Genomic DNA, 72,089 nt, shown 5'->3' with positions numbered 1-72,089 from the left:
GTATATGGATTTGAGCGTAGCATCCACCTTGCGATCTGCCGGGTCCTTCAACGCGGTAGATCCCGGGACTGGTAAGACCACCTGTTTTGACAGCCTGGAGACAGAGGCGCCAACTATAGGTGGAGACTCCCATTTTTTTCTATCGTCTTCCGGGAAAGGAAAAGCAACCAGGACCCTTTTAGGGATCTAGAATTTTTTCTCTGGGTTTTCCCAGGCTTTTTCAAATATAGCATTTAATTCCTTAGATGCCGGGAAGGTCAGAGGGGCTTTCTTACTATCCGTGAAAAAGGCCTCCTCAACCTGCTCAGGAGGTGTGTCAGAAATATGTAACACATCCGCATGGCCTCAATCATCAACTGCACCCCCTTAGCAAGTGATGACGTCCCCCTCGACACATCCCCATCACCGTCTGCTGTGTCAAAATTGGTATCCGTGTCATCCTGCATAATTTGGGCAAAAGCACGTTTGTGAGAATGTACCGCAGGGGCCCCCATAGAGCATACTTACCGACATTCTGGCTGCTCTCTGTGGGAGAGAGCAGCCAGGTCGGCTCAACAGGCGGGCCTGGGAGCGCTGTGACGTAAGGAGGGGATGGGACGGAGGCGGGCCGGGGGTGGAGCAAGGGCGGGACGGGGGCAGGGTTACGGTGACGCCTCCTGGCCATTCCGGGAGAGTAGGCAAGTCTGCGTAGGAGCAGTATCAGACCATACTGCCATAGAGGATTGCAATACCTGAGTTGCATGCTCAGTCCTTGTAACCTTTTCAGAAATCTGAGAAATAGCACCCCTAAGAGAGGCTAACCACTCCGGTTCTCTAGCTGGGATCTGCGCTACAACAGTGCAATCCTGATTACATGGGATGGGATCTTCCTGAGAAGATAAATCCTCTGCAGCATATGAGACAGAGTCCCTAGACATGTTTGCTTGTACACCCCACATATACACAGGGTACAAGGCAGACAGAGTTTCCCCCCCCCCCAAGAATGGCAGAGAGAAACAGAGATTGGAGCCAACCCACACACAGCGCTATATAGGTATAGGGAGACCCTAAACCAGCGCTAACTGTGTCCCTTAATAGGTGACACAGTCTTACACAGCCTCCCCTCCCTTCTACAACCCCCTGGTACCGTACAGATAGCTGGAGGTGCTCTGGAGGGACTGCTCTTAGCAGGCAGCGTGTCTGCAGGAAAATGGCGCTGAATGCTGCTGGGTCCGGTCTGAGAAGCTCCGCCCCTGTAATGGCGCTGTCTTTCCGCTCTGAAGATTATACTGGCCTGAGATATTTTGGTGCTGGCTGAGATCCAGGGACCCCGACAGGCTGTGTGGTCAGTATAGGGTGTAGGCGCTGGCTCAGGGCGCCCCTCACAGTGCCGCACTATGTACCGCTGAGCCCCGGAGCGCAGTTAGTACTGCGCTCCTACCCTGTAGCCGCCATCTTCACACCGGCCCCCCGCTTGCTAGGAGGGTCGGTGACTCACTCGCCACAACTTCAGCTCTGCAAGGGGGTGGCGGCATGCTGCTGGGGTGAGCGTTCCCCTGTGGCGGGGAGCGATCTGTCCCCTCTGGAGCTCAGTGTCCAGTCAGCGGAGACAGTGGCTCAGACCCCGCAGGGCGGACACTGCTCCCCCCCTCAGTCCCTCCCTGCAGGGAGGCTCTTGCCAGCAGCCTCCCTGTAAAATAAAAAGCTCTAAAATAAACTTTTACTAAGAAAGCTCTGTAGAGCTCCCCTAGCTGTGACCGTCTCCTCCGGGCACATTTTCTAAACTGAGTCTGGTAGGAGGGGCATAGAGGGAGGAGCCAGCCCACACTGTTAAACTCTTAAAGTGCCAATGGCTCCTGGTGGACCCGTCTGTACCCCATGGTACTAATATGGACCCTAGCATCCTCTAGGACGTAAGAGAAATACAAGTTGAGTATCCGATATCTAAAATGCTTGGGACCATTTTGAATTTATTTTGCATTTTGGAATACATACTCACTAATCCGGACGGGCAGGCTGGTGCAGGGCCAAGGCACTTCCAGGGAGTGTGGAAAAGGGGCACTTCAGGATGCTGCGTGTTCATCACTGTAGTGGGAATGCTGGGCTGCCCCCTATCTCTCCCAACATTGGTAATAGATCAATGCGCATCTCCCCACTGCCCATAGTGGACAATGTTAAAGATGCATGTGCACAAGGCATGCCCGACACGTGCACTTAAGTTCATTGGGTTATAAAGCAAAGAGCGGAACGGGTGTGGTATGTGTGACTCCTGGCGGGGAGCGAGTGCGCTCGCCATGCTGCGGGCTCGGTGGCAACCTATTCCAACTCTATGGGTATCCTGGACACCCACAAGTGGGAAAAGTACCCGTTGGTCGGCATGCCGACCGTCGAGATTGTGAGGGGGCGGGAGTAGGGGGAGATTATGTGACCATCGGTCTCCTGACCGCCGGTCACATGACTACATCCCGAGCGGAACTATACCATTTGGTATTGTGTGTTGGATTGAGATGAAAAGGAGGCCAGCATGCCTCAGAGGGGACCTCTTCTGTGATATCTTGAAGTGTGGAACTGCTGATAACATCTGTATGCTGTATCCCCTTGAAAAAGGGACAAGTCTTTTTTTGTCTTTTTTTGAGCAATCAATATTGTGCCTTTGCAAGGAGTGCGTCCACATTATGCGACCACAGAATTGCGCAAAACACTATTCCATTTTCCCGCTGCCTGGAGCAAACCCCAGCGTCTCCAAGCTCCGCCCTCTGCCAGCTACCGATGCAGGGCCTAGTCATAGTCAGTGACCAGTGGGGAATCAGCGACACCAGGCCGGAGGTGTGTCAGCAGCGTGATATGCATACACAGCAGTAAACAGTATTCAGGTGCCGGGTGCAGGTGGTAGGAACCCCTGAGTAGAAACGTGGCTCCAGGTGCCCTGTGGTGGGAGCCTGGTGGGGGCAGCAAATACCTGCCCATTACGCAGTGGGTGGAGTCAGTAACAATCTGTGTTAGATGGCGCGGGCAGTGAGGGTGCATCCAGTCACAATTCAGGTGGTATAATCGCACACTGAAATGCAATTTTAGGCACCAAAATCGCACCCAGAGCGTAATGGAAATGCGATTATTGATAAATGGGCCCCTTAATGCAACTTGTGTCAGGTGCTCACGAATGACGGCATTCCCCTGCATGTGACACTGAGGTGTCCCTACCTTCTGTTGTTGAGTGTCGGCCTACTTCCATGTCGATATAAAGAGGGACAATCTGTCTACCTAGATATACTGTGATTTATACATTATCTCTGAGTTTATGTGAACCGGCTCCAATCAAACAAGGTTCCCTTTATCACCAGAGCATTCAGTCACCAAACTGTTCTCTGGCTGAGGTAGAACTAAAAGTCCCAGCATGCAGCCCTGGACGTGAGAGCTGGAGGGCTACACCAACCTCTGATGTACAGGTTTTCTCTAAACTGCTGCAGGCAAACTTTGATTTGACTTTTAAGAAGGAACTGTAGCAAAATAATTAATGCAAATAGGTTGTTTCACTGCTGTTGAAAATACAGAAACACAGAATAAGATTCAAAGAAAAACAATTTCAACACAAAAATGTCATTTTCAATTGGACCAGAGAACACGAGAAATGCACCGCGTTTCCCATTGGGAATGCTGGATGCAGGAATGCTGGGAAATTGCAGCTGCATGGTCCGGTGCACATGATTTTCCTCTGGCCCATGTGACCAAGGTCCTTATAGAGCACTAATAAAAAAAGAAAAAAAGAAAATATACCTGGTTTTATTATTATGCTGTATGACAAACCCTCAAGGGAATTTATAAACCAAAAACAGTATGTGATTGTGTCATAGCTCTGAGGACAAATGAAAAAATGTACCTTCCTGACAGTATATAGAAATATCTTACTTTGGACCTAATGCACAGATGAACGCTAATGTATTTGCAGCTACGACCCCGTACGCAGCGAAAATATGCTGCCAGTGACGTCACTTACAGTGGTGACACCTGGTTCGGTGTACTTAATGCCCGCAGGTAAAAACAGGCGTGGCTTCACTGGTAAGGGGTGTGACTTTGCATGTAGGGGTGTGGCCTGAAGGCCCAAACCCCCATCTCGTCACTCCGGGGGTCCTGGAGATGCGAGCTACTCCCAAAGACCAGTGTGAGTGCACTGCCGGCTCCTACATAGTGACAGGAACCGGGTGCCGCTTGTAATGTCCCAGTGCAGCTCCCCCAGCGGTTGACATCCAGGAGTGGCCCGAACCCCCCTGTTATGATGCTGTCGCCGCCTGGAAATGGATTGAGAACATAAGTGACCCTATGGTCTTTCAGAATGGCTGCGGAAACTGACAGGCAGGCGCCATGTTTTCTACATACAAAATCGCAGATGGCGGCTGAAACGCGGCCCAAAAACAGTCACGACACGCATGCATTTTAGCCTCTACTTCCCGTTGATAATGTCAATTATTATCTTCAAACATAAAGCTATACACTATTTCCGTGGAGCCGCTATAGCCGCTAGACCACGTGCACGTGCTACGCACTTTGTACGCTATTTGCGTACAGAGTCCCGCACGTGGTACGCACTTGGCGTACACACGCTGCGCTGAGTGTACGGAATACACACAGCGGGCGCACACACAGTTGATAACCTTTAAACCTTGTTAATAAAACACAGTAAGAATATGCTTATACTCTAAACCTTAGTAGTCAAATACTGTAATGATGTAACGCTTAAAGACCTTAACAATGTGTATGCTGTTTGAGCAATTGAGACGCTAAGAGAGCCCTTTGCAGGAAAGTGAAAACACAACACCGGGTTTGGTTAAAACCACAGCAGCTCTAACACTGCCGTGGATTATTCAGAGAAAAAGGGGAAAACAGTACAAGTTATACACTACAAGCTAACACAGAAATCTAACAGAATAACAGAGAATAAGACGAACAATGGCTACAGAGAATATACATACGTGGGGAATCTTTCGCAAGCGCGACCTGGAATCCAGTCCTCAGCTATTCAGGTAGAAAGCCTTCAGAGTCTTGAGGCTGGCCAGGCAACAGTGGTCTTTATATACACAACATACATTCACAATACAATGGTACCTGTAATCTCATTGTTCATTGGACACAGGGATGTGTCTCTACATTACAGTAAAGGTCATAGGTGGATTTGAACAGGTGGGCTGTGTCTTTCCCCAACTGCTCTGGTGGGAGGTATCCTCAGGATTCCCGCTGCATGTGTAATTTACAGCAAATACAGTTAATGTTCATAATCTACTTCTGTACATAACTATACGCAGGAGCGAGCGATCCTTTCCTAACTAACACCGGAATGTTACCCTTAAAATACCCTACAGCTGGATACTAGACACCACCTTTCAACCTTTATCTGACCTTCCTATCATGCAAAGGGGGTGGCGGCATGCTGCTGGGGTGAACGTTCCCCTGTGGCGGGGAGCGATCTGTCCCCTCTGGAGCTCAGTGTCCAGTCAGCGGAGACAGTGACTCAGACCCCGCAGGGCGGACACTGCTCCCCCCCTCAGTCCCTCGCTGCAGGGAGGCTGTTGCCAGCAGCCTCCCTGTAAAATAAAAAAACTCTCAAATAAACTTTTACTAAGAAAGCTCTGTAGAGCTCCCCTAGCTGTGACAGTCTCCTCCGGGCACATTTTCTAAACTGAGTCTGGTAGGAGGGGCATAGAGGGAGGAGCCAGCCCACACTGTTAAACTCTTAAAGTGCCAATGGCTCCTGGTGGACCCGTCTATACCCCATGGTACTAATATGGACCCAAGCATCCTCTAGGACGTAAGAGAAATACAAGTTGAGTATCCGATATCTAAAATGCTTGGGACCATTTTGAATTTATTTTGCATTTTGGAATACATACTCACTAATCCGGACGGGCAGGCTGGTGCAGGGCCAAGGCACTTCCAGGGAGTGTGGAAAACGGGCACTTCAGGATGCTGCGTGTTCATCACTGTAGTGGGAATGCTGGGCTGCCCCCTATCTCTCCCCACATTGGTAATAGATCCATGCGCATCTCCCCACTGCCCATAGTGGACAATGTTAAAGGTGCATGTGCACAAGGCATGCCCGACACATGCACTTAAGTTCATTGGGTTAAAAAGCAAAGAGTGGAACGGGTGTGGTATGTGTGACTCCCGGCGCGGGCTCGGTGGCAACCTATTCCAACTCTATGGGTGTCGTGGACACCCACAAGTGGGAAAAGTCCCCGTTGGTCGGCATGCCGACCGTCGAGATTGTGAGGGGGCGGGAGTAGGGGGAGATTATGTGACCGTCGGTCTCCTGACCGCTGGTCACATGACAACATCTCGAGCGGAACTAAACCATTTGGTATTGTGTGTTGGATTGAGATGAAAAGGAGGCCAGCATGCCTCAGAGGGGACCTCTTCTGTGACATCTTGAAGTGTGGAACTGCTGATAACATCTGTATGCTGTATCCCCTTGAAAAAGGGACAAGTCTTTTTTAAGTCTTTTTTTTTGACCAATCAATATTGTGCCTTTGCAAGGAGTGCGTCCACATCCTGCGACCACAGAATTATGCAAACCCCAGCGTCTCCAAGCTCCGCCCTCTGCCAGCTACCAATGCAGGGCCTAGTCATGGTCAGTGACCAGTGGGGAATCAGCGACACCAGGCCGGAGGTGTGTCAGCAGCGTGACTATGCATACACAGCAGTAAACAGTATTCAGGTGCCGGGTGCTGGTGGTAGGAACCCCTGAGCGGAAACGTGGCTCCAGGTGCCTCGTGGTAGGAGCCTGGTGGGGGCAGCAAATACCTGCCCATTACGCAGTGGGTGGAGTCAGTAACAATCTGTGTTAGATGGCGCGGGCAGTGAGGGTGCATCCAGTCACAATTCAGGTGGTATAATCGCACACTGAAATGCGATTTTAGGCACCAATATCGCACCCAGAGCGTAATGCAAATGCGATTATTGATAAATGGGCCCCTTAATGCAATTTGTGTCAGGTGCTCACGAATGACGGCATTCCCCTGCATGTGACACTGAGGTGTCCCTACCTTCTGTTCTTGAGTGTCGGCCTACTTCCATGTCGATATAAAGAGGGACACTCTGTCTACCTAGATATACTGTGATTTATAAATTATCTCTGAGTTTATGTGAACCGGCTCCAATCAAACAAGGTTCCCTTTATCACCAGAGCATTCAGTCACCAAACTGTTCTCTGGCTGAGGTAGAACTAAAAGTCCCAGCATGCAGCCCTGGACGTGAGAGCTGAAGAGCTACACCAACCTCTGATGTACAGGTTTTCTCTAAACTGCTGCAGGCAAACTTTGATTTGACTTTTAAGAAGGAACTGTAGCAAAATAATTAATGCAAATAGGTTGTTTCACTGCTGTTGAAAATACAGAAACACAGAATAGGATTCAAAGAAAAACTATTTCAACACAAAAATGTCATTTTCAATTGGACCAGAGAACACGAGAAATGCACCGCGTTTCCCATTGGGAATGCAGGAATGCTGGGAAATTGCCGCTGCATGGTCCGGTGCACATGATTTTCCTCTGGCCCATGTGACCAAGGTCCTTATAGAACACTAATAAAAAAAATAAAAAAATAAAAATATACCTGGTTTTATTATTATGCTGTATGACAAACCCTCAAGGGAATTTATAAACCAAAAACATTATGTGATTGTGTCATAGCTCTGAGGACAAATGAAAAAATGTGCCTTCCTGACAGTATATAGAAATATCTTACTTTGGACCTGATGCACAGATGAACGCTAATGTATTTGCAGCTACGACCCCGTACGCAGCGAAAATATGCTGCCAGTGACGTCACTCACAGTGGTGACACCTGGTTCGGTGTACTTAATGCCCGCAGGTAAAAATGGGCGTGGCTTCACTGGTAAGGGGTGTGACTTTGCATGTAGGGGTGTGGCCTGAAGGCCCAAACCCCCATCTCGTCACTCCGGGGGTCCTGGAGATGCGAGCTACTCCCAAAGACCAGTGTGAGTGCACTGCCGGCTCCTACATAGTGACAGGAACCGGGTGCCGCTTGTAATGTCCCAGTGCAGCTCCCCCAGCGGTTGACATCCAGGAGTGGCCCGAACCCCCCTGTTATGATGCTGTCGCCGACTCGCCGCCTGGAAATGGATTGAGAACATAAGTGACCCTATGGTCTTTCAGAATGGCTGTGGAAACTGACAGGCAGGCGCCATGTTTTCTACATACAAGATCGCAGATGGCGGCTGAAACGCGTCCCGAAAACAGTCACGACACGCATGCATTTTAGCCTCTACTTCCCGTAACCACTCCCAAATGGTCCCTGACTGTCAATCACTTTGAAGATTAATTCCTCACTGCTAGAGACTTTGCTAAGGTACCTATGAGCATGCGTAGGGCGATTGCGATGCATGCGCAGTCGGCCGATAACACTAACACATTTTTAAAAACTCTCCGCATCTGGCGTGAATATGAACTTTCGCCTAATGTAGGGATGCTGAATTCAGTGGGAAAGATCAGAATTTTTCTATCACGTTACATTAGATACACACAAATTACATAAGCGGTAATGGCTATATGTGAAAAAAGTAAGATAAGTGAAAATTCCAATTAATGTCCATAGAATTAAAATATTGTCATCTAATTCATTAATAAAATATTAATAAAACGACATCAACGCTTAAAAACTGCATAAACTTCAGAAACTCTTCACAATCCAAATTAGCCGTAATGTCATTGTTACTAACGGATAAAGGGGGTCATTCCGAGTTGTTCGCTCGTTGCCGATTTTCGCTATGCTGCGATTTACCGCTAACTGCGCATGGTACGCTGGGCGCATGCGCTTAGTTATTTTACTAAAAACTTAGATTTACACAAGTTTGAGCGAAGTTTTTTCAACGCTCGAGTGATCGTAGTGTGATTGACAGGAAGTGGGTGTTTCTGGGCGGCAACTCAGCGTTTTCACAGCGTTTGCTAAAAAACGCAGGCGTGCCAGGGAAAAACGCGGGAGTGGCTGGAGAAACGGGGGAGTGGCTGGCCGAACGCAGGGCGTGTTTGTGACGTCAAACCAGGAACTAAACGGACTGAGGTGATCGCAATCTAGGAGTAGGTCTGGAGCTACTCAGAAACTGCTAAGAATTATTCAGTAGCAGTTCTGCTAATTTTTCGTTCGCTATTCTGCTAAGCTAAGATACACTCCCAGAGGGCGGCGGCCTAGCGTGTGCAATGCTGCTAAAAGCAGCTAGCGAGCGTTCAACTCGGAATGAGGGCCAAAATGTAAAGTCACTTTGCCTTAGGGAAATAGGATGATGGCGCTTTCCGTTTGTACAATATCTGCACCTTCAGGTACCATCTAGTGGCTGCTGGCGTACAAAACAATTAAATTTCCCCCATGAGGGGAGGAGCAGTGTTAGCTTTTTATTGTATAGGATTTTAAAATAATTTGTGGAACTTTCCATTCTGTGCTCTGCCGCAGAAGGGGACATGGTCACGGCCTCTTGGGGGCATTGCTATGGCACCGTGGCAGTCCCCGGCACCCAAAAACATTTCAATACTAATCATGTCATCAACAGTCTCCCATACATTCCAGGACAGCAGGAAAGTAGTTATTAAAGCAGTTATTAACAATACATCAAAAAATACTTTAATAATAATAAGTAGTTGTGGACGGAGCCACCGACCCACATGGAGAAGATGGCCGACCACGGCACGGAAACGGTTAACTCCCATGCTGTGGCACCATCTTTAAAGGGACAATTGGAGTGCTAGGCGCCAATTATGAATGTATTACCCACGCTGGGCGCCGTGTGTGTAAAATAATGTGTTTTAACATGTTATATTCAGTGTATTGTTGTTGTTTTTTTACGTAAACTGTTTTATTGCGACAATGGATATACAAGTTGTACAACAAATTTCTGACAATGGAAGACAAAATCCTTGTAAATAAAACATAGCAATAAATCACAATGTAGTCTCCGAACATGTGAGAAAACATCGTCCATTTTCAGTTTCAAACATATAGAAATAGCCATATGAGAAAACAGTGTAAAAAGAGGAGTTAAGAAAAAAGAAAAGAAAGAAAAAGGCACAGATAGAAGAGAGGGGGGAGAGAGTGTAGGGATGTAAGGATTGAAAATATGGTAAATTGTCTAAATGTTTAGATGGGTCTCACAATAGGTTAGGAGAAGGGTACAACTGTCAGGTGGTCTGAAATATGCTGAAAAGCCATCAGGATTAGTAGTAGGACAGAGTCTAAATAGCCATATAAGTCTTATATACAGATGATTCTTTAAAATCATACCAGGGAAACCAAATGGCTGTAAAGTCAACGGATCTTCCTGAGGAGAAGGAAATAAGATCCTCCATATCTAGAAAGTAATCGATCTTATTAAACCATTGTTTAATCGAAGGGGGTGAGGGTGATCTCCATAAAGTCGGTATAACGGCCTTGGCTGCATTATTAAGATGTCTTAGTAGCGAGCCCTTATAGGTGTGTGAACCTACAGGAGTGAGGTTGAGGAGCCAGAACTCCGGGTCTTTAGGGACTATATCTCCCAATATCAATTCTGAGCATTTAAAAACTTCCCTCCAAAAGGAAACTATAAGAGGGCAATCCCACCATATATGCAGAAAACTTCCTGGGGCTCCCTTACATCGCCAACAAAGGTTCGAAATAGTAGGAAACATCTTATTAAGCACCAAAGGAGTCCTGTACCATCTATATATGAGTTTATAAAGAGTTTCCATTGTCGACAAACATAAAGAGCTAGCCTGAGTATTGCGAAATACAGATTCCCAATTAGATTGTAATGCTAACTTCGGCATAACCTTCTCCCAGGTAATCATAAAAGTAGGGGGCTGTGGGAAGAGGTCCTCCATGATAATCACATAGATCTGGGATATGGTGCGTGTTGGAGTTTGAGAAGAAACACACATTTTTTAAAAAGTGGTAAGGTCTCTAGTTATATCAGAGAGATTTTTGGAGGATGTTAAAAAGTGATGAACCTGGAGAAATTTCCAAAAATCGGGATTCGGTATAGGCCAAAGAGATTAAATATCTGAAAATGAACGCACCCCGCCTGAACTCACCAGCTGGCCGACTCTGTAAAGCCCCGCCCCCGCCCATGAGGTGTAGGCCCTTCCATGGAGACCTGGAGTAAACTCAGGGATAGAGAGAAAAGAAGTTAAAGGTGACCATTTAGAGGATATTTGACCTCTCATCCTAAGTGTGTTCCACAATTTAAGCGTGGGGGAGACTGTGGGGTGGGAAACCTTCGGGAGGTTGGGAAGCCACGGTGTGATTTCAATATAGTGTGGCAGGCAACTCTCCTCCAGAAGCACCCACTGCTTACAGTCCTTTGCCCTTGTCCATTCCAGGAGTCTATTCAATTGTACGGCATGGTAATAGCTGGGAATGTGTGGAAGTTGTTCTCCCCCCTGATGTTTTCTCCTAAATAATATGTCGTGTTTGAATCTAGGTGTGTTGCTGCCCCAAACAAAAGCTCGTATGAGATTCTGGATGTCCCGAAACCATTGGGGAGGAATGTGTATGGGGAGGGTTTGGAGAAAAAACAATGGCCCTCATTCCGAGTTGTTCACTCGCTAGCTGCTTTTAGCAGCATTGCACATGCAATGCTTAGCTTAGCAGAATTGCGAACGAAAGATTAGCACAATTGCGAATAGAACTTTCTTAGCAATTTCTGAGTAGCTCGAGACTTACTCCTACACTGCGATCAGTTCAGTCAGTTTCGTTCCTGGTTTGACGTCACAAACACACCCAGCGTTTGCCCAGACACTCCCCCGTTTCTCCAGCCACTCCCGCGTTTTTCCCTGAAACGCCTGCGTTTTTCCGCACACTCCCATAAAACGGCCAGTTTCCGCCCAGAAGCACCCACTTCCTGTCAATCACACTACGATCACCAGAACGATGAAAAATCTTTGTTAGGCCGTGAGTAAAATACCAAACTTATGTGCTAATTTACTTGGCGCAGTGCGAACATTGCGCATGCGCAGTTTGCGACAAATCGCTCCGATGCGAAAAAAACTAACGAGCGAACAACTCGGAATGACCCCCTATATCCTAGGCAGGGCATTCATTTTGACTACGTTAATTCTACCAAACCAAGCTAGTCGTAGTTTCCTCCATTTTTGGAGATCTATACGGAGCATTTTCAACAAGGAGCCAAAGTTTAGGGAGAATAATTTCGACAGGTCGTTAGAAAGGAAAACCCCTAGGTACTTCAACTTATGGTCATGCCAGGTGAAGGGGAAAGAGCACTTCAAGCCCGCAACCACAGTAGGAGAGGTAGTCAAGTTCAGTGCAATAGATTTGGAGTAATTAATCTTGAAATTAGAAAGGGCTCCGAACTTGTCAAATTCCGACATCAAGTTAGGTAGTGAAGTGACCGGGTTCGAAATTAGAGCCAGTAAATCATCCGCATATAGGGCCAATTTGTATTCATTCCCTCTCACCAGCAGACCAGAAATATTTTGGTTGGCCCTTATACTTCTAGCTAAAGCTTCCATGCACAGAACAAAAAGTAATGGGGATAGTGGACATCCCTGTCTTGTGCCATTTGAAATAGTGAAAGGGTCTGATAAGGAGCCATTAATTTTAATTCTGGCGTAAGGGGTAGCGTAGAGAGACAAGATTCTATGGAGACATGCATTGCCCAGCCCCAGATGCTTCAAAATACCAAACAAGAAATCCCAGTCCACCCTATCGAATGCCTTTTCAGCATCAGTTGATAATAGGATCGAGGGGGACGTGGATTGGTTGGCATAGTGGATCATACTAAGTACCTTGGATGTGTTATCTCTGGCCTCGCGACCCAAGACAAAGCCTGCCTGGTCTCCATGAATCAAGTCCGGCAACAAAAGTTTAAGACGGTTTGCAATCAATTTAGCAAAAAGTTTTATATCTATATTCAGCAGCGAAATCGGTCGGTAACTAGAACAGAGACTGGGATCTTTACCTTCTTTAGGTAAAACTGTGACATGTGCTTCGAGGGATTGAGAGGAGAAATGCGACGTGTCAGAGATGGTGTTGAAAGCTCTCGTAAGGAGAGGTGTTAGCTTCTCTTTGAAAGCCTTGTAGTAAGCATTAGTAAACCCATCGGGGCCCGGGCTTTTACCATTGGGCGAGGAATCGATGGCTTTCGTGAGCTCCTCGTCAGAGAAGGGTGCATCTAAATCGTCTGCATCTTCTTTGGACAATGTTGGGAAATTTAGAGATCTCAAATAGGAAGATATATCTGCTTGATGGGATGACTTATCCGCCCGCCCAGTCGGCCCTGAAAGATTATATAAGGTGGAATAATAAACCTGAAAGGTTTTAGCAATTCTAGCAGTCTCGTGTTGGGGTCGGCCCATGTCGTCCTTAATCAAGTGAATAAAGGTAAGTGCACGTTGCTCACGAAGAGCTTTAGCTAGCAATTTCCCTGGCTTGTTGCCCCATTGGTAGTATCTGCTTCGGCACTTCCTGTAAGAAAATTTAACCCTGTCAGAGAGTAATTTATTCAAGTCGGCCCGAGCGATCTCAAGATCAGAATAATGTTGAGGGGTTTGGGAATTCTTATGGAGGAGTTCTAGAGATTCAATCCTAGTTAGTAAATCATCCCCAAGTTTTCCCTCTGTTTTTTACGAACTGAGCCTAATTGGATACATACCCCCCTCAGGACGCATTTATGTGCCTCCTGATAATGTCGATTTATATACAGGAATGAAAAGCTATACCTTCTATACACTCTAAATACACTTTAAACCTTTAGCCGCTGCGGCCGCTATACTTGGTACACACGCTACGTACTTTTTACGCTATTAGCGTACAGAGTCCCGTACGATGTACGGACTCTGTGTACAAACGCCACGCTGACGGTACAATGCACCCACAATACAGACTAACACATATTTTAAATTCCTACAGGGTGGTAACTGTATGAAATCAATTTGTATTACCTGAAAAGGTCCGTCTGTCGGAGGGATATGGGATGGCTGTGTTGGTATTGACTTTCCAATATTCTTCCTCAAGCAAGTAAGGCATGTCATTGCTCTCTTACCTGCATGAGAAGAGAATCCTGGCGCACACCAGTAGGCTCTCACTAGCTTGCACATACCCTCTTTGCCTAGGTGAGTCAGACCGTGTGCCGCCACAGCTAGACCTGGAAGATATGCTCTGGGGGCCACTGGCTTACCGTGTCCACCTGTCCAGAGTCCTGAGGACTCCTGGCCATACCCCTTTGACATCCAGACTGCCTTTTCCTGTGAAGAACACAAATTTTGCATTTCAATTATTTTTTGTGTTGATTGTGTTGAATGTCATCAGTGATGTGATGTTCGTTTGTATGGGGGTGCTAGCTGCTGATTTAGCAGCTTCGTCTGCCCGGCTGTTACCAAGTGAAATTGGGTCTTGGTTGTAAGTGTGTGCTTTGCACTTGATAACAGCCACTCTGTCTGGTTCTTGTATCGCTGTGAGAAGCCTTTTTATGTGGGACGCATGCGCTACAGGTGTGCCAGCTGACGTCATGAAATTTCTGAGGCGCCATAGGGCCCCGAAATCATGCACCACTCCAAAGGCATACCTAGAATCTGTGTATATATTAGCTGACTTACCCTTGGCCAATTCACACGCTCTGGTTAGGGCGACCAGCTCAGCAACTTGTGCTGAGTGCGGTGGGCCCAGGGGTTCAGCTTCTATGATACCTCTGTCGTCTACAACTGCATATCCAGTACACAAGTCTCCCGATTCTGTCTGTCTGTGGCAACTACCGTCAGTGTAAAAGGTAAAATCTACGCCTTCCAGTGGGTTGTCACTGATGTCAGGTCTCGCAGTGAAAGTCTGATTCAGGTATTCCATACAATCATGCGTATCAGTGTCTGCACTAAATCCTCCTTCACCATCATTCTCATCCTCCACCCTTTGTGCCTGTCCAGGCACACTTGGCAAGTAAGTTGCAGGATAAGGTGCGCTGCATCTCTTAATGGTGATGTTTACAGGGGCCATCAGTGATAATTCCCATTTTGTAAACCGAGCAGATGAGACATGTCTGGTTTGGGCGGAGTTTAGTAAGGCTGATACTGCATGAGGGGTATGGATGGTCAGGTTGTGTCCTAACACTACGTCTTCGCTTTTACTTACTAGCAAAGCTATCGCTGTAACACTTCGCAAGCATGTGGGGAGAGACCGCGCTACAGTGTCCAACTGTGCACTGTAGTAAGCTACCGGCATGCTGGCATCACCATGTCTCTGGGTTAAGACACCTGCCGCGCACCCTGCACTTTCTGTATCGTATAATTCAAAGGGCTTACCATAATCTGGCATACTTAATGCAGGTGCCTGTGATAGGCACTGTTTGAGTCTCTCAAATGCCAGTTCGGACTCATCTGTGTGCGAGATCCGATCAGGTTTGTTCGAAGAGACCATTTCTTGCAAAGGTAAAGCCAGTATGGAGAACCCTGGGATCCAGTTTCGGCAGTACCTACACATTCCAAGGAAAGTGCAGGACTGTTGCTGGGTTTGTGAGTCATGTCGCGAATCGCCTGTATTCTATCAGCGGTGAGATGTCTAAGTCCTTGAGTCAAGCAATGTCCCAAATATTTTACCCTGGTCTGGCACAACTGCAACTTATCTTTTGAAACCTTGTGTCCTGTATGGGAAAGATGAAACAGAAGCTGTTTCGTGTCTTTCAAGGACGATTCGAGTGAATCAGAACACAACAATAAGTCATCGACATACTGTATTAGCACTGATCTACTCACAGGTTGAAAGGATTGTAAACAGTCATGCAAAGCCTGGGAGAAAATACTTGGGCTGTTAATGAAACCTTGGGGGAGACGAGTCCAGGTGTACTGTACTTCCCTGTATGTAAATGCAAAGAGGTATTGGCTGTCAGGGTGCAGAGGGACAGAAAAGAAGGCAGAACAGAGGTCAATGACAGTGAAAAATTTTGCAGTAGGGGGAATTTGCATGAGGATGACAGCTGGATTGGGCACTACGGGGAATTGGCTCTCAACTATCTTGTTTATCCCCCTTAGATCCTGCACTAGCCTTAACCCCTCTCCCCACTCTTTTTCACAGGGAAGATGGGACTATTGGCAGTGCTGGACGTCCTGACTAGGATGCCCTGTTGTAGCAACCGCTCTATGACGGGGTACACTCCTAATTCCACCTCTGGCTTCAGAGGATACTGAGGGATTTTTGGAGCTATCCTACCGTCTTTTACTTGCACTACTACCAGAGCTACATTCGCCATCAATCCAGTGTCTTGTCCATCTTTGGTCCAAAGGGAACCCGGTATTTGTGAGATCATTTCCTCTACCTTTGCTGGACACTTGTCTATAACAGCAGAATGTGACATTAGCCTTTGAGGGGTGTCTAATATATCTTGTACTTCCTGAACGTGATTCTCAGGTATATCCAAGAAGACACCCTCAGGAGTACAGTATATGACACACCGCATTTTACACAATAAATCTATTCCAAGCAGGTTAGTCGGAGCCGCTGCAGCCAGCAAAAAAGAATGCTTGGTTTGCAAGGGCCCTATCGTAATCTCTGTAGGTCTACTCAAAGGGTAGTGTTGCACTGTTCCTGTTACTCCCATTGCCGCAATTGTTTTACCCGTGGTTTTTATACCTACAGTTGAATTTAACACTGACCTGGCCGCCCCTGTGTCTACAAGAAAAGGTAATGGTATACCAGCTACATCAACCGTGACCTCAGGTTCACTACCAAGGCTAGCAATCAACTTCACTGGCTGCAGACTACAGGTGTGGCCCAACCCCTATTGTGTGGTGTGACCCTCCCGCAGCGCACTGGCAGCTACAATATGTGAGGGGGGTAGCTGAGAATTTTCAGAGGTCTGCCAGTCCCTCCTAGGTGGGTACCTCCTTGTTTCCCCTGCGTGTGGCTCGTAACTTCTCCTATGCGGTCCCTGATCCCAATTATGTGTATTGTAGTGTGGTTCATATCCTGGTCTAGGGGGTCGGTATACATTATGTGAACCTTTATTCCTACATTCCCTCGAGTAATGTCCTACCTTGTGACAATTATAGCATGTTGCTTCACGTGACTTACCATCAGGGGTCTGGGGTTTCGGCTGATGTCGCTTTGTGGTAAGTGCACCTATACTTACAGTCATCAGTTTTTCCCCCTGTGACTCCCTGTGTTTAACGATGTTCCTATCATGCTCGACAGCGGACTCTCTCAATGCAGCCACTGAGATACCTCTCCAGTTTGGTAGAGAGGTCTGTACCCTTGTCCTCAGTGTGTCCTTCAACCCGTCCATTAATACAGAAACGGCTACCTGCCTGTGATGTGCATTGTCCTTAATATCCTCGACCCCAGTGTATCTAGCCATTTCCTGCAGTGCTCGATGGAAATATTTAGATGCCATTTCACCTTCCTTTTGTCTTATGGAAAAGATTTTATTCCATTTGATAACAGTAGGGAAATATACTCCTAATTGCAGATTGATTTGCCGCACATTCTCCTGAGTGTACTCATCAGTGAGAGGTACCTCTGCGTCTAAGTTACAATCAGTTATGAACTTCGCGGGGTCAATATTGGAGGGTAAACATACCCGTAGCACTGTTCGCCAATCTTTGTTTGTGGGTTCGGTGGCGTTACCTAACTCTTTAATGAACCTCTGGCATGCGACTAGATCTTTTCTGGGATCAGGAAATTCTGCCATAATTGACCTTAACTCTGTCCGGGACCAAGGACAATGCATGGCAATGTTCCTGACGGGAGTTACTCCCTGAGCGTCAGTCTTCCCATTGGGGACTGCAATCACCCTGACAGGATTTAATTCAATTACATCATTCTGGTTTGATTCTACAATGTGGGGTGCTATTGTCTCTACATAATGTACGGTACCGTACTTACCTGTGGACACGACCTCACTTATCCCTCCGCTAGGGGGCCTGACTACTTCTCTTGTTTGTTGGGCCGTGCCCACCTGAGTGTCTTGTATGGTGGCTGCTAGAGAGAGTGCCGATATCGTACTGGGCTCATCTTCCTGCTCGCAGGATATATAGTATAGCAAGCATCAATACTTATTAGTAGCAGCAAATGATGGACATATTAACAAAATCCCCTAAAACGATATAACCACCTGTGCTTCAGATGGTAATATAGCACTTGTAATTTAAAAAAGGGCTCCTTGCTGGGAGCTCCACATGTGGGTTAATTAGACGTATAGGCTCATAAGATGATTTTATGGATTTAAAAGTCCATCCGTGGTGTAAATATAAACAGTTCACCTTTGTTTTGTCCACTTTATAATATCTGCTCCCAATACTTATTCCGTATTTTAGAAAAGGCTTTTTACGGGTGATTTTAATTAGCACAATTCCGTGCACAGCACAATGACATTTAAGCATGGAACGCTATTTTGACAGTCTCGTATTGTGCTTACCCCAGCCTCTGCTGATTGCAATTATTCGGTATTTCCTTTGAAAATGTTGGGCGCCGGCTGCCCACGCCGCTTGACTGCGGCACCGAAGGGATGAAATAAAGCAGAATGTATTGGTGAACTGAACGCTCGGAACCGCTCACTTGCAGTGATATAGCGGGAGCCGTCAGAGACGTGCCTGTAGCTGGAGCCGTTCGAAGACGTGCTTGTAGTCTCTGGTGGTGGAGAGAAGCAGGATACCAGACAGGATACTGGGAGGAATGCTTGACGCGTTTCTCAGCCTCAATCCTGGGGCTGTTTCATCAGAAGTACCGCCTCCAGATCCTTGGGCATTTTTATACTCCTAGCCTCACTAATCATTGATACAGCTGTCTATAAACAATTAAGCAATTAAAAACTGATATAATGAGTGTTTGCAAGCTTCTATTCATATAGCAAGACAATCTAGGGAAATATAAATAATAAAAGGTTTTTATACCTCGCCATTTAAATCATTATACAATATTTAGAATAAATAAAACCAAACAGTGAGGCAGGAGAATTATAACAAAACAATTATTAAAATTTAAATACATAAATATACCTGTGGATGTCTCATAGCCAAATAATTACCATATATTTGTTCTATTAGAATGGTAGTGTCAATAGTCATTATAATAATAAAATAAAAAAATATATATATATATATATGTATATTCCTGATAATATAATTTCTAAAACTTAGATACGCTCTCAAGGGCCAATGGGCTCCTCTAACGATTCTTTAAGGATTTTTTATAACTTCAGGAAAAACAGCAAAGTGGAAAAACATTATTGCATTGATTTTTCAAGAACCCTTAGATATAAATATCCAATTAGATCATATCACGCCTATATGTAAACATATGTGTATAGTATCAAAAAATTTTTTTTTTTTTTTTTTATATATTTTTATTTTATTTTTTTGAAAAAACATAAAAACTACACCCAATTAGAACTACTGATTAAATTAATGCGGAGCTACCTAACCCAGTATAATATTGGGGGGTCTAGATGATCATTGGGGCTTCGCCAGTCCTTTTCAGAACTTCCTCAATGTTCTAAACTTACTAAACATTATAACCTGAAAATAAAGGGAGAGATAGAACCGAAACTGTGTTTGGAAGTCTGCTAAGGGGGAGAAATAAGGAATTTTTTCTGGAAATGATGGAAAAGGGTAGTGCACCTGGGATGCCTATCTATAGCCTCTATTCACACAATTAAATATTGTTGAGCTCGATAGTATCATTCAGGCCCGCAGGAACCATAGTTCCAAGTTTGTAGATCCAAAAGGCCTCCTTGCGGCACAACTTCTTATATCTATCTCCCCCTCTGGTCGATGGGGGGATCTGTTCAATAGCTTGTACTTTAATGTCCTTGAGAATCCCCTTAGGACACAATCCAAAATGACAAGGTAAACTATGTGTTCTATTATCTTTAATAAGAAGCCTCCTATGTTCCAGAAACCGAACATTAAGTGTTCTCGTGGTACGGCCCACATATTGAACCCCACACCCACATGAGATGACATAAATAACATAACATGATTGACAGTTGAGAAAAGATTCTAACTTATATGATTCATTATTGCTAAATGATGTGACGGTATTACATCGATGTGCTGCATGATCACATGTATGGCACCTTGACTTGCCACATCTGAAAAACCCTTTTGGTTTCGGGTTTGACCCCAACCAATTCCCCGTAATCGCCTCTTTAGTGGAATCTGGTCTCAGCATACTTGGTGCTAATTTAAGTTTTAGGCTATCTGCTTTCCTAAAAACAATTTTCCGAGATTCTTGTATATCATTCTTCAAATATTTATCAAGCTTCAAAAGACTATAATTTCTATTAATGATACGTTTAATCTCCATAGCTGATGAATTGTATTTTGTCACAAAGGTCAGGGGATGTTTAGCATTAGTTTTCCTATGTGTTGTAGAATTGGAGGACTTATCTTTCTTAGACACAAGAAGCCCTTTTCTATCCATTAAACTAACTTCTGTAAACGTTTTTTCTAGCAGTTCTTTTGGGTACCCTTGTTTCAAAAAGGATGTAAACATAGCCTCTGCTTGAACAGCATAATCCGCATTATTGGAACAATTCCTGCGAACTCGCATAAATTGGCCCTTGGGTATATTAGCCTTCCAGCTCCTGTGATGGCAACTATCAAAATGAAGATACTTATTACAATCCACATCTTTAATAAAAGTGACAGTATGAAGCTGATTATCAATCACCTTCACCGTGATGTCCAAAAAATTAAGAGTGATATCGCTCACATTGTGTGTGAATTTTAAATTAAATTCATTATTATTAAGATTCTGAACCAAATCCGTGACTGTGGTAAAATCCCCATCCCAAATAATAAATAAATCATCTATATAGCGCCCAAAGAAGACCAAGCTCGCCCCGTGTCCGCCACCCCAAATGTGGCGCTCCTCAAAACGCCCCATGTAGAGGTTGGCAAAGCTCGGGGCGAACTTGGTCCCCATGGCTGTCCCCAGTGACTGCTGGAAAAATTGTGATTCAAACAAAAAATAATTATGTGATAATATGAATTGTATAGATGATAATAAAAAATTACATAACGACTCAGAAACATTCGGATCTTTTTGTAAATAATATTGCACAGCCAATATCCCCTTCTCATGTGGGATATTGGTGTAAAGTGCTTCCACATCGCATGTTATAATTTTATAAGTATCTTTCCAGACAATCTGATTTATTTTATTCAGAAAGTCGGAAGAATCTCTTAGATAGGATTGAAGAGACGTTACGTAACCTTGGAGATGTGCATCAACAAAAGAAGATAAATTAGTGGTTAGGGAACCTACACCTAACCACTAATTTATCTTCTTTTGTTGATGCACATCTCCAAGGTTACGTAACGTCTCTTCAATCCTATCTAAGAGATTCTTCCGACTTTCTGAATAAAATAAATCAGATTGTCTGGAAAGATACTTATAAAATTATAACATGCGATGTGGAAGCACTTTACACCAATATCCCACATGAGAAGGGGATATTGGCTGTGCAATATTATTTACAAAAAGATCCGAATGTTTCTGAGTCGTTATGTAATTTTTTATTATCATCTATACAATTCATATTATCACATAATTATTTTTTGTTTGAATCACAATTTTTCCAGCAGTCACTGGGGACAGCCATGGGGACCAAGTTCGCCCCGAGCTTTGCCAACCTCTACATGGGGCGTTTTGAGGAGCGCCACATTTGGGGTGGCGGACACGGGGCGAGCTTGGTCTTCTTTGGGCGCTATATAGATGATTTATTTATTATTTGGGATGGGGATTTTACCACAGTCACGGATTTGGTTCAGAATCTTAATAATAATGAATTTAATTTAAAATTCACACACAATGTGAGCGATATCACTCTTAATTTTTTGGACATCACGGTGAAGGTGATTGATAATCAGCTTCATACTGTCACTTTTATTAAAGATGTGGATTGTAATAAGTATCTTCATTTTGATAGTTGCCATCACAGGAGCTGGAAGGCTAATATACCCAAGGGCCAATTTATGCGAGTTCGCAGGAATTGTTCCAATAATGCGGATTATGCTGTTCAAGCAGAGGCTATGTTTACATCCTTTTTGAAACAAGGGTACCCAAAAGAACTGCTAGAAAAAACGTTTACAGAAGTTAGTTTAATGGATAGAAAAGGGCTTCTTGTGTCTAAGAAAGATAAGTCCTCCAATTCTACAACACATAGGAAAACTAATGCTAAACATCCCCTGACCTTTGTGACAAAATACAATTCATCAGCTATGGAGATTAAACGTATCATTAATAGAAATTATAGTCTTTTGAAGCTTGATAAATATTTGAAGAATGATATACAAGAATCTCGGAAAATTGTTTTTAGGAAAGCAGATAGCCTAAAACTTAAATTAGCACCAAGTATGCTGAGACCAGATTCCACTAAAGAGGCGATTACGGGGAATTGGTTGGGGTCAAACCCGAAACCAAAAGGGTTTTTCAGATGTGGCAAGTCAAGGTGCCATACATGTGATCATGCAGCACATCGATGTAATACCGTCACATCATTTAGCAATAATGAATCATATAAGTTAGAATCTTTTCTCAACTGTCAATCATGTTATGTTATTTATGTCATCTCATGTGGGTGTGGGGTTCAATATGTGGGCCGTACCACGAGAACACTTAATGTTCGGTTTCTGGAACATAGGAGGCTTCTTATTAAAGATAATAGAACACATAGTTTACCTTGTCATTTTGGATTGTGTCCTAAGGGGATTCTCAAGGACATTAAAGTACAAGCTATTGAACAGATCCCCCCATCGACCAGAGGGGGAGATAGATATAAGAAGTTGTGCCGCAAGGAGGCCTTTTGGATCTACAAACTTGGAACTATGGTTCCTGCGGGCCTGAATGATACTATCGAGCTCAACAATATTTAATTGTGTGAATAGAGGCTATAGATAGGCATCCCAGGTGCACTACCCTTTTCCATCATTTCCAGAAAAAATTCCTTATTTCTCCCCCTTAGCAGACTTCCAAACACAGTTTCGGTTCTATCTCTCCCTTTATTTTCAGGTTATAATGTTTAGTAAGTTTAGAACATTGAGGAAGTTCTGAAAAGGACTGGCGAAGCCCCAATGATCATCTAGACCCCCCAATATTATACTGGGTTAGGTAGCTCCGCATTAATTTAATCAGTAGTTCTAATTGGGTGTAGTTTTTATGTTTTTTCAAAAAAATAAAATAAAAATATATTAAAAAAAAAAAAAAAAAAATTTTTGATACTATACACATATGTTTACATATAGGCGTGATATGATCTAATTGGATATTTATATCTAAGGGTTCTTGAAAAATCAATGCAATAATGTTTTTCCACTTTGCTGTTTTTCCTGAAGTTATAAAAAATCCTTAAAGAATCGTTAGAGGAGCCCATTGGCCCTTGAGAGCGTATCTAAGTTTTAGAAATTATATTATCAGGAATATACATATATATATATATATATTTTTTTTTTATTATTATAATGACTATTGACACTACCATTCTAATAGAACAAATATATGGTAATTATTTGGCTATGAGACATCCACAGGTATATTTATGTATTTAAATTTTAATAATTGTTTTGTTATAATTCTCCTGCCTCACTGTTTGGTTTTATTTATTCTAAATATTGTATAATGATTTAAATGGCGAGGTATAAAAACCTTTTATTATTTATATTTCCCTAGATTGTCTTGCTATATGAATAGAAGCTTGCAAACACTCATTATATCAGTTTTTAATTGCTTAATTGTTTATAGACAGCTGTATCAATGATTAGTGAGGCTAGGAGTATAAAAATGCCCAAGGATCTGGAGGCGGTACTTCTGATGAAACAGCCCCAGGATTGAGGCTGAGAAACGCGTCAAGCATTCCTCCCAGTATCCTGTCTGGTATCCTGCTTCTCTCCACCACCAGAGACTACAAGCACGTCTTCGAACGGCTCCAGCTACAGGCACGTCTCTGACGGCTCCCGCTATATCACTGCAAGTGAGCGGTTCCGAGCGTTCAGTTCACCAATACATTCTGCTTTATTTCATCCCTTCGGTGCCGCAGTCAAGCGGCGTGGGCAGCCGGCGCCCAACATTTTCAAAGGAAATACCGAATAATTGCAATCAGCAGAGGCTGGGGTAAGCACAATACGAGACTGTCAAAATAGCGTTCCATGCTTAAATGTCATTGTGCTGTGCACGGAATTGTGCTAATTAAAATCACCCGTAAAAAGCCTTTTCTAAAATACGGAATAAGTATTGGGAGCAGATATTATAAAGTGGACAAAACAAAGGTGAACTGTTTATATTTACACCACGGATGGACTTTTAAATCCATAAAATCATCTTATGAGCCTATACGTCTAATTAACCCACATGTGGAGCTCCCAGCAAGGAGCCCTTTTTTAAATTACAAGTGCTATATTACCATCTGAAGCACAGGTGGTTATATCGTTTTAGGGGATTTTGTTAATATGTCCATCATTTGCTGCTACTAATAAGTATTGATGCTTGCTATACTATATATGCTGTGTTATCAAATTACAGGATACCAGGTTTTATTTTTGTGATTATCATATATATATATTTTTAATAAATTGTATAATACTTTCAATGACAGCGCTTCTTTGTTTTTTACCATTGTCCATGATTTTTTGAGGTTCAGCACCTCAAATTGAGAAGCTGCAGTCAATGTAAAGTATAGTTGTCTCATAGCCAATTTTACTAGCGCTCACTTGTTTTATTTTTTCTTGTGTATTCCTGCTCGCAGTCCTGGGGAAATTTTAAAATGGGATACAACTGACAAGGGTTAGCATTAGTACATTGATCAATTACACTCTTATCTTGTACCAATGTGCCATTGTCTGTAGCCACTTTCTCCCCCACAATATACGGTGGTGATGGTGGTGATGTCGCCATTATTTTCCCGCTAGGTTTGGAACCTGCTGCACGAGCTAATTCTCTTTGTATATCCCCCTCTTGTTGCCATAAATTGAAACAATGTGTATGTCTAATCCTTTGTTTTCTGGATTTTATTAAACATATCCTTATCCCTAAATTCTGCAATACCTCTGGTTCAAAACTGCCCACTTTAGGGAATGGTACCCTATCTTTGTCAGTCATACGTACCCATTCAGACAAAAAGTCTTCCGTGTGTGATCCATATTTTACACACATAACAAACCTCGCTGACCCCTTGGGCCGCGGCACCTCAACCTGAACCCTGGTTAAACGTCCACCGCTTGTGCAATTGGATCCCATCGCGGACTTTTTCCTATTACGCAATCCCCAGTGCACAATACGAATAGACGGTGAAAGTTCTTAAAGCGCTTTCACCCACTCCTTCTCCGCTGGGTACCACGACTCACTCCAATAATAACCACCGCGTACCCAGTGAGGTCCCTATCTGATTTCTATTCACTGGAAGTGTTTAGGAGTGACTTACCTATTCCAGTGAATATCTACCATTGGAGATTTTCCTGAGAGAGACCAGCGAAAACTCCCTATACACTTATACACAAATCACACTTGCGTATGCTCTATACAGTGCTAATGGTACCGCGATTTTACGCAAAAGCTCGTAAAGGGGTATCCAGTTGCGCTATATATATCGCATCCACAAATGCGCGGTCCAATCACACAGCATATAGGTACTTGTTACTTATCTGCCGTACGACCACGGGTCGTTACACAAACTGGGACCCTCAGTCTGGAGCGTAATACAAAAACCTTTTAACTTCAATACTTCGCAAAACAATGCACTATCACGCTCCTTTACAAATCACCTCACGATTTGCATATTAAACCTTATACTAACGTGAGTCAGCAGCCTCACGCCACCAAGTCTCCACTCACTTGATGTACCGCACGATGGGATCCCGAATTCCGGGGTTCAAATTTCCACTCGCTCCTACGTTCGTTCGCTCACTCAAATACACTTTGTTTTTTCTGTACAGAAAATTATCATTCATTCAGATAAGCAGTTTTATTCCCAGAGGCAATACAGTAAATAAGAGTTTTATACTAAACTTTGGAAACTGGGCAATTTTGTGCTATTGTAGCGTGGCTACTGTCCCACCTTTAAACTAAACGAACTATCGCGTGGTTTTATTATGCGTACACAACGCTACGCAAGCTTGCGTAATTACGCAACCGTGCGTACCTCTATGCCACTGTGCGGCCTTGCGCCACGTGCACGTTTGTGTACGCTGTCCTCACGTTCCGTACCACGTGTACCAATGTGCGTATGCAATAAAACTACTCACACAAGTTCTATAAATGTGAGCAATATTAACTATAATCGCTCACTTAACACGCCACACAGTTTCTTTCTGTATAAACCTTTACAACTAAGCCAGACTGCGTTTGTGTTTTACACTTACTTCCTTAATATTTATTTTATGAATCTAGCAATCAGTCCTATGGCAACAATGTGAGCGGGTGTACAAAGAGTATGGGTGTACGCTTTTGTTGTGTACGCATTTGGCGCCAAAAACAAATTCACATATTTTAAATAGCTTTTTTTTCTGTTTACCTTACGAGTTCTACCAGCATCCCTACAAACCATACAGAGCAGAAGTCATCTAATCAGCAAATAAGTAGGGTTTCTCAGTGCATCCACCGACCAAGAAAAGGTTACGTAGGATACCTGTCCACCCTTTTGCTGATAGGTTAAGTCTGCTGTGACCTGTTAGGCTGTGGATATGTGGAAAACCGGACGATGCCCCCAATTGATAATGTCGATTTATATACAGGAATGAAAAGCTATACCTTCTATACACTCTAAACACACTTTAAACCTTTAGCCGCTGCGGCCGCTATACTTGGTACACACGCTACGTACTTTTTACGCTACTAGCGTACAGAGTCCCGTACGATGTACGGACTCTGTGTACAAACGCTGCGCTGATGGTACAATGCACCCACATCGCGTACACACCCAATGAATACGCTTTAAACCTTATACAGCAATGCAATGCGTTACTAATACACTTTTAAACCTTAGCAGGGAAAGGAAGACACAACACTGATTTGTAGTTAAATCACTGGGTTCCGACACCACAGCGTAATATTGCTGAAAGGGGGTTACAATATATACAATACAATATAAGACAATATAACAGAATAATGGCTACAGTCAATGGTACATACGTGAGTATATTCGCGTGCGCTTCCCAGTCCGGTCCTCCGTAATCTAATAGATAACATTGTGAGTCTTGTGCCAGACCAGGCCTGCTGCAGGCTTTATTTATACAATTCTTCCAAAAGCAATACAATGGATACTGTAATCCCTTTGTCCATTGGACACAGGAATGCACTTTTACAGTACAGGAGGGGTCATAGGTCGATTTGAATTGGTGGGCGATGTCTGTTCCAACTGCTCTTGTGGGTGGTCTCCTCTGGATTCCCGCCGCATACATAATGTACAGTAAATACAGTTTATATCTATATTCTGCTTCTGCACCTAACTATCCGCAGGAACATGCGATCTTCCTCTAACCAACACCGGAATGTTACCCTTAAAATACCCTACAGCTGGATACCAAACACCACCTTATGACCTTGTTCTGTCCCCTCCTATTCTGAAAAGGTGAATCCCTTTGTTCTGAAACCATTTAAACTGCTGTTACTTTCTGATGTGGTGCAGGGAGGCTATGTGTACATTGTGCACTATTTGGAATAAATATGTAATGTGTTTTGATAGCTCTCCATGCGCCTACAAACTCTACTGTAAATACCCATACCACGCGCTAATGCGCAGGACCGCGGGAGCGACCATACGCAAATTTGTGCACGCACGACAGAACAAGTACATGCGCAGAGGCCATCTGTGTGTAGTTTGTACGTGATGTGTGTACTGCAATATTTTTCGACTTTGACACTCCCATACATAAATTTTAGAAATATCTTCCGTATAGTTAGTGCTAATGTAGGAATCTAGGGTCGAATCAAGTTGCGAGTGGTAAACCACATCTTGCAGCAAAGTATCATTAAAGCGCCATGACCATTGGTGTCGTGTACTAGATAGAAGACGAATAGTAAGATTAACCGGGGCATGGTCAGACCAAACAATTTGCCCTATAGAAGAGTCAGAAATCAAGTGTAAATGTCGATGACTTAAAAATAGTCGATTCTGGAATATGTTTGATGGGGATGTGAATAAAAAGAAAAATCTACCTCAGAAGGGTGTGTGAGTCTACAAGAGTCAATCAGCTGGTGGACGAGCAGGGCGCGTCGCACCCTCCTATACTCCTTCTCCGGCCGAAGGGCAGTCTTCTTAGAGGTATCATGAAGGGGGTCAAGAGTCCAATTTAAATCTCCCCCCATCACCACTACCCCCTCAAGGAGAGGCTCTGCAGTTTCCAAAACTAAAGATAAGAAGGAAGGCTGCTTAGAATTGGGAGCGTAAACATTTAAAAAGGAAAAACGTTGGCCATGAATATCACATTTAACCAGCAGCCCCCTACCCTCAATCAGTCTATGGGAGGACACATTAAGGACGGGTAGATGACGGGCCAATAGAATGGCTACACCCATTGTCTTTCCAGAAGGATTGTTAGCCATAAAAACATGGGGGTAATAGTGACATTTAAGCGGCGGGACGTTGCCAATCTTGAAGTTTGTTTCTTGGAGAAGGGCAACATCCACCCTCTCGTCTCTAAGCCAGTTAAGGAGTTTGGATCTCTTTTCAGGAATATTCAGGCCTTTTACGTTAAGGGTAGTTACACGTAGGTCATCCGGACCCATTGTGACTGAAGCTGCACCAAGTTAGTAATAGACATCTCTACCACAGGATTATAGAGGGGAGAAAGAGGAGTACTAACAAAGGATAGTAGCTTGGAAAGGAGATCATGAAAAGCAGAAGAAGAAAGTGCAGTGTGGAAAGACACATTGCAAAACGCATCAATAACAAACTTCATGAATAACAATATGAAAAAGAGAACTGCTGCAAAGGGGATGGAAGCGGGAACCCGCCGTCTCCCAACCCAGGAGGATAGGGGATGCAGCATGGTGGGGGTCCAAACGGGGGGCCAGGGACGGCAACCACCCACACTTCAAAAATTTACTCTATGGAGAAAAAAAACGTACCTAGGAATAATAATGAGCATCATATGATATGCAAAAATGAGAAATCGAAATGTTGCGAAGAAACGCAATCAAAAAGCATATAAGATGCAGCTCGAGTATGCTTCAACCACAACGCGACAATTATAGCTAGAAGCCACCTAACTGAAGGAACCTAAACATAACAGATCATATATTTTAGAAGCATGAATTAGCACGTAAATAAAGAGCAACATATGTGTCCGTGAATACAGGAACTATCACATCAGTACCGGCCGAAGAACCCAATCATGGAGGCTTCGAAGGTTGTGAACTTGTAGGAGGGGTCCCCCGTCCTCGTGGGGAACGCACTTGTTGTCACATGTCATCTGAAGGAGTCACGGTTGGAATAGTAGGCTGATGGTGGTAAGAGTCCCAATCAGGCAGCAAGATTGGTGGAATGCCTAGAGTCGCGAGGAAGGCTGGCAGATCAGGCGGTTTAGAGAGCACCGCTACCTTTCCATTATGGGAAACCTGAAGAGAGAAAGGGAAGCCCTAGCTATATTTCAGTTCGAGTTTCCGAAGGGAGTCAGTGAGGGGCTTTAAGGCTCTCCGCTGTTGTAGGGTTGACCACGCCAGGTCAGGGAACAATTGAATCTTGTCGCCTTGGAAATCAATGTTATCTAGTTGACGGGCCTTTCTCAGTATCTCCTCCTTTTGAACATAATAATGGAGCCTACAGATCACATCCCTCGGCCTGTCCGATGGTATGCCTCGAGGTCGAAGAGCACGATGCGCTCTATCGAACATTATGTCTCCATTCGGATCCAAGTCAATAAGCTCTCCAAATATCGTTGTTAGTACATTCGTCAGATCAGCCTGTTGGACGCTTTCCGGGAGTCCCCTAACCCAGATATTATTCCGTCTCCCACGGTTATCCATATTTACAACACGGGATTTAAGAAAGGCAATATCACTCCTCTGATGGGAAATCACCTCTTGAAGATTAGTTAAAGAAGCAAAGCTAGATGTCTCATGACGTTCCAAGACGTCGACGTGAGCTGCGACCTGCGATAAGTCTTGTTGCAGCGCAGTCACCTACCGTTTGATGGTAGACAGTAACCGGGTCTCTAATGCTGAGAAATCTTGCTTCGTGGGAAGTGATTTGACATGGGAAAGAATCTCGCTGATATCAGTTGTCAAGGAGGCGGACAATGGTGGTTGTGGGGTCATAGGAGCCGACATGTCCTCTATCGGCGTACCGAGGATTGGGGAGTCAGGGACCGCTAGAGTGGAGACCGGACCTGTTATGGGTGCCGTCAAGAATTGACGTAGATCTGAGGAACGGCGAGCCGCAGAGTTTGGAGTCTCGTCTGGCTTGGTCTTGGCCTTATTATTCTTTGTGCCTCTCACCATGAGATCGGTTTATTAAGAAAGGTGGTAAATGTGTCACACTTACATATCCCAGGTAGCATAAAAATGTGCGGATCGTCGCCGTGCAGTAGCCCCCCACGTGGCTTTAAGGAAACATCAGGCCAGCAGCATCATCTTTCAAGCGACTACCGGAGGTCTTCACATAACTATGTGCGGAGCTGCGGTTTGCGTCTGCAGCGAACTTCAGAAAAAAGATGCAGGATATATCAGCCGGATGGCCGACTCCAGCCGGAGGCAGCCGTATATTTGTTGTAACAAGAAAGCAGACGCCAGCAGCCGTTCAGGGGCCGAACCCCGTTCTCCAGTTAATTTGCTCAGTTATAGGCCGTCTGGCCGATAGTAAGTGGTTCAGGGGTCAGGGAGGCGACTGTCGATACCAAGGGCCGGCTTGATAATATTGCGGCCCCTTGAAAGCTTTCAGTATAGAGGAGCCCGGAGACCATGTGGGGCAGCGGGGGCCAGCAGTTATACAGGGGCTCCAGGGTGTGAGGGTAACAGTAAAAGGTGCCTTACTAGGGTAGATTTTCAAAAGAAGTGGAGCTTATACACTGTCTCCCTGCCTGGGAGCACAGTGCCGTGGTATCTACTGGACCCGTCGCTGGAGAACAGGCGGCGTGTTACAGAGCGCCGGGCGCGGGCACGAGCTCCGAGCAAGGCCTCCTTCACAACTGGCCGCCGGGCGCCGCTCCCTCCCGTCTCACCTCCGGCGGCTTCGGCTGGCCGGGTTCAGAACGCGGCCGCCGGTCTACAGAAGCTGCCGTGTGCAGCACTCAGCAGCCGCTCCGTCACCAGGAGCTAGGGGGGGATCCGTGGCGTCGCTCCACTGGTCCTGGAAGGCCTTCCGGTCAGGGGGAATAATTGAGGTCCCGGTCTGGGAGGCGCCCGCAGGCCGCAATCCGCGGGAGCTCCAAAATGTGCTCCCCGATTCGCGGCACTTGCAGGGGCACGTCAGGGGGATCGGCAGGGACCCGGGGGCAATTTAGCTGGAAACAGGGACAATACAGGGCTATATAGCAGAGTTTAAAAGGCTTCCAGCTGCAAGAGCCCATGCGAAGCACGCCTGCTGCCTTCAGCATCCAAGCCACGCCCCAGTGTATTGTTTAAGGTGTTGACATTTGGGAACAAATTGCCCTTGGGACATCCTCACATAGGAATTGAGATGTTAACGGAAACCTGCAGGGGGGTCTCTGGACAAACAATGCCTCACAGCTGCCTGGTTGCTATAGGCAACTTCTCCACTCCTTTCACTGCTTAATAAATCAATCGCTCTGTCACATAAAACCTTTTAAGTACAGATCTGCACCTTTTCTCCCACACTGATTTTCCCTTCATACAATATAATACAGTAGTAATAATAAAAAGTCTACCTGTCAGTAAATGTTTATAGGGACTGTAATAGGGACTGTAGCAAAATAAGAATTTACTTACCGATAATTATATTTCTCGTAGTCCGTAGTGGATGCTGGGGACTCCGTCAGGACCATGGGGAATAGCGGCTCCGCAGGAGACAGGGCACAAAAGTAAAAGCTTTAGGATCAGGTGGTGTGCACTGGCTCCTCCCCCTATGACCCTCCTCCAAGCCTCAGTTAGGATACTGTGCCCGGACGAGCGTACACAATAAGGAAGGATTTTGAATCCCGGGTAAGACTCATACCAGCCACACCAATCACACTGTACAACCTGTGATCTGAACCCAGTTAACAGCATGATAACAGCGGAGCCTCTGAAAAGATGGCTCACGACAATAATAACCCGATTTTTGTAACAATAACTATGTACAAGTATTGCAGACAATCCGCACTTGGGATGGGCGCCCAGCATCCACTACGGACTACGAGAAATAGAATTATCGGTAAGTAAATTCTTATTTTCTCTAACGTCCTAAGTGGATGCTGGGGACTCCGTCAGGACCATGGGGATTATACCAAAGCTCCCAAACGGGCGGGAGAGTGCGGATGACTCTGCAGCACCGAGTGAGAGAACTCCAGGTCCTCCTCAGCCAGGGTGTGCCCCTGACCAAGTAGCAGCTCGGCAAAGTTGTAAAGCCGAGACCCCTCGGGCAGCCGCCCAAGATGAGCCCACCTTCCTTGTGGAATGGGCATTTACATATTTTGGCTGTGGCAGGCCCGCCACAGAATGTGCAAGCTGAATTGTACTACACATCCAACTAGCAATCGTCTGCTTAGAAGCAAGAGCACCCAGTTTGTTGGGTGCATACAGGATAACAGCAAGTCAGTTTTCCTGACTCCAGCCGTCCTGGAAACCTATATTTTCAGGGCCCTGACAACATCTAGCAACTTGGAGTCCTCCAAGTCCCTAGTAGCCGCAGGTACCACAATAAGCTGGTTCAGGTGAAACGCTGACACCACCTTAGGGAGAAACTGGGGACGAGTCCGCAGCTCTGCCCTGTCCGAATGGACAATCAGATATGGGCTTTTGTGAGACAAAGCCGCCAATTCTGACACTCGTCTGGCCGAGGCCAGGGCCAACATCATGGTCACTTTCCATGTGAGATATTTCAAATCCACAGATTTGAGCGGTTTAAACCAATGTGATTTGAGGAATCCCAGAACTACGTTGAGATCCCACAGTGCCACTGGAGGCACAAAAGGGGGTTGTATATGCAGTACTCCCTTGACAAACTTCTGGACTTCAGGAACTGAAGCCAATTCTTTCTGGAAGAAAATCGACAGGGCCGAAATTTGAACCTTAATGGACCCCAATTTGAGGCCCATAGACACTCCTGTTTGCAGGAAATGCGGGAATCGACCGAGTTGAAATTTCTTCATGGGGCCTTCCTGGCCTCACACCACGCAACATATTTTCGCCACATGTGGTGATAATGTTGTGCGGTCACCTCCTTCCTGGCTTTGACCAGGGTAGGAATGACCTCTTCCGGAATGCCTTTTTCCCTTAGGATCCGGCGTTCAACCGCCATGCCGTCAAACGCAGCCGCGGTAAGTCTTGGAACAGACATGGTACTTGCTGAAGCAAGTCGCTTCTTAGCGGCAGAGGCCATGAGTCCTCTGTGAGCATCTCTTGAAGTTCCGGGTACCAAGTCCTTCTTGGCCAATCCGGAGCCACGAGTATAGGCCCTCATTCCGAGTTGTTCGCTCGGTAAAAATCTTCGCATCGCAGCGATTTTCCGCTTAATGCGCATGCGCAATGTCCGCACTGCGACTGCGCCAAGTAAATTTGCTATGCACTTAGGAATTTTACTCACGGCTTTTTCATCGGTCTGGCGATCGTAATGTGATTGACAGGAAATGGGTGTTACTGGGCGGAAACAGGCCGTTTTATGGGCGTGTGGGAAAAAACGCTACCGTTTCCGGAAAAAACGCAGGAGTGGCCGGAGAAACGGAGGAGTGTCTGGGCGAACGCTGGGAGTGTTTGTGACGTCAAACCAGGAACGACAAGCACTGAACTGATCGCAGATGCCGAGTAAGTCTGAAGCTACTCAGAAACTGCTACGAGGTGTGTAATCGCAATATTGCGAATACTTCGTTCGCAATTTTAAGATGCTAAGATTCACTCCCAGTAGGCGGCGGCTTAGCGTGAGCAACTCTGCTAAAATCGCCTTGCGAGCGAACAACTCGGAATGACCTCCCTAGTTCTTACTCCTCTACGTCTTATAATTCTCAGTACCTTAGGTATGAGAAGCAGAGGAGGGAACACATACACCTACAGGTACACCCACGGTGTTACCAGAACGTCCACAGCTATTGCCTGAGGGTCTCTTGACCTGGCGCAATACCTGTCCAGTTTTTTGTTCAGGCGGGACGCCATCATGTCCACCTTTGGTCTTTCCCAACGGTTCACAATCATGTGGAAGACTTCCCGATGAAGTCCCCACTCTCCCGGGTGGAGGTCGTGCTGAGGAAGTCTGCTTCCCAGTTGTCCACTCCCGGAATGAACACTGCTGACAGTGCTAACACATGATTTTCCGCCCAGCGAAGAATCCTTGCAGTTTCTGCCATTGCCCTCCTGCTTCTTGTGCCGCCCAGTCTGTTTACGTGGGCGACTGCCGTGATGTTGTCCCACTGGATCAACACCGGCTGACCTTGAAGCAGAGGTCTTGCTAAGCTTAGAGCATTGTAAATTGCTCTTAGCTCCAGTATATTTATGTGGAGAGAAGTCTCCAGACTTGATCTCACTCCCTGGAAATTTTTTTTTTTTTTTCCTTGTGTGACTGCTCCCCAGCCTTTCAGGCTGGCATCCGTGGTCACCAGGACCCAGTCCTGAAAGCCGAATCTGTGGCCCTTTAGTAGATGAGCACTCTGCAGCCACCACAGAAGAGACACCCTTGTCCTTGGAGACAGGGTTATCCGCTGATGCATCTGAAGATGCGATCCGGACCATTTTTCCAGCAGATCCCACTGAAAAGTTCTTGCGTGAAATCTGCCGAATGGAATCGCTTCGTAAGAAGCCACCATTTTTCCCAGGACCCTTGTGCAATGATGCACTGACACTTTTCCTGGTTTTAGGAGGTTCCTGACTAGCTCGGATAACTCCCTGGCTTTCTCCTCCGGGAGAAACACCTTTTTCTGGACTGTGTCCAGAATCATCCCTAGGAACAGCAGACGTGTCGTCGGAGACAGCTGCGATTTTGGAATATTTAGAATCCACCCGTGCTGTCGTAGAACTACTTGAGATAGTGCTACTCCGACCTCCAACTGTTCTCTGGACCTTGCCCTTATCAGGAGATCGTCCAAGTAAGGGATAATTAAGACGCCTTTTCTTTGAAGAAGAATCATCATTTCGGCCATTACCTTGGTAAAGACCCGGGGTGCCGTGGACAATCCAAACGGCAGCGTCTGAAACTGATAGTGACAGTTTTGTACCACGAACCTGAGGTACCCTTGGTGAGAAGGGCAAATTGGGACATGGAGGTAAGCATCCTTGATGTCCAGGGACACCATATAGTCCCCTTCTTCCTGGTTCGCTATCACTGCTCTGAGTGACTCCATCTTGATTTGAACCTTTGTATGTAAGCGTTCAAATATTTCAGATTTAGAATAGGTCTCACCGAGCCGTCTGGCTTCAGTACCACAATATAGTGTGGAATAATACCCCTTTCCTTGTTGTAGGAGGGGTACTTTGATTATCACCTGCTGGGAATACAGCTTGTGAATTGTTTCCAATACTGCCTCCCTGTCGGAGGGAGACGTTGGTAAAGCAAACTTCAGGAACCTGCGAGGGGGAGACGTCTCGAATTTCCAATCTGTACCCCTGGGATACTACTTGTAGGATCCAGGGGTCCACTTGCGAGTGAGCCCACTGCGTGCTGAAACTCTTGAGACGACCCCCCACCGCACCTGTTTGTACGGCCCCAGCGTCATGCTGAGGACTTGGCAGAAGCGGTGGAAGGCTTCTGTTCCTGGGAATGGGCTGCCTGCTGCAGTCTTCTTCCCTTACCTCTATCCCTGGGCAGATATGACTGGCCTTTTGCCCGCTTGCCCTTATGGGGACGAAAGGACTGAGGCTGAAAAGACGATGTCTTTTTGAGATGTGACTTGGGGTAAAAAAGGTGGATTTTCCAGCTGTTGCCGTGGCCACCAGGTCCGATGGACCGACCCCAAATAACTCCTCCCCTTTATACGGCAATACTTCCATGTGCCGTTTGGAATCTGCATCACCTGACCACTGTCGTGTCCATAAACATCTTCTGGCAGATATGGACATCGCACTTACTCTTGATGCCAGAGTGCAAATATCCCTCTGTGCATCTCGCATATATAGAAATGCATCCTTTAAATGCTCTATAGTCAATAAAATACTGTCCCTGTCAAGGGTATCAATATTTCCAGTCAGGGAATCCGACCAAGCCACCCCAGCGCTGCCCATCCAGGCTGAGGCGATCGCTGGTCGCAGTATAACACCAGTATGTGTGTATATACTTTTTAGGATATTTTCCAGCCTCCTATCAGTTGGCTCCTTGAGGGCCGGCCGTATCTGGAGACGGGAACGCCACTTGTTTTGATAAGCGTGTGAGCGCCTTATCCACCCTAAGGGGTGTTTCCCAACGCGCCATAACTTCTGGCGGGAAAGGGTATACCGCCAATAATTTTCTATCGGGGGAAACCCACGCATCATCACACACTTCATTTAATTTATCTGATTCAGGAAAAACCACATGTAGTTTTTTCACACTCCACATAATACCCTTTTTTGTGGTACTTGTAGTATCAGAAATATGTAACATCTCCTTCATTGCCCTTAACAAGTAACGTGTGGCCCTAAAGGAAAATACGTTTGTTTCTTCACCGTCGACACTGGAGTCAGTGTCCGTGTCTGTGTCTGTGTCGACCGACTGAGGTAAAAGGACGTTTTAACGCCCCTGACGGTGTTTGAGACGCCTGGACAGGTACTAATTGGTTTGCCGGCCGTCTCATGTCGTCAAGCGACCTTGCAGCGTGTTGACATTATCACGTAATTCCTTAAATAAGCCATCCATTCCGGTGTCGACTCCCTAGAGAGTGACATCACCATTACAGGCAATTGCTCCGCCTCCTCACCAACATCGTCCTCATACATGTCGACACACACGTACCGACACACAGCACACACACAGGGAATGCTCTGATAGAGGACAGGACCCCACTAGCCCTTTGGGGAGACAGAGGGAGAGTTTGCCAGCACACACCAAAAACGCTATAATTATACAGGGACAACCTTTATATAAGTGTTTTTCCCTTATAGCATTTTAATATATATAGTCATATCGCCAAATAAGTGCCCCCCCCTCTCTGTTTTAACCCTGTTTCTGTAGTGCAGTGCAGGGGAGAGCCTGGGAGCCTTCCCACCAGCCTTTCTGTGAGGGAAAATGGCGCTGTGTGCTGAGGAGAATAGGCCCCGCCCCCTTTTCGGCGGGCTTCTTCTCCCGTTTTTCTGAGACCTGGCAGGGGTTAAATACATCCATATAGCCCCCAGGGGCTATATGTGATGTATTTTTAGCCAGAATAAGGTACTATTATTGCTGCCCAGGGCGCCGCCCCCAGCGCCCTGCACCCTCAGTGACCGCTGCTATGAAGTGTGCTGACAACAATGGCGCACAGCTGCAGTGCTGTGCGCTACCTTATGAAGACTGAAAAGTCTTCTGCCGCCGGTTTCTGGACCTCTTCACTTTTCGGCATCTGCAAGGGGGTCGGCGGCGCGGCTCCGGGACGAACCCCAGGGTGAGACCTGTGTTCCGACTCCCACTGGAGCTAATGGTGTCCAGTAGCCTAAGAAGCCAATCCATCCTGCACGCAGGTGAGTTCACTTCTCTCCCCTATGTCCCTCGATGCAGTGAGCCTGTTGCCAGCAGGACTCACTGAAAATAAAAAACCTAACAAAACTTTTACTCTAAGCAGCTCTTTAGGAGAGCCACCTAGATTGCACCCTTCTCGGCCGGGCACAAAAATCCAACAGAGGAGGGTCATAGGGGGAGGAGCCAGTGCACACCACCTGATCCTAAAGCTTTTACTTTTGTGCCCTGTCTCCTGCGGAGCCGCTATTCCCCATGGTCCTGACGGAGTCCCCAGCATCCACTTAGGACGTTAGAGAAATTGGGTTTGCCAATGAAATGACCTGCAAACTGTGGAATTCCATAGGGACTATGGAAAAAATACTGTAACTCGGAATTGAAATGCCTGACCACACCCTGACTGTAATTTCAGGAGACATTTTGGTTCCCCCCAGTGAGATCTGCAGACCACAGCCTATATAATAATGAGCCATATGCATATTGCATTGATTGCAATCATCTGCACAGTGTTGATTCAGTGTCACGTCCCAGCCACAGGAGCTCATGCAGCCGCTTCGCGGTCTGCTGATGTTTGTCCCTCCGGGCGGCCCGTCCCAGCTGATGGCTCAGCTGCCGCCGCCACGTCACACACACGGACTCCGACAAGATGGCGTTCACGCTGTACTCCCTGCTCCAGGCCGCCCTGCTGTGTGTCAATGCGGTGGCCGTGCTGCATGAGGAGCGCTTCCTGAGCAAGAGTGAGAGCCTGGGGGGAAGGGGGGAGCTGCTGGGTCCTGGGGGGGAAACCACCAGTGGGTGTCAGGGATGCAGCAGCTAACACCTAGACAGCAGACACAGTGTAATACAGGGTGCAGGGGTCCACAGGTTACTGACAATCATTACCCCCAAATGTAGGGACTCAGCTCCTAGTATTGCAGTCATTGCTATTGTGTTATCATATAATTGCTGTATTTCCTTCTAAGCTCAGATATTTGTTTTATTATTGATTATTCTATAAGGCGCAGCGTGGGTTCTGTAGCGCTGTGCAAGGGGAAGAGCTAATAAGGTGCAGAAATACAGACCGTGTATGAATGCATAGGATTAAAGTAAGCCGCTAGCGTAATTATGTAGCGAGGGCCCTGCTCGTGCAAATGCACAATCTATTGAAATGTGTTTCTTGTAACATAAAGGTGACGCACTAGGCTATACTTTGGTTAAACTTGCGTTACGCTATGGATCGCAACGATCATCGTATAGTGTGTACCCCCAGATCATCAGTGGGTGGTCACGTCGGTCCAGTCTGATGTGGTGCATGCCGGATGGGACGGTGCCATGGGTGACACAGTTATATTAAGCATGTAACGCTATATCGCATTGTTGTATGGCGGATCGAGTAGTGTAAGGCGATGCAATATAGCGTCACATGGCTGTAGTGTGTACCCAGCTGTACTCAGCGATTGGTAGCCTATGGGGTGGGGGTGTTATCTGATTACAGTGGGTCCCTTCAGTCCCCTTTGTGCAAACTTCTGTGTTTCATTATTAACTAAGTATATTATTTAGTAAAATTGGCTTTTTCTCGCCCCTACTCCGCTCCACGCCCTCCTTTCTGTACTTACCGGTTCTCCTGTCCTACCTGTCTTTGTCGCATGGGGGCATGTTGGAGAAAGGACAGACCACCCTCTGTTATTATAGATGTACCATACACTAATTAACAACAACTTATTGGTTACATTTGAGCTATCATTTTACATGTATTAGAATCGTTCATGTTCGCTGTGTACACAAATGACATGATGTGACAAGGTGGGAAAGAGACGCCTGGTCAGACATCATGTCTTGGCACCGCTGTGACACAAGTGTGTAAAGGGGGACTTAGTAAGTGACGCAGCTAATCCAGTGTACTCTGTTGTTAGGTCAGGTGTGGTGCAGTGGTTTATACTTGTGTTTTGTGTCTCTTCTCACCCTGACCTGCAGTTGGTTGGGGAGCAGATCAGGGTATTGGAGGATTCGGAGAAGAACCTGGAGTAAAGTCACAGATGATGAATCTTGTGCGGTCAGTACGGACGGTGATGCGAGGTAACTATATTATACTATTCTCCTGAGGTGTACACCCGAATATTCATGGCTTGTCAGTCACCCCACTCTCCTGTGCTTCACCACTCACTACCAGTAGTGGTGTACATTCAGCCAGTCAGGGATTTACATTGGAAATGATCAACACGAAAGGAGGAGGGTGTCTATGGTTTTTATGAAAACCGGTGCACGAGAAGAGGGTGGTGTAGTCAGCAGTCAGACTTGAACATTTTTCTGGTGCAGCTTAGAATATGAAATCTAACGTTTGATTGGCTGCTTCGATTAACACCACATGTTGGCGTGTGACCAATCAGAAAGGCCTGGCTCCCCTATTTTTGCACAATAACCAGTTGCAGGCTCAGGTGCCGCTGTCATCTTCCCATCAGCATTTTGGCTTTCTTCAGCAATATATAAAAAATACCAGGAAGGTGTTGATTTGTCTTCAGTGCTTTTTTTGGGAGCAAGTGATGTAATGGGCAGGATGATTTTGCTCTACCGTGGTCACATGCAACGTCTGGTCGGCCCTCCTGCACGGTCAGCTGACCAATATTGCATGCAACCTGGTGTATGCTAGTGAAGGACGGAACAGTGATCATTCCATCCTTCATTAAATCTTTCTATTGTGTACGTGCAATTGGGCTCAAGGGTAATCATGCGGTTGGTTCTAAATCGGAGTGGGAGAAGGGACCTTTTGACGTCACTAGGGGAGGAGATACGTCACCAGGGGGAGGAGCTACGGCCGAACAGGGTACCCGAAAAGTACGCTCGCCACGCTTCGGGCTCGGTGGCTCGCTCCGCTTGCCACCTGATTACTAAAGGTAATAGTTGGTGGCGTGGATAGTAGAGGACCTATCCTGCTGGCCTAGCTCCTCCCCCTTGTATTGTGCCTCCTCCCCCTGACGTAAAAGGTCCCTTAGGCCACTTGAATCTAGCATCAACCGTAATCATGCTTTAAATCTGCCCAATTGCCCGTCGCTACAGTATGTACCCGGCTTACTGCTTCATTATGCTTTTGTTTGCCTTGAGTAATATATAAATCAATTAAGTATTATAAATGGTGCTTCAAGAATCCTAAATTATAAACTGGTCTTCCATAAAGAATAGCTTTTTCATAATACTGTAATATAGTATATGTCTGATGATGGTTCGCCTGTAAGTGTAGTTGTAAGTTATTTGATTCAGTAATATGAATATATATAAAGTAGTGTAGCAAGACTATCCAGTTGATTATGATACATACAGTGGAAATGATGTGCTGTAACCAATAGCAACCAATCAGGATGTAGTGGTGTAAACAAATGAAATCATATATCCCAACACTTCTGATTGTGAGGAATTATGCCATGCTCCGATACATCCATGAAATACCCATACTCGGATAGGTCACGCCCTTTTCCCAGCATATGATGCCGACACTGAAGACCTAATACCTGAATAGTTGGGGCTTTCACACTATGCTATAACATAACTCCTGTATACCTTCATTGTTTACTTGTTCTCACTGATAGGTGATTGTCCTCTCTTTGCAGTACCTCTAATAATCGTGAACTCCGTAACAATTGTGTTGCTTCTGTTGTTCGGATAAAGACTTGTTTGACGTGACATAGGCCGGCACATTGAAAGACAAGCTGAACAGACGATCATACATCTCCGGAGGGAGATGAAACATTAGACTGAGAACCCTCTGTACCGATGAAAACTGCAGAACCCCTGTGAGGAGAGAGCTGGAAAATGAACGTGTTGCGTATTTGGAAATATTATATACAATATACACCCAAGCAGGTGGCAGGAGCATTCCTGGAATCTGCTCATTGCTTCCTCAGCCGCAGCTACCATCCTCATCCGGCTCCCGCATCTCACTATACCATTGGCTTTAATAACTGATAGGTAGTATGGACCTTTGTGTTATGGGGCTCGGTGATACTGCAGATATCAGTGGATTCATTTTCACAGGGCCCAAACTCAAGCTGTTCCAACACACATTAAATGAAACCCGTAACACACAGCATATATAAAGATATGTTGGATAAGGGATCTTAGAGCTGAGGCTGCCGGCAGCCAGTCATCGTGACGGCCGCGATCCTGACAGTTCTAGGCTAAGTATTCTAACCTTCTCCTTCCCCTCCACAGCCTAACCCTAACCCTCCCTCCCTGCAGCTTAACTTTAACCCTCCCTCCCCGCAGTATAACTTTAACCATGACTCCATGCAGCCTAACCCTAACCTACCCGTGATACTTTCGGGATTCTGGCGTCGGTCTTGCGGCAACCTAAACGCCGGGTTGCCAACTTACATCCCATATAGATCAGTTCACTTCCAACATTACCAGAGATGTCTTTCATTAATATTGTTTAATTAATCAATATGGTATCTATTATGCGGACTGTGTATGGAGCTATTTACTGAGCTGAACCATTGTGCTTGAGAAAGACGTCTGCCTATTCCTTAGGAACCGGAGTTTTGTGCATTGCAATTGCTCGTCCTTCATAAAACACGATATCCTGATGATTCTGCATCTTCCACCCCCTGAGCCATCAACTTCGTAAACATTTGCATTGTTAATGGTGTGCGAGGTGGTTAGGGAACTTCCACCAAACAATCTTCTCTAGGAACCAGTGACATCATTGAGAGAGAGAGTGTGAGAGTGATGTCACTTCTGGTTCTTAAGGAATGAACTGGTTGTATTTCAGTATGTGTTGAGTACAGACTTAGTTAATCTCTGTCCTTAGTTGACATTAAATAGGTATTTACAAATCCATTATCATTTGAGGGAGTCTGTAATATAGAAGTCACAAAGTCTGAAAGAAGAGAGTCCAGCGCTGCTCACTGTACAGCGACCACGTTGTAAAGATGCCGGATGACGTGGAATTAATTGGTACATGAACGTGGTTACATCCTCTTACACCATCCAGACTGCCGGATCGTCAGGCAGCCAGCAGTGCCTGGTAAATGTATAAATCTCAGTGCTGTCTTTTTAAATGTGTTCCTCTTATTCTCACGTACGTTCTGTTTTTTTTCTATATTGTTACTCGAGTGGGGAAGAAAAATAAAAATCTCACAAAAAGATATTTGAAATATTTTGGGTTATTGAAAAGTGTAGAAGTCACATGAAAAGTTTCACGGTCGGTTTATTATGTTGACATGTAACAGTGCATTCTGGCGTCAACCTTATGACTGCCGACATGGTGTCTGCTTACTGGATTAAAATGCTGCAGGACACAGATCAGCGCTGATTGTTTATAATGTACGTGGAGTGTGCTGTGTAATCTCATTAGCAACGCACACCAGAGTCTGTAGATACTTTATTTGTTAATATAGTGCTCAGGCACTAGCAGTGGATGCTGGGACTAGTAGTTCCACAATAGCTGAAGCGTCACCGTTTGCCCAAGGCTGCTCCATAGAACGGCTGCAATGCCTGGTTTTAAGATTCATCCAAGCAGTGATTAACACACATAGGGGGTCATTCCGAGTTGGTCGCTAGCTGCTTTCGTTCGCTGCGCAGCGATCAGGTAAAAAATTGGCACTTCTGCGCATGCGGCGCAATGCGCACGCGCGCCGTACTATTACAAAGAGCGATGTAGTTTCACACAAGGTCTAGCGAAGCTTTTCAGTCGCACTGCTGGCCGCAGAGTGATTGACAGGAAGAAGGCGCTTTTGGATGTCAACTGACCGTTTTCAGGGAGTGTTCGGAAAAACGCAGGCGTGCCAAGAAAAACGCAGGCGTGGCTGGGCGAACGCAGGGCGTGTTCGTGATGTCAAAACAGGAACTGAATAGTCTGAAGTGATCGCAAGCGCTGAGTAGGTTTTGAGCAACTCTAAAACTGCACAAAAAACCGTTGCCGCCGCTGTGCGATCCTTTCGTTCGCACTTCTGCTAAGCTTAAATACACTCCCAGTGGGGGGGCGGCATAGTGTTTGCACGGCTGCTAAAAACTGCTAGCAAGCGAACAACTCGGAATGACCCCCATAATAACATACAAATCCAGTGTAAGACATTCAGAGAACTATAACCGTACAGAAATACAAATATGTTGACCAATGATTTAATGCATCAGACCAGAAAACTGGTCAAAGAAATAACTAAAAAACAAAAAAAAAAATATCTATCTATCTTTAAAGGGCACAAGTGGCATTATCAGTTTGTTAGTGGGCTTACCCACATTAAGTAGAACGGTGCTTCTCAACTCCAGTCCTCAAGTACCTTCCACAGGTCATGTTTTCAGGATTTCTCATTGAGGACTGAAGTTAAGAACCCCTGGAGCAGAAGTACGAGAGAATCACTTGGTGCCCTGACATCGGTAATCTGTCCAAGCAGGTCCATCGTTTTGGGATGAGAGTTGCTGATCTACGGGTCATTCCCACCAAATGTGAAAGAACGTGCCAACTGCCTCACAAGTGCCCCAACACCTTAATGGTGAGAGGGGAAATTCTATGGATCTTATCTGGGACCATGTTCCACCTTACGTATATTTTGTGAGAGTTTTCCAGTCTACCAATGTTTATGAAGCCTTGGCAATCCGTTCTTTGAATATTGACCACCCCTGTCACACGTGCACTGTTTTAAGCTATGAATATTTCCTCTCAAAGTATGGAGAGTTTTTTTTTTTTTTTTCACTTTACCCGTATACACGCTCTTCTGTAGTCACCGGGATCACAGATACTTACATCTGTCTTATCTCCTAAGGGTTTTCCAACATCTCATTCCAGTTTGTGATTGGGAAATGCTAGAGAGCACTTGTTTGGTTACACACCATCACATACCTCCCAACATGACCCTCTCCAGCAGGGACAGAATGCTCTGCTCCTGGACTTCCCTCTTAATGTATGATTGCCGACACCTGTATTTAAAACAGGTTAATGGATAAGAAAGGTGTTTCAGCACAGGTGATGGCAATCATAAATTAAGAAGGTTGCCAAGGAGCAGAGCATCCTGTCCCTCCTGGAGAGGGTCATGTTGGGAGGTATGCTATGTCAGGAGTTTTAAAAGATGGTGACACTGGAAGGTGCAGTGTGGTGGGAGTACCTGCACATGTGTAGACATGACCATAACATTCAATACACAGCTACATGCTGATAATGCTGATTATCTTACAGGAATGAAAGCTATACCTTAAACACACCTTAATTACACTTTACAATGGAGCCGCAGCGGCCGCTATACTTAATACACACTTTTTACGCTATTAGCGTACAGAGTCCCGTACAGTGTACGGACTTTGCGTACACACGCCGCGCTGATGGTACAAAGTACTCACAGCGCGTACACACCCAGAGATACACCGCAAACCCTTAACAGCTATGCAATGCAATGATAACACACTTTAAACCTTAGCAGGGCAATGAGGACACGACACCAGATTTGTAGTTAAATCACTGGGTTCCGACACCACAGCGTAATATTGCTGTATGGGGGTTACAATACAAACAATACAATATAATATAACAGAGTAAATGGCTACATTCAATGCTACATACTTTTGGTTTCGCCTGCGCTTCCCGGTCCGGTCCTCAGTCATCACGGGTGATGACCTTCAGAGTCTGTGATAGTGACCTGGCCTGCAGCTGGCTCTTTATACAGTAGATCAAAACATAATACAATAGACACTGTGTGCTCTTCTTCCATTGGTTCGGGGGTGGAACATATCCTGTGCATCGGGGACCATTGGTCAGCTCAAGAAGTGGGCGATGGCTAGGACTTGAGATGTGGTTTCTGTTGTTTGCATCTGAGTTCCCGCCCCATGACCAGTTAAACCCATCACATTAATCATACATAAATCTGGTATTATTAAAAACTTAATGTGGTAATATATAATGTTCTTATTCCCACCAGATTAATGTTTACGTGACTCTGAACAATATGATCCCACACATGATATGATTATCTATTTCAATCCTCAAGATATACATATATCCATATACTTATATACTTTTATTTATATATATATATATATATATATATATACACACACACACACATACTCCTGCTATTACAATTTGTTAGGAATTATATATATATATATATATATATATATATATTTCTCTATCGTCCTAAGTGGATGCTGGGGTTCCTGAAAGGACCATGGGGAATAGCGGCTCCGCAGGAGACAGGGCACAAAAGTAAAGCTTTTACAGGTCAGGTGGTGTGTACTGGCTCCTCCCCCTATGACCCTCCTCCAGACTCCAGTTAGATTTTTGTGCCCGGCCGAGAAGGGTGCAATTCTAGGTGGCTCTCATAAAGAGCTGCTTAGAGAGTTTAGCTTAGGTTTTTTATTTTACAGTGATTCCTGCTGGCAACAGGATCACTGCAACGAGGGACAGAGGGGAGAAGAAGTGAACTCACCTGCGTGCAGGATGGATTGGCTTCTTGGCTACTGGACATGAAGCTCCAGAGGGATGATCACAGGTACAGCCTGGATGGTCACCGGAGCCACGCCGCCGGCCCCCTCACAGATGCTGAAGCAAGAAGAGGTCCAGAATCGGCGGCTGAAGACTCCTGCAGTCTTCTTAAGGTAGCGCACAGCACTGCAGCTGTGCGCCATTTTCCTCTCAGCACACTTCACACGGCAGTCACTGAGGGTGCAGGGCGCTGGGGGGGGGGCGCCCTGGGAGGCAAATGAAAACCTTTAAAAAGGCTAAAAATACCTCACATATAGCCCCAGAGGCTATATGGAGATATTTACCCCTGCCTAAATGTACTAAATAGCGGGAGACGAGCCCGCCGGAAAAGGGGCGGGGCCTATCTCCTCAGCACACGGCGCCATTTTCTGTCACAGCTCCGCTGGTCAGGAAGGCTCCCAGGTCTCTCCCCTGCACTGCACTACAGAAACAGGGTATAACAGAGAGGGGGGGCAAAATAAATGGCAATATATTAATATAAAAGCAGCTATAAGGGAGCACTTCATCATAAGGCTATCCCTGTCATATATAGCGCTTTTTGGTGTGTGCTGGCAGACTCTCCCTCTGTCTCCCCAAAGGGCTAGTGGGTCCTGTCTTCGTATAGAGCATTCCCTGTGTGTCTGCTGTGTGTCGGTACGTGTGTGTCGACATGTATGAGGACGTTATTGGTGTGGAGGAGGAGCAATTGCCAAATATGAGGATGTCACCTTCTAGGGGGTCGACACCAGAATGGATGCCTTTATTTGTGGAATTACGGGATAGCGTCAACTCGCTTAAGCAGTCGTTTGCCGACATGAGGCGGCCGGACACTCAATTAGTGCCTGTCCAGGCGCCTCAAACACCGTCAGGGGCTGTAAAACGCCCCTTGCCTCAGTCGGTCGACACAGACCCAGACACAGGCACTGATTCCGGTGGTGAAGGTGACGAATCAACCGTATTTTCCAGTAGGGCCACACGTTATATGATTTTGGCAATAAAGGAGATGTTACATTTAGCTGATACTACAGGTACCACTAAACAGGGTATTATGTGGGGTGTGAAAAAACTACCAGTAGTTTTTACCGAATCAGAAGAATTAAATGACGTGTGTGATGAAGCGTGGGGTGCCCCGATAAAAAACTGCTAATTTCAAAGAAGTTATTGGCTTTATACCCTTTCCCGCCAGAGGTTAGGGAGCGCTGGGAAACACCTCCTAGGGTGGACAAAGCGCTAACACGCTTATCAAAACAAGTGGCGTTACCCTCTCCTGAGACGGCCGCACTTAAAGATCCATCAGATAGGAGGATGGAAAATATCCAAAAAGGTATATACACACATGCAGGTGTTATACTACGACCAGCTATTGCGACTGCCTGGATGTGCAGTGCTGGGGTAGTTTGGTCAGAGTCCCTGATCGAAAATATTGATACCCTGGACAGGGACAATATTTTACTGTCGTTAGAACAAATAAAGGATGCATTTCTTTATATGCGTGATGCACAGAGAGATATCTGCACACTGGCATCACGGGTAAGTGCTATGTCCATTTCGGCCAGAAGAGCTTTATGGACACGACAGTGGACAGGCGATGCGTAGAGGAGTTATTTGGGGTCGGTCTATCGGATTTGGTGGCCACGGCTACGGCCGGGAAATCCACCTTTCTACCTCAAGTCACTCCCCAACAGAAAAAGGCACCGACCTTTCAACCGCAGCCCTTTCGTTCCTTTAAAAATAAGAGAGCAAAGGACTATTCATATCTGCCACGAGGCAGAGGACGAGGGAAGAGACAGCAACAGGCAGCTCCTTCCCAGGAACAGAAGCCCTCCCCGGCTTCTACAAAAGCCTCAGCATGACGCTGGGGCTTCGCAAGCGGACTCGGGGGCGGTAGGCGGTCGTCTCAAGAATTACAGCGCGCAGTGGGCTCACTCGCAGGTAAATCCCTGGATCCTGTAGATAATATCTCAGGGGTACAGGTTGAAATTAGAGACAGAGCCACCTCGCCGTTTCCTGAAGTCTGCTTTACCAACGTCCCCCTCAGAAAGGGAGACGGTTTTGGAAGCCATTCACAAGCTGTATTCTCAGCAGGTGATAGTCAAGGTACCTCTTCTACAACAAGGGAAGGGGTATTATTCCACTCTTTTTGTGGTACCGAAGCCGGATGGCTCGGTAAGGCCTATTCTAAATCTGAAGTCCTTGAACCTGTACATAAAGAAGTTCAAGTTCAAGATGGAGTCACTCAGAGCAGTGATAGCGAACCTGGAAGAAGGGGACTTTATGGTATCCTTGGACATCAAGGATGCGTATCTCCACGTACCAATTACCCCTCACACCAGGGGTACCTCAGGTTCGTTGTACAAAACTGTCACTATCAGTTTCAGACGCTGCCGTTTGGGTTGTCCACGGCACCTCGGGTCTTTACAAAGGTAATGGCCGAGATAATATTTCTTCTTCGAAGAAAAGGCGTATTAATTATCCCATGCTTGGACGATCTCCTAATAAGGGCAAGGTCCAGAGAACAGCTAGAGATGGGTTTAGCACTATCTCAAGAGGTGCTAAAGCAGCACGGATGGATTCTGAATATTCCAAAATCCCAATTAATGCCGACAACTCGTCTGCTGTTCCTGGGGATGATTCTGGACACAGTTCAGAAAAAGGTTTTTCTTCCCGAAGAAAAAGCCAAGGAGTTATCTGACCTGGTCAGGAACCTCCTAAAACCAGGAAAGGTGTCTGTACATCAATGCACAAGAGTCCTGGGAAAAAATGGTAGCTTCTTACGAAGCAATCCCTTTCGGCAGATTCCATGCAAAGGGATCTGTTGGACAAATGGTCAGGGTCGCATCTTCAGATGCACCTGCGGATAACCCTGTCGCCGAGGACAAGGGTATCCCTTCTGTGGTGGTTGCAGGAGGCTCATCTATTGGAGGGCCGCAGATTCGGCATGCAGGATTGGATCCTGGTGACCACGGATGCCAGCCTGAGAGGCTGGGGAGCAGTCACACAGGGAAGAAATTTCCAGGGAGTGTGGTCGAGCCTGAAAAAGTCTCTTCACATAAGCATTCTGGAACTAAGAGCAATCTACAATGCTCTAAGCCAGGCGGAACCTCTGCTTCAAGGAAGACCGGTGTTGATCCAGTCGGACAACATCACGGCAGTCGCCCATGTAAACAGACAGGGCGGCACAAGAAGCAGGAGGGCAATGGCAGAAGCTGCCAGGATCCTTCGCTGGGCGGAGAATCACGTGATAGCACTGTCAGCAGTATTCATCCCGGGCGTGGACAACTGGGAAGCAGACTTCCTCAGCAGACACGACCTTCACCCGGGAGAGTGGGGACTTCATCCAGAAGTTTTCCACATGCTATTAAACCGTTGGGTAAAACCAATGGTGGACATGATGGCGTCTCGCCTCAACAAAACACTGGACAGGTATTGCGCCAGGTCAAGAGATCCGCAGGCAATAGCTGTGGACGCGCTGGTAACACCTTGGGTGTACCAGTCGGTATATGTGTTTCCTCCTCTGCCTCTCATACCAAAGGTATTGAGGATTATACGGCAAAGAGGAGTAAGACTAGTGGCTCCGGATTGGCCAAGAAGGACTTGGTACCCGGAACTTCAAGAGATGGTCACGGACGATCCGTGGCCTCTACTTCTGAGAAGGGACCTGCTTCAGCAGGGTACTTGTTTTTTTTTTCAAGACTTACCGCGGCTGCGTTTGACGGCATGGCGTTTGAATGCCAGATCCTAAAAGGAAAAGGCATTCCAGAAGAAGTCATTCCTACCTTGATAAAGGCAAGGAAGGAAGTCACCGCGAAGCATTATCGCCGTATTTGGCGAAAATATGTTGCGTGGTGCGAGCAGCGGAGTGCTCCGAGGGAGGAATTTCAACTGGGTCGTTTTCCTACATTTCCTGCAATCAGGATTGTCTATGGGTCTCAAATTGGGATCTATTAAGGTTCAAATTTCGGCCCTATCAATATTCTTCCAAAAAGAATTGGCCTCAGTCCCTGAGGTCCAGATTTTTATCAAAGGAGTACTGCATATACAGCCTCCTGTGGTGCCTAAGGTGGCACCGTGGGATCTAAATGTAGTTTTAGATTTCCTCAAATCCAATTGGTTTGAACCACTAAAGAATGTGGATTTGAAATATCTCACATGGAAAGTGACTATGTTACTGGCCCTGGCTTCGGCCGGGAGAGTATCTGAACTGGCGGCTTTGTTTTATAAAAGCCCTTATTTAATTTTCCATTCGACATAGGGCAGAGCTGCGGACGCGTCCGCATTTTCTCCCTAAGGTGGTATCAGCGTTTCACCTGAACCAGCCTATTGTAGTGCCTGCGGCTACAGACGACTTGAAGGACTCCAAGTTGTTGGACGTTGTCAGAGCCTTAAAAATATACATTTAAAGGACGGCTGGAGTCAGAAAATCTGACTCGCTGTTTATACTGTATGCACCCACCAAGTTGGGTGCACCTGCTTCTAAGCAGTCGATTGCTCGTTGGATTTGTAACAAAATTCAACTTGTACATTCTGTGGCAGGCCTGCCACAGCCTAAATCTGTTAAGGCCCATTCCGCAAGGAAGGTGGGCTCATCTTGGGCGGCTGCCCGAGGGGTCTCGGCATTACAACTCTGCCGAGCAGCTACGTGGTCAGGGGAGAACACGTTTGTAAATTTTTACAAATTTGATACCCTGGCAAAGGAGGACCTGGAGTTCTCTCATTCGGTGCTGCAGAGTCATCCGCACTCTCCCGCCCGTTTGGGAGCTTTGGTATAATCCCCATGGTCCTTTCAGGAACCCCAGCATCCACTTAGGACGATAGAGAAAATAAGAATTTACTTACCGATAATTCTATTTCTCGGAGTCCGTAGTGGATGCTGGGCGCCCATCCCAAGTGCGGATTATCTGCAATACTTGTACATAGTTATTGTTAACTAATTCGGGTTATTGTTTAGGAAGCCATCTTTCAGAGGCTCCTCTGTTATCATACTGTTAACTGGGTTTAGATCACAAGTTGTACGGTGTGATTGGTGTGGCTGGTATGAGTCTTACCCGGGATTCAAAATCCTCCCTTATTGTGTACGCTCGTCCGGGCACAGTACCTAACTGGAGTCTGGAGGAGGGTGATAGGGGGAGGAGCCAGTACACACCACCTGACCTGTAAAAGCTTTACTTTTGTGCCCTGTCTCCTGCGGAGCCGCTATTCCCCATGGTCCTTTCAGGAACCCCAGCATCCACTACGGACTCCGAGAAATAGAATTATCGGTAAGTAAATTCTTATTATATATATATATATAATTCCTAAGATTTTACTCACCGGTAAATCTATTTCTCGTAGTCCGTAGTGGATGCTGGGAACTCCGTAAGGACCATGGGGAATAGCGGCTCCGCAGGAGACTGGGCACAACTAAGAAAGATTTAGGACTACCTGGTGTGCACTGGCTCCTCCCTCTATGCCCCTCCTCCAGACCTCAGTTAGGAAACTGTGCCCGGAAGAGCTGACACAATAAGGAAAGGATTTGAAATCCCGGGTAAGACTCATACCAGCCACACCAATCACACCGTACAACTCGTGATACTATACCCAGTTAACAGTATGAAAAAACAACTGAGCCTCACGAACAGAAGGCTCAGAACAATAACCCTTTAGTTAGGCAATAACTATATACAAGTATTGCAGACAATCCGCACTTGGGATGGGCACCCAGCATCCACTACGGACTACGAGAAATAGATTTACCGTTGAGTAAAATCTTATTTTCTCTGACGTGCTAGTGGATGCTGGGAACTCCGTAAGGACCATGGGGATTATACCAAAGCTCCCAAACGGGCGGGAGAGTGCGGATGACTCTGAAGCACCGAATGAGCAAACTCAAGGTCCTCCTCAGCCAGGGTATCAAACTTGTAGAATCTTGCAAAAGTGTTTGAACCCGACCAAGTAGCAGCTCGGCAAAGTTGTAAAGCTGAGACCCCTCGGGCAGCCCCCCAAGAAGAGCCCACTTTCCTTGTGGAATGGGCTTTTACCGATTTAGGATGCTGCAGTCCAGCCGCAGAATGTGCAAGTTGAATCGTGCTACAGATCCAGCGAGCAATAGTCTGCTTAGAAGCAGGAGCACCCAGCTTGTTGGGTGCATACAGGATAAACAGCGAGTCAGTTTTCCTGACTTCAGCCGTCCTGGAAACATATATTTTCAGGGCCCTGACTACGTCCAGCAACTTGGAGTCCTCCAAGTCCCGAGTAGCCGCAGGCACCACAATAGGTTGGTTCACATGAAACGCTGATACCACCTTAGGAAGGAATTGGGAACGAGTCCTCAATTCCGCCCTATCCGTATGAAAAATCAGATAAGGGCTTTTACATGACAAAGCCGCCAATTCTGATACACGCCTGGCCGACGCCAGGGCCAACAGCATGACCACTTTCCACGTGAGGTATTTTAGCTCCACGGTCTGAAGTGGCTCAAACCAATGCGACTTTAGGAAATCCAACACCACGTTGAGATCCCACGGTGCCACTGGAGGCACAAACGGGGGCTGAATATGCAGCACTCCTTTAACAAAAGTCTGAACTTCAGGCAGTGAAGCCAGTTCTTTTTGGAAGAAAATGGACAGAGCCGAAATCTGGACCTTAATGGAGCCCAATTTTAGGCCCATAGTCACTCCTGACTGCAGGAAGCGCAGAAAACGACCCAGTCGAAATTCCTCCGTTGGGGCCTTCCTGGCCTCACACAACGCAACATATTTCCGCCATATGCGGTGATAATGGTTTGCGGTCACCTCTTTCCTAGCTTTAATCAGTGTAGGAATAACTTCCTCCGGAATGCCTTTTTCTTTTAGGATCCGGTGTTCAACCGCCATGCCGTCAAACGCAGTCGCGGTAAGTCTTGGAACAGACAGGGCCCCTGCAGCAGCAGGTCCTGTCTGAGCGGCAGAGGCCATGGGTCCTCTGCTAACATCTCTTGAAGTTCCGGGTACCAGGCTCTTCTTGGCCAATCCGGAACCACTAGTATAGTTCTTACTCCTCCTCTTCTTATTATTCTCAGTACCTTGGGTATGAGAGGTAGAGGAGGGAACACATAAACCGACTGGTACACCCACGGTGTCACTAGAGCGTCCACAGCTATTGCCTGAGGGTCCCTTGACCTGGCGCAATATCTTTTCAACTTTTTGTTGAGGCGGGACGCCATCATGTCCACCTGTGGTCTTTCCCAACGGTTTACCAGCATTTTGAAGACTTCTGGATGAAGTCCCCACTCTCCCGGGTGGAGGTCGTGTCTGCTGAGGAAGTCTGCTTCCCAGTTGTCCACTCCCGGAATGAACACTGCTGACCGTGCTAACACGTGATTTTCCGCCCATCGGAGAATCCTTGTGGTTTCTGCCATCGCCATCCTGCTTCTTGTGCCGCCCTGTCGGTTTACATGGACGACCGCCGTGATGTTGTCTGACTGGATCAGCACCGGCTGGTGTTGAAGCAGGGGTCTTGCCTGACTTAGGGCATTGTAAATGGCCCTTAGTTCCAGAATTGTGTAGGGAAGTCTCCTGACTTGACCATTGTCCTTGGAAGTTTCTTCCCTGCGTGACTGCCCCCCAACCTCGAAGGCTGGCATCCGTGGTCACCAGGACCCAGTCCTGTATGCCGAATCTGCGGCCCTCTAGAAGATGAGCACTCTGCAGCCACTACAGCAGCGACACCCTGGCCCTTGGAGACAGGGTTATCAGCCGATGCATCTGAAGATGCGATCCGGACCACTTGTCCAACAGATTCCACTGAAAGATCCTTGCATGGAACCTTCCGAATGGAATTGCTTCGTAAGAAACCACCATTTTTCCCAGGACTCGCGTGCAGTGGTGCACCGACACCTGTTTTGGTTTTAGGAGGTCTCTGTGGCCTTCTCCTCCGGGAGAAACACTTTTTTCTGTTCTGTGTCGAGAACCATCCCCAGGAACAGTAGACGCGTTGTAGGAACCAGCTGCGACTTCGGAATGTTCAGGATCCAGCAGTGCTGTTGTAGCACTGCCCGAGCCAGTGCTACTCCGATCAACAACTGTTCCCTGGACCTCGCCTTTATAAGGAGATCGTCCAAGTACGGGATAATTATAACTCCCTTTTTTCGAAGGAGTATCATCATCTCTGCCATTACCTTGGTAAATACCCTCGGTGCCGTGGACAGACCAAACGGCAACGTCTGGAATTGGTAATGACAGTCCTGTACCACAAATCTGTGGTACTCCTGGTGAGGGGGGTAAATGGGGACATGCAGGTAAGCATCCTTGATGTCCAGTGATACCATGTAATCCCTTTCGTCCAGGCTTGCAATAACCGCCCTGAGCGATTCCATTTTGAACTTGAACCTTCGTATATAAGTGTTCAAGGATTTCAAATTTAGGATGGGTCTCACCGAACCGTCCGGTTTCGGTACCACAAACATTGTGGAATAGTAACCCCGTCCTTGTTGAAGGAGGGGTACCTTGACTATCACCTGCTGCGAATACAGCTTGTGAATTGCCTCCAGCACTGCCTCCCTGTCCGAGGGAGCTGTCGGCAAGGCAGATTTGAGGAAACGGCGAGGGGGAGACGTCTCGAACTCCAGCTTGTACCCCTGAGATACTACCTGTAGAGTCCAGGGATCCACCCGTGAGCGAGCCCACTGGTCGCTGAAGTACTTGAGACGGGCCCCCACCGTACCTGGCTCCGCCTGTGGAGCCCCAGCGTCATGCGGTGGACTTAGAGGAAGCGGGGGAGGACTTTTGTTCCTGGGAACTGGCTGTATGCTGCAGCTTTTTCCCTCTACCTCTGCCTCTGGGCAGAAAGGACGCGCCTTTAACCCGCTTGCCTTTCTGGGACCGAAAGGACTGTACCTGATAATACGGTGCTTTCTTCGGCTGTGAGGGAACATGGGGTAAAAATGTTGATTTCCCAGCTGTAGCTGTGGAAACGAGGTCCGAGAGACCATCCCCAAACAACTCCTCACCTTTGTAAGGCAAAACTTCCATGTGCCTTTTAGAATCAGCATCACCTGTCCACTGCCGAGTCCACAATCCTCTCCTGGCAGAAATGGACATTGCGTTTATTTTAGATGCCAGCCGGCAAATATCCCTCTGTGCATCTCTCATGTATAAGACTGCGTCTTTAATATGCTCTACGGTTAGCAATATAGTGTCCCTGTCTAAGGTATCAATGTTATCTGACAGGGAATCTGACCACGCAGCTGCAGCACTGCACATCCATGCTGAAGCAATAGCTGGTCTCAGTATAATACCTGAGTGTGTATATGCAGACTTCAGGATAGCCTCCTGCTTTCTATCTGCAGGCTCCTTTAGGGCGGCCGTGTCCGGAGACTGTAATGCCACCTTTTTTGACAGACGTGTGAGCGCTTTATCCACCCTAGGGGATATCTCCCAACGTGACCTATCCTCTGGCGGGAAAGGGTACGCCATTAGTAACCTTTTAGAAATTACCAGTTTCTTATCAGGGGAAACCCACGCTTCTTCACACACCATTTAATTCATCGGATGGGGGAAAAACCACTGGAAGCTTTTTCTCCCCAAACATAATACCCTTTTTTGTGGTACCTGGGGTAATATCTGAAATGTGCAACACATTTTTCATTGCCGTAATCATGTAACGGGTGGCTCTATTGGAATGTACACTAGTCTCTTTGTCGTCGACACTGGAGTCAGTATCCGTGTCGACATATGTGTCTGCCATCTGAGGTAGTGGGCGTTTTAGGGCCCCTGATGGCTTTTGAGACGCCTGGGCAGGCACGAGCTGAGAAGCCGGCTGTCCCACATCTGCTATGTCGTCACTCCTTTTATGTAAGGAGTTGACACTGTCGCGTAATTACTTCCACATGTCCATCCACTCAGGTGTCGACCCCGCAGGGGGTGACATCACATTTATCGGCATCTGCTCCCCCTCCACATAAGCCTCCTCATCAAACATGTCGACACAGCCGTACCGACACACCGCACACACACAGGGAATGCTCTGACTGAGGACAGGACCCCACAAAGTCCTTTGGGGAGACAGAGAGAGAGTATGCCAGCACACACCAGAGCGCTATATATATAGGGATTCACACTACCCACAGTAATTTTTCCCCTATAGCTGCTGATATTACACAGATTGCGCCTAAATTTAGTGCCCCCCCCTCTCTTTTTTACCCTATGTAGTCTGGAAACTGCAGGGGAGAGCCTGGGGAGCGTCCTTCCAGCGGAGCTGTGAAGGAAAATGGCGCCAGTGTGCTGAGGGAGATAGCCCCGCCCCTTTTCCGGCGGACTTCTCCCGCTTTTTTATATGTATATCTGGCAGGGGATTTTACACATATATAGTCTTAATGACTATATTATGTGTTTATTTTGCCAGCAAGGTACTATTATTGCAGCCCAGGGCGCCCCTCCCCCCCAGCGCCCTGCACCCATCAGTGACCGGAGTGTGTGGTGTGCATGGGGAGCAATGGCGCACAGCTGCAGTGCTGTGCGCTACCTTGATGAAGACCGAAGTCTTCTGCCGCCGATTTCCAGGAACGTCTTCTTGCTTCTGGCTCTGTAAGGGGGATGGCGGCGCGGCTCCGGACGACCGAGGCTGGGCCTGTGTTCGATCCCTCTGGAGCTAATGGTGTCCAGTAGCCTAGAAGCCCAAGCTAGCTGCAAGCAGGTAGGTTCGCTTCTCTCCCCTTAGTCCCTCGTAGCAGTGAGTCTGTTGCCAGCAGATCTCACTAAAAATAAAAAACCTAAATTATACTTTCTTTTCTAGGAGCTCAGGAGAGCCCCTAGTGTGCATCCAGCTCGGCCGGGCACAAAATTCTAACTGAGGTCTGGAGGAGGGGCATAGAGGGAGGAGCCAGTGCACACCAGGTAGTCCTAAATCTTTCTTAGTTGTGCCCAGTCTCCTGCGGAGCCGCTATTCCCCATGGTCCTTACGGAGTTCCCAGCATCCACTAGGACGTCAGAGAAATATAACACGAGTTTAGACTATGAATGTTAATATCTTAGATTTCTAAATGTCTGGTTTTTGTTTTGGTTAGCTATTATTAATTGAGTTTCTAACAGCTTCGGTTCCTGGGTATTGTCTCTTTGTTTGTTTTTGTCTTCAGGTGAGACAATGACAATCCAGTACTCATTGTTTTAAATAGAAACTCGGCTATCCTAGTAAACAAAGGTATTTGCCTTCTTCATAGAATTTCAAAGCTTAGTGTAAATAAGGCCATTGTATTTTAGTCTCTGGGAGTTTTAATTTGTGTGACTGATCTTCATGCTATTTAGAAGAAAAAGCAGACAGTGTGGGATTTATACAATATATATATTAGATTTATGATATGTCTTTGTGGCTTTTCCATGAGAGTACAAATTCCACTGTAATTACTCATACCACGCTCTAATGCGCAGGACCGCGGGAGCGACCATACGCAATTTGCGAATGTGCATGCACAGCCGAACACGCATGCACACGGAGGCCACCTATGTGGTGTTTGTATGTAATGTGTGTTTTGTAATATTTTCTGACTTCGACAGTCCACCCTTTGGCAGTCATCAATAACTGCCACTAACTAATCAATAAACAGGAAAAAAATATTACCTATACAATATATACAAAAGCTTGGCTGATCGGGGAAGAGTTGTAGGTGGGAAATGTATGACCTAGTGGGATAGTAAAAAGCATGTATGTATGAATCCATGTCTGAGGGGCATATATCATCGTGCCGTATATGTTCTAAATAAGCTTCGAGGTATTGCCAAGTATACATTAAATCCTTCTCATTCCGTATCAAGGGTCTGTAAATGGGCCAACAAACACTACCGAGATCTTTTCGGCTTCTTGTTCCAACAAATGGGGTGCACATTTAGTTGATGATACATGGAGGGGGAACATATGTGAGTGCTAGTATATGTGGATATCACCTGTCGACTATGTGTGTCATTAACTGAAGGTTGTAGAGATGAAGATAAGACACATATCTAAAATACATTCACATAAACATTTACATAAACATTCTTGGGTAGGGCTGATGTCTTTTCCGGATGGGTGTATCTGGGCAGAGGGGGAGACAAAAGAAAAACGGGTGAAAGAAACAGGCCATGGAATTCATTTGCAATCCTTATCATAACACTGTCTCTATGGATGGGTCGTAAATTAAATTTGTTGCTGTAACAATGCCTTCGCTCCTTAAACTCATCAAATTTGTGCCGTGCTTGCGCCGCGTTAGAATTCGAACACACCTAAATATCAAGCCAATAATTATGACGACTCCCAGGATACAAAGGAGAAACTTCCCTACACTCATAATAACATTTTGAGCCCACTCTCCTAATCCTGAGAACCAATTTCGTGGGTTCAACCATGAGACTGAGCCGGTCAGCTCATTACCCACAGCAGTCAGGGTAAGGTTGTGTATCCTCCAGAACTCCCACTTCAACTGCAAGATATCGTCCATCTTTCGATCGATAATCTCGGTTGGGTCATCAGTGCTGTTTGTAATATACGTACAGCACTTCACACCATATTGAGTTGCCAAAGTGACACAGTACCCGCCCGTCACGGCTGTGATATAATTTAGGACCATCCTGTGCTGGATCAGTTCCTTCTTGTAGGCTTGTAACTCCCTTCCCGTATACCTGAAGGTGTCGTCATACATCTCAGTGATATTTTCTATCAAGTTCGCTAGCGCATGGATATACCTATAATTTATAATTCCTCTGGCAGTACGGGTGATGTCTTACGCGAGAAGGAATTGAATCCCGGTGGATTCGTGGATCAAATCAGAGGCTGCGTGCTCTGTCCTATCTATGAGGTGTCTCTTGACAATGTGTACATAGTGAGTATGAGTATAAGGAGCCTGAGCACTGTGGTGAACATCTATCATGGGTTATGGTCATGACCTCTGGCAGTACTCTTCCAATATAACACAATCCCTCTGAGCTTGGGGCAAGCCACTTGTACGCCTTCCTCCCACATATGAAATAGGCATCATCCGGGAGAACATAGGGGACAGAATATGACATCACCATATTACAAACTTTCCACGTGAAAAACCCAATCCCTAGTTCTCCCATCTGCTCAGTACAAGTATCGGGCTGGATGATATGAGCACAATACCCTGGCGATACTTTTCCAACCCATATGGTCTTGCTTCCACGAGTATACCTATACCGAAAATACCTTCCACTGTTGGCTATTTGGCGTACAAGTTCAGAGTCTATGGGTATCCTATCAGCTCTGTGTGAAAAGGTCATTGTCTGGTTATTCCACGTCCCTTCCCAATTTCCTGGTTTTTGGTCATTGGAAATATTGAAACATAATAAGGATCTATCTACATGATACTGGTGGAGCTTCAAACCAGGGGGCCTAGAAATATTGAATTTCTTGTCCACCGGTCTCCCACCCCGTAATTCGAGTACCTCATCTATTGCTAAAGCGTATGGTACTAATCCTGACTTGCTCTGACCTTGAGGTACCTGTGAGCACACCCAGCATTCTGTCTGGTTTAAGACCTTACCCACTAGTGAGTGGTAATCACTCAACGGATGACGGTCCATGTCATATTAAGGCTGGACTGACATCTCTGGATGCACCCATCCTCGACTATGTTCTCACAATTCCTACAAATGCAATCTTCCTCAGACAATAACCCTTCACAGTGCCTCCGAGCTCCCTGACTACCAGAGCGCTTTCTGATACCCGCCTTTGCTCGAGTGATCTGTTGCTCCTGAGATTCTACAAATCCATCCTCGCCATCAGAACCCATTCCAGATCCTTGCTCGACCTCTCTGGGACCCTCACCGAGACAGACTGTCCTGGTCAACAACAGGATTAACAGGAAAACCCGAAATGAAGTCTCTTGGGGTAGATCCATCTTGTTAAGGGAAGAGAAGGGAGACAGGAAGGGGAAGGGGAAGGGGGGGGGGAGAGAAGGAGGGTAGTGGGAGGTGGAAAAAGAAAAACTGGTGCGACAACCGCCTCTGGTCTTGTTGTTCTCCGCGCCCAGGTGCCGTCTCAACAGTCCTGCCTCTCAGCTTTCCCGGAACAGACACTCCAGTGATACAATGTTCTCTACACTCTGCTCTTTGTCACGAGTTCTCTCCGGGTCAGCGACCTTTCTGTAGGAAACCTAAATCTTGCATTTCAATGTGTTTAACTGTTGTGTATTATCAGTTGTGTGAAGTGAACCATCTGTGGAAAGTGAAAAGAGAGGGGAAATAATAAAAAGAAAATTTGTCAGATTTGCGTTCACCATCAGGCTGTCACACCATCATGTATATCGGTATCTATGCACAGTCTCCCTTCACCAGTATTCTCATTCTCCACCCTTTGTGCATGACCAGGCACACTACGTTAATACTGGTGTCCCTATGCTGGTGAGATATACTGGTTTTGGGCAGAACTCTGAAAGACCGAGTAGGCATGTGGCGTCTGAACTGTAACCCTGTTGGTGAACGTAAGAGATGAAGAGGAAACTTTGAAGACACATCTCATAGAGTTTAGTAACAGATAAGTTGGTAGAGGCAAAGAAGATTTTACAAAGTTTGACATCTGGATTGGGCACTACGGGGAATGATTCCCTAATCGGTCTGTTCCCCTAAATAAAATTCTATGTGTGTTATATCTCTACTGGGACTATCCCAGCCATCAATCCAGTGTCCTGTCCATTCTAAGTTCATAGGGAACCCGGTATCTTTGAGATAATTTCCTCTACCTGTGATGGACATGCATCTAGAACAGTGAAATGCAACATTAGTCTTCGTGGGTATCTAACATATTTTGTGCTTCCTGGGTGGGAGCACTCTATATGTATACCATCTCTAACAAAACTCACTCCTGTTAAGTTACTTAGAGGTCACTTCTGCTAGAGAGAGAAGCAGAAGTTTAGAGGCCTCCTCCTAACCCCAGTAAGTTCTGTCAAAAGGGTAAAGTTGCATTTATTCTGTTCTTCCCATTAACCGAATCTGTGTTTTCTATATGGCTCGTGATTCCTTACTATATGTCCCTTGATCCCGTCTATGTGTTTAATAATGTGGCTTGTTTTCTCTGTCTAGGGGTCTATATTGGCTATGTGTTCTACTATACCTACAATCTCTGGCAAAATGCCCTTCCTTCCTACAAGTGTAGCATATCCTAGGTCCTTTCTTACTATCTGTGTTTTGGGGTTTAGGTTGATGAGACTTTGGTGTAAGGGCCTGTAAACTTTCAATCCTCAGCCTCCTCCTGTTGTTTTCTACGCCTAACAATATTCTTGTGATGTTTAATTGCGCACTCTCTAAGACAAGCTACTGTGACCCCTTTCCAATTAGGCAAAGATGTTTGTACCCTGTCCCTTACTGTCTTATTGAGTCCGTCCATTAGCACAGAGACAGCCACTTCCCTATAATTCGCATCGTTCCCTGTATCTGATACCCCCATGTATCTATCCATTATTTGCAGGGCCCGATGGAAATATTCAGATGTCATTTTATTTTTCCTCTGTTTTATGGAGAAAGTTCTTCTCCACTTAATGGGGAAACACAACTCTAGTTGCCTATTAATTCGTTCTATATTTTCCTGATTGTTTCTGTCAGTCATAGGACTATCCGACTCTAATCTACAATCAGTGATACATTTTTGGGTGTCTATATTAGGGGGTAGGCACGCTTTCAAAAATATCCGCCAATGTTTGTTTGTCGGTTCATACGCATTACCCAGATCTCTGATAAATTTCTGACATCTGGCTAAATGCTTCCGAGGGTCGGGGAATTCTGAAATGATTGATCGCAGCTCATCTCTGGGCCACGGGCAATATATTGCATTATTCCTGGTGAGGATTACTCCCTGACTATCGGTTCCCCCATTGGGAGTTACTATTTCCAAGACAGGGTGTAATACTACCGTTCCGTTCCTAACCTGTTTACTGTAAGGTGTTGTTGTCTCTGTGCAATGAACTGTCTCACACTTACCGGTAGCTGTGACCTCACCAGTTCTTTCATTGGGGAATACTGTTACTGCTCTACCTGGTTGGACAGGCCCCACCTGAGTTTCCTGCAAAGTGACTGCTTGGAGGAGAGCTGGAATTTGGCTGGATCCTTCATCTTCCTGTGACCTATAACCTTGAAACAGGATACATCTTGCAAAAATTAGGGTTAATACATTGTTTTTGCATACTACTATCATTTACGGATATACCATTGACTGTAGCCATCTCTTCCCCTTCGACCTGTGTCGACACTGGTGTGTTTGTGTTCTCATTCCCGCTAGGTTTTGAACCTGTTTTGCGAATTTGTTCTCTTTGCATATCCCCCTCCTGTTGCCATCATTTTAAACAATCATTATGTCTAATCCTTTGTTTTCTGGATTTAAGAAGACATATTCTACTGCTTACATACTGCAGTACCTCTGGTTCAAAGCTGCCCACCCTAGGGAATGGTTCCCTATCATTTAGTCATACATATCCACTCATTGCATAAGACTTCTGTGTGTGAACCATATTTTTCACACATGATAAACCTTGCTGAGCCTTTTGGCCACATTTCTGCCTGAACCCTGTCTAAACGTCTCTTACTTGAGCAACTTTGCCATATTTGTGGGTCTCTTCTAATATCTTTAAAAAATTCCCACAAACACCAAAATACTCAATATAGGTAGACGGTGGAAATATACCTGAGCGCCTTCCACTCGCTCGCGCCCACGCTGGCCAATACAACGATACACTGTTGATAGCGGATCGCAATGTACCCAACTTAGGGCTCCTATCAGACCTTACACCGTAATTTCTTCGGTGGAAGTTCTGTTTGGAATATTTTCCTGAGAGAGGCAGTGAAAATTTCCTTTTCGGTATCTTTCAACTGGAATTGTTTGTAGGGTGAAAAACGGAGAAATTAGATAACTATCCTTCACCCTTTCCAGTGAAGCCCACCAGGGAGATTTCCCGAAGTTATCAAAGAAAAACCCCTTTGTCTATACAATCACGTCTGCGTATACTGTTCCACAGCGCATATGACACAATAATATCATGTTGCGCTGTGCAGAACAAACGGACATGTGATGCAATAGCACAGCCTATAGATACTAGCTATCTATATGCCCTACGATTGCTGTAGACCACCTAGCAGACCACCTAGAGTTGTATGGGATACCACTCAGTCCACCAAGACCACCTAGTTAATAACGCAGGGTTGCAAACCCTACGCCACTGGGCCTCTACTAACCCAGTGTGTCCACCTAGACCACCTAGCTCTTGGGTTCAGTATCCACTCACTCCTGCATTCGCTCACTCAAATACACTTTATTTCTCTAACGTCCTAAGTGGATGCTGGGACTCCGTAAGGACCATGGGGAATAGAGGCTCCGCAGGAGACTGGGCACAAAAGTAAAAGCTTGAACTAGCTGGTGTGCACTGGCTCCTCCCCCTATGACCCTCCTCCAAGCCTCAGTTAGATTTTTGTGCCCGAACGAGAAGGGTGCATGCTAGGTGGCTCTCCTGAGCTGCTTAGAGTAAAAGTTTATTTTAGGTTTTTTATTTTCAGTGAGTCCTGCTGGCAACAGGCTCACTGCATCGTGGGACTAAGGGGAGAAGAAACGAACTCACCTGCGTGCAGAGTGGATTGGGTTTCTTAGGCTACTGGACATTAGCTCCAGAGGGACGATCACAGGTTCAGCCTGGATGGGTCCCGGAGCCGCGCCGCCGGCCCCCTTACAGAGCCAGAAGAACGAAGAGGTCCGGTGAAATCGGCGGCAGAAGACGTTCCTGTCTTCAACTAAGGTAGCGCACAGCACTGCAGCTGTGCGCCATTGCTCTCAGCACACTTCACACTCCGGTCACTGAGGGTGCAGGGCGCTGGGGGGGAGCGCCCTGAGACGCAATAAAAACAGAAATACCTTAGGATGGCAAAAGAAATACATCACATATAGCTCCTGGGCTATATGGATGTATTTAACCCCTGCCAGTTTTTCCAGAAAAAAGCGGGAGATAAGGCCGTCGTGAAGGGGCGGAGCCTATCTCCTCAGCACACAAGCGCCATTTTCCCTCACAGTTCCGCTGGAAGGACGGCTCCCTGACTCTCCCCTGCAGTCCCTACAGAATCAGGGTAAAAACGAGAGAGGGGGGGCACTATTGGCAGCTAAATTATAAACAGCAGCTATAAAAGGGAGTAACACTTATATAAGGTTATCCCTATAGATATATATAGCGCTCTGGTGTGTGCTGGCAAACTCTCCCTCTGTCTCCCCAAAGGGCTAGTGGGGTCCTGTCCTCTATCAGAGCATTCCCTGTGTGTGTGCTGGGTGTCGGTACGATTGTGTCGACATGTATGAGGAGGAAAATGATGTGGAAGCAGAGCAATTGCCTGTATTAGTGATGTCACCCCCTAGGGAGTCGACACCTGACTGGATGGTTGTATTTAAAGAACTACGTGACAATGTCAGCACTTTACAAAAAACTGTTGACGACATGAGACAGCCGACAAATCAATTAGTGCCTGTCCAGGCGTCTCAGACACCGTCAGGGGCGATAAAACGCCCGTTACCTCAGTGGGTCGACACAGACCCAGACACGGATACTGAGTCCAGTGTCGACGGTGAGGAGACAAACGTAATGTCCAGTAGGGCCACACGTTACATGATCACGGCAATGAAGGAGGCATTGAACATTTCTGACACTACAAGTACCACAAAGAAGGGTATTATGTGGGGAGTGAAAAAACTACCAGTAGCTTTTCCTGAGTCAGATGAATTAAATGAGGTGTGTGATAAAGCGTGGGTTTCCCCCGATAAAAAAGTGCTAATTTCTAATAAATTATTGGCACTATACCCTTTCCCGCCAGAGGTTAGGGCGCGTTGGGAAACACCCCCTAGAGTAGATAAAGCGCTCACACGTTTATCTAAACAAGTAGCGTTACCGTCTCCTGATACGGCCGCCCTCAAAGAACCAGCGGATAGAAGGCTGGAAAATATCCTGAAGGGTATATACACACATACTGGTGTTATACTGCGACCAGCAATCGCATCAGCCTGGATGTGCAGTGCTGGAGTTGCGTGGTCGGATTCCCTGACTGAAAATATTGATACCCTGGATAGGGACAGTATATTACTAACTATAGAGCATTTGAAGGATGCATTACTATATATGCGTGATGCACAGAGGGATATTTGCACCCTGGCATCAAGAGTGAGTGCTATGTCCATTTCTGCCAGAAGAGCGTTATGGACGCGACAGTGGTCAGGGGATGCGGATTCCAAACGACATATGGAAGTATTGCCGTTTAAAGGGGAGGAGTTATTTGGGGCCGGTCTATCGGACCTGGTGGCCACGGCAACGGCCGGAAAGTCCACCTTTTTACCCCAGGTCACCTCTCAGCAGAAAAAGACACCGTCTTTTCAAACTCAGTCCTTTCATTCCCATAAGTACAGGCGGGCAAAAGGCCACTCATTTCTGCCCCGGGGCAGAGGAAGAGGAAAAAGACTGCACCAGGCAGCCTCTTCCCAGGAGCAGAAGCCCTCCTCTGCTTCTGCCAAGTCTTCAGCATGACGCTGGGGCTTTACAAGCGGACTCGGACACGGTGGGGGCCCGTCTCAAAAATTTCAACGCGCAGTGGGCTCACTCGCAAGTGGACCCCTGGATTCTGCAGGTAGTATCACAGGGGTACAAACTGGAATTCGAGACGTCTCCCCCTCGCCGGTTCCTGAAGTCTGCTCTACCAAAGTCTCCCTCCGACAGGGAGGCAGTTTTGGAAGCCATTCACAAGCTGTATTCCCAGCAGGTGATAATCAAGGTACCTCTCCTACAACAGGGAAAGGGGTATTATTCCACGCTGTTTGTGGTACCGAAGCCGGACGGCTCGGTGAGACCAATTTTAAATCTAAAATCCTTGAACACTTACATAAAGAGGTTCAAATTCAAGATGGAGTCACTCAGAGCAGTGATAGCAAACCTGGAAGAAGGGGACTATATGGTGTCTCTGGACATCAAAGATGCTTATCTCCACGTCCCAATCTACCCTTCTCACCAAGGGTACCTCAGGTTTGTAGTACAAAACTGTCATTATCAGTTTCAGACGCTGCCGTTTGGATTGTCCACGGCACCTCGGGTCTTTACCAAGGTAATGGCCGAAATGATGATTCTTCTTCGAAGAAAAGGCGTTTTAATTATCCCTTACTTGGACGATCTCCTGATAAGGGCAAGGTCCAGGGAACAGTTAGAAGTCGGAGTAGCACTATCTCAGTTAGTGTTACGTCAGCACGGGTGGATTCTAAATATTCCAAAATCGCAGCTGATTCCAACGACACGTCTCCTGTTCCTAGGAATGATTCTGGACACAGTCCAGAAAAAGGTGTTTCTCCCAGAGGAGAAGGCCAGGGAGTTATCCGAGCTAGTCAGGAATCTCCTAAAACCAGGCCAGGTGTCAGTGCATCAGTGCACGAGGGTCCTGGGAAAAATGGTGGCTTCTTACGAAGCGATTCCATTCGGAAGATTCCATGCAAGAACGTTTCAGTGGGATCTTCTGGACAAATGGTCCGGATCGCATCTTCAGATGCATCAGCGGATAACCCTGTCGCCAAGGACAAGGGTGTCTCTTCTGTGGTGGCTGCAGAGTGCTCATCTACTAGAGGGCCGCAGATTCGGCATTCAGGATTGGATCCTGGTGACCACAGATGCCAGCCTGAGAGGCTGGGGAGCAGTCACACAGGGACAAAATTTCCAGGGCTTGTGGTCAAGCATGGAAACATCTCTTCATATAAACATTCTGGAACTAAGGGCCATTTACAATGCCCTAAGTCAAGCAAAACCCCTGCTTCAGGGTCAGGCGGTATTGATCCAATCGGACATCACGTCAGTCGCCCACGTAAACAGACAGGGCGGCACGAGAAGCAGGAGGGCGATGGCAGAAGCTGCAAGGATTCTTCGCTGGGCGGAGAATCATGTGATAGCACTGTCAGCAGTGTTCATTCCGGGAGTGGACAACTGGGAAGCGGACTTCCTCAGCAGACACGACCTTCACCCGGGGGAGTGGGGACTTCATCCAGAAGTCTTCCAAGAGATGGTAAACCGTTGGGAAAAACCAAAGGTGGACATGATGGCGTCCCGTCTCAACAAAAAACTAGACAGATATTGCGCCAGGTCAAGGGACCCTCAGGCAATAGCGGTGGACGCTCTGGTAACACCATGGGTGTACCAGTCAGTGTATGTGTTCCCTCCTCTGCCTCTCATACCAAAAGTACTGAGAATCATAAAAAGGAGAGGAGTAAGAACTATACTCGTGGTTCCGGATTGGCCAAGAAGGACTTGGTACCCGGAACTTCAAGAGATGCTCACGGAGGACCCGTGGCCTCTACCGCTAAGAAAGGACCTGCTCCAGCAGGGACCTTGTCTGTTCCAAGACTTACCGCGGCTGCGTTTGACGGCATGGTGGTTGAACGCCGGATCCTAAAGGAAAAAGGCATTCCGGAGGAAGTCATCCCTACCCTGATCAAAGCCAGGAAGGATGTCACCGCAAAGCATTATCACCGCATTTGGCGGAAGTATGTTGCTTGGTGTGAGGCCAAGAAGGCCCCAACGGAGGAATTTCAACTGGGTCGATTCCTACATTTCCTGCAAGCAGGGGTGACTTTGGGCCTCAAATTGGGGTCCATTAAAGTCCAGATCTCGGCCCTGTCGATTTTCTTCCAGAAAGAACTGGCTTCACTGCCTGAAGTTCAGACTTTTGTCAAGGGAGTTCTGCATATTCAGCCTCCTTTTGTGCCCCCGGTGGCACCTTGGGATCTCAATGTGGTTTTGGGGTTCCTAAAATCACATTGGTTTGAACCACTCACCACTGTGGAATTAAAATATCTCACATGGAAGGTGGTAATGCTGTTAGCCCTGGCTTCAGCCAGGCGTGTCTCAGAATTGGCGGCTTTATCTTATAAAAGCCCTTACCTGATTTTTCACACGGATAGGGCAGAATTGAGGACTCGTCCTCAATTTCTCCCAAAGGTGGTTTCAGCGTTTCACGTGAACCAGCCTATTGTGGTGCCTGCGGCTACTAGGGACTTGGAGGACTCCAAGTTACTGGACGTAGTCAGGGCCCTGAAAATATATATTTCCAGGACGGCTGGAGTCAGGAAATCTGACTCGCTGTTTATCCTGTATGCACCCAACAAGCTGGGTGCTCCTGCTTCTAAGCAGACGATTGCTCGTTGGATTTGTAGTACAATTCAGCTTGCACATTCTGTGGCAGGCCTGCCACAGCCAAAATCTGTAAAAGCCCATTCCACAAGGAAGGTGGGCTCATCTTGGGCGGCTGCCCGAGGGGTCTCGGCTTTACAACTTTGCCGAGCAGCTACTTGGTCAGGGGCAAACACGTTTGCTAAATTCTACAAATTTGATACCCTGGCTGAGGAGGACCTGGAGTTCTCTCATTCGGTGCTGCAGAGTCATCCGCACTCTCCCGCCCGTTTGGGAGCTTTGGTATAATCCCCATGGTCCTTACGGAGTCCCAGCATCCACTTAGGACGTTAGAGAAAATAAGAATTTACTTACCGATAATTCTATTTCTCATAGTCCGTAGTGGATGCTGGGCGCCCATCCCAAGTGCGGATTGTCTGCAATACTTGTATATAGTTATTGTTACAAAATTCGGGTTATTATTGTTGTGAGCCATCTTTCAGAGGCTCCTTCGTTTTGTCATACTGTTAACTGGGTTCAGATCACAGGTTGTACGGTGTGATTGGTGTGGCTGGTATGAGTCTTACCCGGGATTCAATATCCTTCCTTATTATGTACGCTCGTCCGGGCACAGTATCCTAACTGAGGCTTGGAGGAGGGTCATAGGGGGAGGAGCCAGTGCACACCAGCTAGTTCAAGCTTTTACTTTTGTGCCCAGTCTCCTGCGGAGCCGCTATTCCCCATGGTCCTTACGGAGTCCCAGCATCCACTACGGACTATGAGAAATAGAATTATCGGTAAGTAAATTCTTATTTTTTCTGTACAGAAAATTAGGATTCATTCAAGTTGGCAGCTTTACCCCCAGAGGCAATTTAAAAAAAAAATATTTATACAAAATTTTGTTTTTATATTAGATTTCTTTAGAAACCGGGTAGTTTGGTGCTATTGTAGCATGGCTACTGTCCCACCTTTAAACTAAACGAACTATTGTGTAATTTGTACTTAGCGAGCGTACTTCTTACGCAATTTGCGTAAGCACGCGATCGTGCGTGTCTTTTACGCTGCGTACGCAGGCCTGTACTTTGTCTGAGACACGTGTACAAAACCGTACGTCCGCAATAGCACAAATCACACAATTCTATCAATGTGAGCAATATTAACTATAATCGCTCACTTAACACAACACACAATTTCTTTCTGTATAAACCTTTACAACTAGGCCAGGCTGCGTGTGTGTCTTACACTTACTTCCTTAAATACTTATTTTATTTTTTAACTATATAGCAACAAATATCTCCGGTTTCACATAGTTATAAATGAATCTAGCAATAATCAATATTTCAAATGGTATGATTCAGATTGGATAGCTATCTTGCAGAACATACACTGATATAAACATACACATAATTCTAATAATATTATATATGTACCATTCACTGGTCTCCTATGAGACTCATTTACCCATTCAGTGCTTCTAATTTGCATATCAAAGCTATGTGCTTTTGTCTGCGTGTAAAAGTGGTTTTTTTTTTCCACTGCTAAGAAAAAGCAGTTACACAGGTTAATTTGCATTTCAATGGCTATCCTAAACTGGCAAGCAGAGTTAACTGAATCCTAGAGGTAGAAGGAAAAAAAAACTTTGTTTTTATCTGTGTGTAGTTCTTACATCAAGTATTTATCTCACTATTAACTTTCACTAGGCCCCATTGAAACTATTTGTAATTGACTATGTGTTATGCACACCAGTGCCTGCAGGAAAGTACTGGTGTCAGGACTGTTATGCACTCCAGTGCCTGCAGGAATGTACTGGTGTTTGAACTGTTATGCAAAACAAATGGACTTACAGACAGACTGGGGAATATGACATAACGTACACAGAAGGTGATAGGGTAACAAAATACACACAAAGTGAACAGAGAAGCCCAGAGGCTAAGGAACTGGGTATCTCCCTTGTATTAGAACTGCTCAGATGAGAAAAGCAAGATGTTGTGTTTTAATACGTAGAGAACCCGAAATGCTGTTGCTAAGGGCAACAGCAAAACCCTAAAGGGTTACCAACGGGTGTGGCAGTAAACTCCTTGGTCAGAGATGGAATGATAGACACAAGGAGAGTCTCCACAATCCTAATTCTCACTTGCAGTGCACAGGTTCAGCTTACTGCCACTAAACTGACCCCTGACACCTAGCAAAGTGAGACAGGATTAGACAGGCAAGTCTTAGAATACAGCCGCAAACTTGCTAAGTTCACAGAGTAGTAACAGAACCCCAGCAAGCTAAACGACTGACTCCAGTCTTACTGCTAGGTCTGGATTGGCAGAGTGTAATACCAAATCCTCAGGCCTATTTGCAGTAAGCAACAAACAAATACAAAGCTACACAGTACTGGCTAACTTTCAGAAACTGACTAACCAACAAAGATTCAGCAGCATCTGCTTACCCTGAGAAGAGGCCTTATAAAGCAGGTGCTGTCCAGCCCCACTCAGACCTCACAGACTGTGAGCACAAAAACCAGCACCGGATCCCCTGCCATGCACAGAGCCTATAACCACTGCACAGCAAAAGACCCGAACCGGAGTATCAGCTGCGCTCAGGTCACTCCGCTAGCACTTGTCTCCCGGTTGCCATGACGACGTGGCAGCACAGGGTTGCCATGACGACGTGGCAGCACAGGGCAGGAGACCCTAACAGTACCCCCCCTCTGACGAGGGGTCAAAGAACCCCTACCACCGGATTTATCGGGGAACTGCGAGAAGAAAGAGCGTATCAGTCTGGGGGCATGAAGATCACAACTGCGCACCCACGACCGCTCCTCCGGGCCATACCCCTTCCAGTGCACCAAAAATGACAGCCGACCCCGAACCACCTTGGAGTCAAGAATCCTTTCAACAACAAACTCCCTCTGGCCACGTATCAGAAGAGGGGAAGGTCTTCCACTGGAAGAAGGATTACTAATCGCCCATTTTAAAAGGGAACAATGAAATGTTTTATTGATACCCAAAGAACGGGGCAGATCTAACTGAAATGCCACCGGATTGATAACCCTGGTGATCTTATAAGGGCCGATGAACCGGGGGCCTAACTTATGAGATGGCTGTCTCAACTTCAAATTCTTGGTAGACAACCAGACGAAGTCTCCTAATTTGAAGCTGCAGGGTCTTTTCCGCTTATCAAAAACCCTTTTGGTCACTAATGACACAGACACAAGGGCTTTCTTCACTTTCCGCCAAATACCTCTAAGGACCGAAACCACAGAGGAACCACCAGGCGTGGAGTCCAGGGGGTCAAAAGAATTGGCCTTAGGATGATGCCCATACACACAAAGGAAGGGAGAGATCCCTGTAGCAGAGTGAGCCGCGTTGTTATAGGCAAACTCCGCCATGGACAGATGAGCAACCCAGTCAGTCTGACACTTGGAGACATAACACCTGAGGAACTGCTCCAAGGACTGGTTCACCCTTTCAATCTGCCCATTAGACTGCGGATGGTAGCCCGACGACAAGCTGACAGAAATCTGGAGATCGGAACAAAATGCCCTCCAGAATTTGGCCACAAACTGGGATCCGCGGTCAGAGACCACATCAAGTGGCAACCCGTGGAGACGCACAACATGCAGCATAAATAATTCAGACAGGCGTCTGGCCGATGGCAGCCCAACCAGTGGAACGAAGTGCGCCATCTTCGAAAACCTGTCAACGACAACCCAGATGGCTGTCATCCCCGAGGATTTGGGCAAGTCCACCACAAAATCCATTGAAATGTGGGTCCATGGCTTAGATGGGATAGAGAGTGGATGTAATGGGCCAACAGGAACCCCTCTAGGAGTCTTATTTCGGGCACAGATGTCACATGCCCGAACCCACTGATCCACATCCTTAGCCACCGAGGGCCACCACACCGCCCTAGATAGC

The 72,089-nt window shown here is 46.4% G+C and overlaps 1 protein-coding gene across 1 annotated transcript; it reads left to right on the top strand.

Annotated features, from left to right (window-relative positions):
• The first annotated feature begins 38,139 nt into the window (after nucleotides 1–38,139).
• On the top strand, nucleotides 38,140–42,771 carry IER3IP1 (immediate early response 3 interacting protein 1). The gene is made up of 3 exons (XM_063958675.1): nucleotides 38,140–38,391; nucleotides 39,608–39,709; nucleotides 41,236–42,771. The coding sequence occupies exons 1-3, from the start codon at nucleotides 38,301–38,303 to the stop codon at nucleotides 41,289–41,291; spliced, it is 249 nt and encodes an 82-aa protein (XP_063814745.1). The 5' UTR covers nucleotides 38,140–38,300; the 3' UTR covers nucleotides 41,292–42,771.
• The last annotated feature ends 29,318 nt before the right edge of the window (nucleotides 42,772–72,089 follow it).

This window comes from Pseudophryne corroboree, chromosome 1, assembly GCF_028390025.1.
Source record: "Pseudophryne corroboree isolate aPseCor3 chromosome 1, aPseCor3.hap2, whole genome shotgun sequence".
NCBI lineage: Eukaryota > Metazoa > Chordata > Amphibia > Anura > Myobatrachidae > Pseudophryne > Pseudophryne corroboree.
The sequence above is the reverse complement of the archived record's forward strand: the minus strand, read 5'-3'. Positions and strand labels throughout refer to the sequence as shown.

What these genes read in the sequence shown, in the direction of transcription:
- IER3IP1 (XM_063958675.1), top strand. Translation starts at nt 38,301, where the DNA reads ATGGCGTTCACGCTGTACTCCCTGCTCCAGGCCGCCCTGCTGTGTGTC. An exon ending in GGAGCGCTTCCTGAGCAAGA is followed by an intron (nt 38,392 to 39,607) that starts GTGAGAGCCTGG and finishes CCTGACCTGCAG; the next exon opens with TTGGTTGGGGAGCAGATCAG. An exon ending in AGTACGGACGGTGATGCGAG is followed by an intron (nt 39,710 to 41,235) that starts GTAACTATATTA and finishes CTCTCTTTGCAG; the next exon opens with TACCTCTAATAATCGTGAAC.